A 57,144-nucleotide genomic window follows, 5' to 3' on the forward strand; every position below is an offset into this window, starting at 1 on the left:
GTTGGCACGAGATTTCTTGCATCTATGTGTACACCTACTATATAAACTCGTGTTATACGTGCATATCCTCAGTTCCCAGACTGGGATTCCTCTGTAGGAAGAAGATGCTGTGGACGCCCGCCACGTCTCTATCCAACAGGCTGAAGAAAAAGTGACTAATGCTAAACCTCGAGCATCGAAAGAATGAGTTCTGGTAATCCACTGATCCTGCGAACTACCACCAAAAAATAAACTCACTTCAGCGTGAAACACGCAATGCTCATCCGATCAAAAAACCGCAAATTCCACAGAGGTGAAATAGAGACAGTGTGAGGAACAGGCAGTCCCGGTCGAAAAGAAAAAAAGAAAAAAAAAAAAAAACACCGTTCGACGAGAAAATCCGAACTTGAATGGAAAAGGACACGACAGACACTTCAGGAAAAGGAGACGACCACAAAAACGGAGAAATCAGAGCCTTCTAGCAGGCTCTGGGAGAAATGCAAAAACAGCGCCATCCACGGACCAAACAAACGTAGCCATACAACCACGACCGACACCAGGGTGGAACCAGATTCAAAGGTTCAAATGCAGTGTAGTCAGTTAATATGACCACGTTCTCTCCACATCACGAAGAAATCGGCCTTATGCCCCCCCCCCCCCCCCGTTTGATTGTAACAGTCTTCAAGAATTCAAGAGAAGGATGCTAATAAAGACCCACTTTGCAAAATAGTCATAACTCACCACAGAACTCTCCCACAACACACAGAGTACCCCAGACCAACAAGACATACTCTATTATACAGCCCAACCCACCACACCAAGAGACATAAAGAAGACCTTGAAACCAAAGAGCGCGTGGACCATAAGGGACTGTACAGTACTGCTTGAGGTGGGGATTCATGTTTTGAACATTCCTAAGTGAGATAATGAGAAACCTCTTATGAAATATGAATGAGCATGTAATTTTAAGAAGGATTCAACGTTTATTTGATGAAAATTGGTTTTCAAATGGCTGAGATATCCAAAAAAGTGATGATAATAAAAGGCGACAGACCACGCTTTTATTAGGATCTCTTTGTTTCACCTTGTTTTTGGATATCTCAGCCATTTCAAAACCGATTTTCATCGAATAAAATGTTGATACCCATAGAATTGCATACTCTTTGAAATATTATAGAGTGGTCCCTGAATATCTCGCAAAACGTTAAAAGCTAAATCCTCACCTCAACCAGAACTGTGCACACCCTTTAAGGAACCACAACTATGTGTTTTTATAGCAGAGACTAATTCAAATATCACAGAGTCAGTAATTGCACTCAATTTTCATTTCATTTCATTTATTTTCACTTAACAAAACATGCATGCATAAAAATGTGACAATATTATGGTAAGTATAACATGACAATATGTCAAAACAAACAAACAACCAAAGTTATCAAGTGAAGGGGTTAATGAGAAGGAAATGGGCCTTATTTAGAATTAACCGCGGGGAAGTAAATACAGCTTTTTATCTCTTCTTTCTATGAACTATAACTGACAAAAAGGTCGGCACATGCATGCATGCACACACACACACATACATACACGCACAGACAAAACATACGCCAGCACATTAACAATACACAAGATGCCATTTTCACAAACACACCCCTATCACACTAACCTCTTATCAATTCAGAATGATAATGAGTACATCCAGAATACCTTCCAAGTAAAATACGCTTGAAAGCTTTCGTAAGACGTTTTACTGTCTTCTTACATCTCACGTCGAGAGTATAGAATTCATCCAAGCACCAGGACAACCTCACTAAAGCAGAACGAAAACCCCTACACAGCCTGTAATGAAACCGTGATATAATCATCAAACCTGCAGACAAAGGGTCTGCCGTGGTTGTCCAATCGAAGAAACTTTAACTGCAGGAGTGAAACAGCTCTCCGACTAGAATACCTACAAAGAGGTAACACATGACCCAACAGGCAATCATGTTAATATGGCAGAAAACACCATAGAACAACTGAGTATTGATAGGGCAAGCAAACTCATTCCAAAGGAGGTCCAATGTCCCAACCTGTACTTTCTCCTTCGGATTCATAACGTAAATAACCCAGGAAGACCAACAGTCTCGATCTGGCTGTTCATGTCCCACTGTTTACTCATTTCTAAATTCGTAGATTTTCATCTTCGTCATCTAGTACAAGCACTTACTTCCAAGATACAACCAGTTTCCTCAGACTCATTGAATCACTTAACAACAGTTACGTTCCTTTCAACACCATTTATATAGTTACAGCTGACTTTTCATCGCTGTACATTAACATACCACATAATGAAGGCCTACATCCAAGCATGTAAGATTGCTCCCGATTCACGTCCCAATCCATCCCCGCCTCCACAGAACATCTCATCAGATTGTTAGAATTTTCAACGGAAACCACAACCTTCCGAATCAAAGGTACCGTCATGGGTACACCTCTACAAGTGTATCCAAACATTTTCACGAGCGTCATCAAAGAGCACTCTACCTCTTTCCCGAGGAGTGGCATCTTTCCCGGGTCCTGGGTAGGGTATTTATGAATGATACACATTTCATTCACCCCACAGCCTCTTCCACTTGCGAAAAAATAAATAAATGAATAAATAAAAATAAATAAAAAATAAACTCATATCATCCAACAATCAAACTTACCTTTGAATCCTTACCAACCAATGTACCTTTCCTCGACACCATCATCAAGCTTGAAAACACAACTTTGCAAACGAAACTTTATATACGACAAACCAACAGACACACACTCCTACCTTCTCTCCTTTTTCCCACACCCTCAACACACGTTTCAGAGCATCCCATATTAATAGCCAAGCTCTCTGTATCCGCCGTTACATGTTGTCATCATTGTCACATGCCAATTTGTTTTCATTGTGTTTTGATATATCAACCTTGATTCATATTTCAGTTATGTTATGTTCAACATTGTTTATTTTGTATATGATTTTATTGTTTCGAAAATAAAAACAAACAACAACACACCACAGCACAAAACACTTCCTTACACAATTTATTTCAATCTGCACGATCACACACTCAACGATCTCTCTATCTGCGGTGTCGAATCCATCCAACAGAAACGTCACACCACCATCCTCAAACGAGAATCCTATTGGATCAACCAACTCCAAACTCTCTTTCAATGTTAAAGATTAACTTGAAGTTTTTGTGTCGGAATTACTGACAACACCCATGTAACAATCACAGAAAATTTGTAATCAGTACTGTATTTTTCACTGGTGTATATTGTTTTGTGTTATTATCTGTACTGTAAAGTGCATTGAAATAATTAAGAAATATTGAATAGTGCCATCGTTGTTCTCAACTCCCCTCCCCCCTCCCCACGTGTATAATTATACACACACCCTCTACCCAGCCACGACACCAATCACACACTCGCACGGCCAAACCAACCATACGCCGTGGAATCCCATCTAACCCAAGCATACAACTCATCACAACAAGTATAACTTTCTATGTAATAATATATTATCACATCCGAATGTGTGTTTGTTCTGTATACAATATTATAGGTGCCCGAAATGTGTGTATTGAAAATATACTATTGGTGTACAGCATGATAAGGTTGCGGGTGACTTTATGTATTGAGTTATTGATATTATCTCTTCATTGAACACTCTCAAACATACCTCTCTCCCTTGCTTCACAATTCTAAGCTCATTCTTGCGAAACTCTTTTACGAATATCAAACACATCACACATACATTTATGAGGCAATGTAAGCAAATACATCAACTTGTATGTTACATATCTAGGTCCAGCCTATTCTTTATTGACAATACGAAACAAACAAATTCTACCAGCACGTATGCAGCGTAAAAATTGCAAGCGGTTGTTACTCTACCTTACGAGAATATCTAACCTGCATTCAGTCATGTAATACTTGACATATTATAAAGTAAGATAGGTTGTAGTGAAATGTTACATAAATTTCAATTGCTTCACTCTCCATTGCTCTCCACTAAATGCTACTGCAAGGAGGTACTCGCAAAAGTTCATCAACGAAGTATGACGAAACACACTCGGCAATCATGAAAATATTTAGTAACATTCTACTCTCAGTGTATCTATTTCAAAGTAGCACAAGATTCAGATTTATTGTTTGAGTAAGTCACAAACTTACGATGATAATGAAGTTTCTTAATATTTTTTCCATTTTTTCTCAATTTTTACTCTTTTTATTCAGTTTTCATTTTTTTTGCTCTTTTTTTATTTTCGTTATTGACCTCTTATAATACTTCTTTTCAAAACTTGGTTGCAATTAGCCAGAATCATACACGCATCAACAAAATACAAACATAATTTGTTATTACTCATCTACACCTTCACACTACTCTGTGCTTCTGTACACAGCAAACGTTTCAATATTCTGCCGGCTTTTTCAAAGTTTTCTTTCTCTTTTCTTCCGAGCAGATAGCGTCATGAATCGGGAGATAGAGAGAGTAGCAGTGCATGACTTTTCACAGGAAAATTCGACATTTGTACCTTCGATAGACAAGCCAAATTAAGTCACTGTCTGACTGTAGAAAAATAAGTGGAAAGGGGAGATTGCAGACCAACCAAGAACGGCGTACTAGTATGTTGCAGAGTTAAATGCCACAATGGTATTATTGGAGACTTTTTTTAACTGTCACGCCATATTCAAAGAAAAATGCACCTCAAAAAGATTAAAAACTTTCGGTGAGGCTTTCCTACTGTCATGTTTCTTTTACTGATGATCTTTTTGCTCTTTTCATCACGAAGTCCTTTGAAAACTTCAAAGAGTCGTCCACCTAGCCATCTACCTCCCCCTCTCTCTAAAACACTCCTGGTTCTGTCCTTTCAAATAACACCTCCTTAGGAGGTTAAGGAATGAAAGAAAATGTGAGTGTATAGTGTGTATTACGGAGTTTCTTTGGCAAACACACAAATACAAAGGCACAGTCCACCTCGAAACGAACAGTCCCATATCGAATGAGAAAAATAGGATTTATAGACCTTTGTTGTATCGTGGTCTCTTGCAATGTCTTTTCCAACTGCAGACGATGTTGTGGAGTTAGAGAAGAGCTCGCGGATCTGCTGGCACTAGACCGTCCATCAGCAGCTGTTTGATGCCGGCCACTGCCGACTGGAAGCCGGCGTTGTAGTCGCACGCCACCTCGTTCTGAATGAAGTCGGTTCGGTCGTTGACGAAGTTGTCATTGGCATCGGGTCCGCCGACCAGGGCGCCGTAGAGAACCTGAGGGTTCGGACCAGGGGCGTTGTATTCGTTCCATCCACATGGAGCAGGCAGGTCGGGGCAAGAACTGTTCCACACAAAGATAGAAGAGGGGACAAACCAATTATTATTCAGTTGTCTCTTGGAAATTTCTACAAGTACATAGTATTGATTGCTGTTGTCACAAACCTTAGCTTAGTCTTAAGATGTTTAAGCTTAATATACTTAATAAGTTAATTGTGTAATTAGTAACGCTCATATGATATTAAGAAAAAATATAGACGCACGAATATAAACACTTTCTGAACATAACGACTGATTGTAGGTGTATTGAGGTCGAGCGGTGTACACTCGGTCTGACTCTCACCTGGAGCCGTGATGGGGGCGGTCGGGTGGGTTGACGCCGAAGCCTACCACGAAGCTGCGTCCGTTGGCCCCCAACATGTAGTGAATCTGTTCCTGGGCGAATTCACAGTACTCTGAGCGCAGCCCCTCCCTACAGGCGATGGAAGCCAAGAAGGCGGTGTTGGCTGCAGAAAGGGAGGAAATTGGAAGGGGGAATTGATAAGTGTCTGGAATATGAATGTCATGCATCTCTTATTATACACATATCATATCGCAAATCATATACACAAACTTTTGATTTCTTCTTTGTTTTCGTATTTCTCGTCATGTTTTCTCAATGTTGTTGGTAAAATAAAGATACAAAGAAGAATACCCGACTGTCCGAATTCATGGCACAGATTATAATCCGCCTAAGCCTGTTCGATGATATTGTTTTGCAAATCGCTTCAATATTCCGCGATTATTTGTTCTACCGTAGAATTCAACATTGTTCAATGACCTTTCCTGCAACAATCGTTTCTTCTTTTTTTTCAGTGGGTCCCATCTCAGACTTTGCGGTTGTTAGAACCTCATGCTGATGTAAATCTATGTGGAATCATTGTATTACATGCCATTAAATGACACTGGAATGAAACATTCCATCAAACGCACTACATGAATTTAATGTCTTACCAGAGTAACGGAGTGATCCCCACTGAGCACGCCAGGCCAGGCCGCCTGGAGTGTACGTGACGTCTCCACCCCTCAGCCAGCCATCCAGATAGGTCTCTACGGCGGCTCTGTAGGAGGCCTTGGCTGTACCGCTGCTCATCTGGAACATCAACATCTGTCAAACAACAAAGACAATACAGAAATGATGGCAATTATAAGAAGGAGCTTATTCGTCTTCATCCATTACTATCACAAGCGCATGTGTATAGAAAACGGTATCTCAATAGTTTTGAAATGATCGCAAATAATTCGTGCATGGCCATAGGCGATGTACATCAATATAAGGAAGAGACTACATATTTCAGTTAGTTTTGACATTGGGATACTATTTACAAAATAAAAATCCAAAAGGCCCCAGAATGTCACATTAACATCTGACAAACAATTTCACTCGATATTGCCACTTTTCGAGAAAGACAAAACAACGTCTTCTTAACATTAATGTCAGGATGATATGAAGACCTTAGCTTGGATTACTTGCTTCATCCCTTGTACATATGACGTTCGTATTTGTGTTGATCAAAAAATGTCCCTAACTGACCTGGAGACCAGCTTTTTTGTCGTCCCAGTCGAAGGCCCAGGGCTTGGCTCCCAGACCGTGGATCGCGTAGAGCGCAGCGGCTTCCGTGTAGTAGATAGGGTCGTTGGTGGCGCGATACAGCCAGGCGGCGGCATAGCCGACCTCGTCATGGTAGTGCGATGATCTACGTACATAAAAGGTATTGGTATTGACGCCTATATCTTCAAGTATGGTATCATGATAAATCTCTTTTAGTTCAGAAGAGGCAGGTATTTTTTGTTCGGCTCCTTACTGTCTCACTCTGTTCTGCTCTATATAAAAAAAAAGAAAATGAGTATTCATCCTCCACAGAGAATTATGATAATGGTAAGTTGTCAGCCTAAACGGTGAATGGGATGCAACTTTTTATTTCAAAAGAAAAAAAACAATAAACCGACGATCATAATCTTTCTTTACATTGTCCGATGTCCTCATTTTGAGTATTACTGACCTGCAGCTTGACTTTCATTGCATGCTTAAGGTTTCTTTTTAATCTTTTAACCAAATTGCAAATCTTTTACAAATTGAAATGTTTGTCGTATTATCATAGAACCGCGTAGTTTCTCAAGGAAGAACAGAAACTCCAAACTTGCTTTTATTGTGTTATTGAAAGATTGCAAATGCAAATATATTGATGTATTTTAGACACATAGCATCCGTGTTACGAGAACTTACGGGTAGAAGGAGCCGGCGTTGGAGATGGAGTTGGAGTAGATGCCTGGGTAATTCTTGGCGAAGCTGAAGAGTTGTTGTGCGTGGGAGAGCAGATCTGCTGAGTAGGCGGCGTCTAGATCAAAACAGGCAAAACAATACAGAATGAACGAAAAGAGTATTAATGCATTATGCCGAAGTAATCGTAAAGATTGAAATCAACTTTGTTTTGAGAGAACAGCTACTGAGTTAATCATTTCATTGCTTCATTCATCGTGTCATTGCAGAGTTTATGCCAGTAAGCACTTTATTGAGCGGTTTCATCATTTTTACAATACAAAAATGTTCATCTCTTAAAATCGTTGGCATGAGGATTACAGTAATCTATCACTGTCTATGGAGCATGGTTTTGATTGTATAAACTAGACGAAAATGTGGCCGGCCGGGACCCCATACTACATTTCTTTCACACTCACCACTTTTCTTGAAGACGATAGATGCGGCAGCCAGTGCTGCGGCCGTCTCTCCTGCCAGGTCCGAGCCAGGGTTCGATGGGTCAAGCTTGAAGGCAGGTCGTGGGCCGGTCAGCTCTTCTGGCCGTCCCCAGAGCGAGTGGTCAAAGTGGCCGTCACCCACCTGTCCGTAGAACTCGTTGGCGCTCACGTGGCACTTGAGGAAGTAGTCGGTCACCCAGCGGATGCTGTCGAGGGCATTGGCATACTCGCCTGACTGAACGTAGGCCTGTTCGTACTCCAGAAGACCCCAAGCCAATAGAGTCGCGGATTGGGCCATGGGCAGACCGAACTTGACCGTGTCTCCAGCTGATAAACAACATGAAACAGGTAAAGACGACAAACGTTAATGGCACCCTGACGGCAATGAGAGTGGGTAGCCATAAGAATATCACAGGTATGAGTCAACCTTAAATCGCAATCAAAATAATATCTTAATGCAATATTTTTCAGTTATGCATGGTCCTTTTTATACTGGTTTCAGATACATGGTTTCCGTAAAACTAACATGCTGTAAGTGTATGAGATAATAGTTATGAAAGCATCATATTGTCGTCCATCACAAAATATTATCAAACTGTCATCATTAATATCTGATAATAGAAATAATACTATCGAGGTAGAATCTCATCCATCATCATTCCTTCAATCTTCAATAAATATAATTGCTCCTCTACATATTATGTACAATACTATCAAGTCTGTTGTAAATATAAGATGAGAGTGACGTTAATGTCTCCATGGTTCTTAGACTCACCATCATACCAGCCTCCAGTCAGGTCCTCGCCGTTATTGCCCCGGTCATTGGTGGCCGAGTCGCCCCTGAATGGGATGCGGTTATCAGCGGGCAAGAACCCCGAGCGCTGGGTCTCGTAGAAAAGGATTGACTTGTGGAGGACTTCGTCATAGTCAAAGATGGGAGAGACTGAGGGGAGAAAAACAACAACAACAACAACAATGACATTATTATTCATCGTTTCCATCTTGTAAATCCCATCATTACACATCACACGCTATGACGTGAATAAACAAGTCAGAATGAATACCTTTAGGCAGTTGTATTAGAGGTCGTAATGTCAATTACATTCATCATCACTTCCAACAAGACAGGTTATCGAGATTATTGCCCTGACGACTAGAATTTTGGATCACGAAACGAGAATTAGAGAAGGCGGATGCTGGTACCTTTAGGTGAGTCCGTAGTCACATCAGGTAATCCCTTGGTAGTGACATCGGGAAGTCCCTCAGTAGTGACATCCATAGCGTCTGTTGTCTCGACGGTAGATTCATCGATGGTGGTCGTAACAGCCAGCTCGGTCACCTCCTCGTCCGTGGTTTCTTCTTGGGTGGTGACTTCGTCGGGAACAGACTCGGTCGTTGTTTCTTTCGGGGCAGCGGTCGATGGTTTGGTCGTTGTTGCAGCGTTAGTCGGGAGAGCTGAAGTGGTCGAAGCAATCGTCGTGGAAGCAGCCGTAGAGGCGGTGGTGGAAGCAGTCGTCGGGGCTATCGTCGGGGCAGTCGTAGAGACCGTTGTGGAAGCGACCACGGTGGTTGTGGGAACGTAGTAGTCTGGGCACTCGCAGTCGGGCTGTCCCTGAAGGCGGATCTGGAAGTCCGGAGTAGCGGCCGAGATCGAACCGATGAACTCCACATCGAGCTCAGTGCCGGCTGCAAGGTTGCTGTTCCACTGCTGGTTCCTCACAGTGTATCTTGTGAAGGTCGAGTCGACGCTTTGAACTTGGGCAACCCAGATCTAGATGAGTGCAAAGATATAGAAAATGATAATACATCTGTTGAATTTATATCATGGCACATCTGAATCATTCTCCATGTCAGCCACAAGAGAAACCGTCTTCTCTGATAATATTATTATCATGATTACGATATACCTTGGACAATATCTAGGGAAACTGATATCTTAAATGCGGAAGAGTACTCATCTTCGATTTCGTCATATCCGCACTGTCATCGCAATGATCTACCTTCCTACGGTTAAAGTAGTCCTTTCAATCTTGTAAGGAAACTACTCTAAACTTCCCATTGTGTTTTGATGAATACGAGTATTTCTCCCTCTATCGACAGAGTGAAGACCGACAGCTTACCTGAAGGCTCCACACGGGCTCGGAAAACTCCAGTTCGGCGGTCCAGCCCCCGTTCAGCGAGTTGGTGACAGGTACACGGGCTCGTCCTTTGAAGTTGCTGGGCCACTCGTCGAGGAGTTGGCGGACAGTGCCGCAGGAGCAGACACCGTTGTCGACCACAGAAGACACCTGAGAAGGACGGCATAGACACAAAATTAATGATTGATTGATTGATTATTAATAGTTAAGAATTATGCTCTTTTCATTCCAAAATTACCCCTTTTTGGTTGGTTGGTACTGCTCTAACTTTATACAATCAACGTACAGGCATTAACACAGAGGGTATTGGCTTTTATTTTGGTTTGCCTTTCAGTCTGGCATTTAAGTTGGAGAGTCAAAAGAAACTCACCTCTGACGTGATGTCATCACAAGCGGGATGGTCCTCCAGTAGAAAGTTAAAGGTGGGGGCGGCCCCTGAGTTGTAAGTTGCAATAAACTCGGCCTCGTAGACGGTGCCGACGTTGAGAGTTGGGTTCCACTGTTGGTTACGCAGCTGGTAGACCTGGTTGTTGTTGTCGATGCCGAGGATCGATGCTGTCCAGATCTGCAATGATCGTCGACGTAATGTCAAAAGAAATTTAGCAACCGGTGAAATCGTTGTTGTAATATTGAAACAAAATAAAACTTCTTAAATCATTTCTTAGTTTTAGCGAGCACTTAACAGACATTGGTTGAGAATTCTATAAACAACATTTAAAATAATTGCCTGTTGTTAAAAAATAAAAAAAAACCACGTATGTATTTGTGATTACAATGCCATCTCGAAATCAAGACTTCAGTCTGCTCACTGTGTTTCATTATATACCAGTATTCCCATAATTTTTATGTTACGAATTCGTCACACACACCATGGAGTGACCATTACACTCTAAGTCTGAAGTCACTTGTAGCACAACAACGTTATTATAATAGAAACTACATCGAACGAGCTCAAGCTTAGAAGCACCCACTAATCGTAACTACCACTTTCATGCATTCAATCGCCTGTGATGTTCACCAACTCATCGGTCCTGACGTCTACAGACATAAAGATATGATATATTATGTTTTTCTTTCGTTTTTATCTTAAAAAAAGTACAAGTGGTGCAGTTTCGAATAGCGGCAAGTAGATCAGCAGAGTGGGTATAAAAAAAAAAGATAGAAAGAAAGAAAGATAGAAAGAAAGAAAGAAAGAAAGAAAGAAAACAAAACTCCATGAGGGAACTCACCTGAAGGTTTTGGATGGGTGAGGAGAAAGCCAGAGTGGCGGTCCAGCCCCCCTGGAGTCGGCTCGTGATTGGCAGACGAACTCGACCTTTGACATTGTTGGACCACTCATCGAGGACTTCCATCTCCACGTCGCAGCTGCTCTCGACGATGTCGACCTGGCTTTGACTCTGAGAACTGGAGAAGTCTGAGCCCTGATCGAATTGAAAACAAGCCAAATCAAATATTAATGAAGCGATACAACTATAATTATTTGTATATCATAATTTCACCCAAGAGATGCCTGAAGATCCTCTGTTCTGAAAGGGTTGATAACCCCAGTCGATTTCCTCCTGTATTTAATGACTTCAGCCGGCGATATCTATTTAAACGCGAGTCACTAACTCCATAAGATAATCAAGACAACTTTCTCTGGCAGAGTACAGAATGTAAAAAATGGTGCAAATATCAAAGAAAATAAACATTGACAATCAAACACCGAGGCCCCCTCCCCGCTCCTTCGAAGAAGAAAAAACAATAATAAAAAAGGTATGATTGAATGATTGAGCATTTTATTACTTTGTAATGATTAGAATGATAACTGTGATAATAAGATTAAGAAAAAAAGAATAGACAGATGAGAAGCGATTGAATAAAAGAATAAATGTATAAAAAGTAATGTGATTTTACCTGAGAGCAAAGTCCGTTGTCATTGAGTGTTGCCGTACCACGTGTACCATCGGAGTCACTCTGCGTCCGATATCCGATAAAACCGAGTGTGAGGTACGTGTTGGGGTAAATCGCTGCGTTCCACTGCTTGTTCACCAGTTCGTACGTACGGCTGTCTGCGCTTCGAGACAGAACATTCGCTGCCCAAATCTGACGGAAAGAGACACGGATAGCGAAATGGAGGTGATTTAAAAAGTGAAAACAGTCTGGTCAGTCCCGCCGGGACAAGGGGGAAATTTTTCATACAATGTACTAAAGGTTATAGAAAAGAATATCATGACTGTTTCAAATTCTGATTTGTTTTCTTTTACCACTCTTCGTTTATGGACAAGCAATTATTGTTTTCCTCATCATAACCAAAACATTAACATGTTACTAGTCTTCAACATAATGATCGGAGAAAGAACGTTAGTGCAAAATGGTTCGATCAACACTTTCTTCTTGAAAACTTCTCACTACTTGTGCACACGTTTTGAGCAATAATGTGGCCATAATGTATCTAAAAATTAATTCATTACCATAATTTGATAACATCCATTTCCAATAACACAGTGGTTTACAAATAGTTGTCAGAAACAGTATTATGTAAATGTTCTCTGTTCTGTAACTTACATCCATGTTGAATACCGGTTGATCGAATACGACAGTGACAGACCAGCCTTCCCCGTTGATGGCACTGTTACAATCATTCACCGCTAGGGTCATTTGGCCCTTGAAGGCGCCAGGCCAGGCGTGCTCCACGATGGTCCGTTCCGCCAGACAGTGGTGGGAGACCAGGCCCAGGAGAGTCAAGACCAGGACTAGTGGTTTCATAGTCTGTGCATGAGAGGGGAAAACATTATTAGATAGGTACACAAATAATGATAGAAAGAAGGACACGAATGAAAATCTACACTGTAGTGAGATGTCACTGTCATCTTTAACATGGAAAAAAAAAAACCAGCATTTCAGGTTTTCATCAAGCAACAATAACAACAATGCCAACCATACAAAAAAGACTTTGGAAAAACTGACTCCTATTTGATATGATAAAGTGTTAAAATGTTTTTAAAAGCAGTTCCTTGCAAACTTACAAACAAGTGGAATAATTTTACTCACGAGTTTCAAAGTTGAGACCGTTCTGAGGACGTCTAGGTGCTGAGAAAGGAAATAATGATAATCGATGTAGTAAGCTGGATGGTACTTTGATTCGAATGTTAAACAGTCGTTGGTATGAGCAAAGAAAGTGTTTCGTGATGTCTTGGTCGAAACAGGTGCTAAGTAGAAAGTTGTTCGTTCGTAAAGTCGTTGTTGCTCCAGAGATGTGTTCCCTCTGACCAGCAGAGGATGTTGTGGTAGAATCTTGCCTTCCCTACCAGAACTCTTCCCCTTTTATACATTTCCCTCCTCAGGCCCAGCGGTCCCTGTCCTCGATGGGACAATACCGGCTTCCTTTGTCCAGAATCCTGGAGACAAACATTATAATTGCACATGCGTCAGACTCCGCCCTTTCCGTTGGTCTTTCGACGTAGGCGAAAAGAACGGAGCGCGGCGCTCCAGTGCACTCTCGATAAAGTTTTCAAAGAAAAGCCATTGATCTGAGGAAGGAATGTTACATAACAATTCAGGCACTGACGTAGTGATGGTGGTGTCTGAAGGGTGCAAAACATATCTAATGCCTCGATCTGCAAACGTAAATTTGCTGACGTCTTTCGAGATCTGTAGACACATACCCTGGGACGTTTGACCGTGCAGGTCCCTGGGCATCAAAACAGTTTTACTCTTATCAATATATTAGTTAAACGAGATGTAGAACGATTTAAAAGTTCAACGCGTGACCAAAGGTTTTCTCCACTCTATTTTACAATACATCACATAAAAAACCTGGCTGAGTGTTCAACCCGAGTTTTACACGATTTCTAAAATCATGTGGGTTCAAAATAAGTAATTCGAGCCCGTTCTGTTGTTTCGTGATAAGACTCGAACATTTTATGACAAGAAGTCAAATATAATGAGACCGCAAAATATTTGTTTTTCTCTTTCACAGAGGCATTCAACAGGATATGACCCGACGCTTACCGGAAATATCGGTGTAGCGTGAAAAAGCAAATAGCGAAGGTCTAATTAAAGTTCTAGAGACAAAGACACAGGGATACGCTCGGTGGTTTGCCATTCCAGTGGGCACTTCCAATACAAACCAACCCGGCCTCGAAATCCCGAAAAGAAAAGAAAAGCATCAGAATATTTATAAAATCAAAGCATTACGAGAAGAAGGAAAAATGTAAATGAAAAAGAGGAGAAAGAAAGGGATACGAGAGGGCAAAGAGGATGACTTGCAAAAAAATGGAAGTGAAGAAGAAAAAGAAGTAGAAGAAGAAATGGGAGAATGAATAAAGAAGAAGCGGGAGAATGTCAAGGAAGAATATGACGAAGAAGAAGAAGAAGAAGAAGAAGAAGAAGAAGAAGAAGAAGAAGAAGAAGAAGAAGAAAAATAAGAACAACAACAACAACCACAAGTTGAGCCTCGGAAATAGGGGGACATGTCTAGAAAGAGATTAGCAAAAGACAGTGACAAAAATGGCGAAATAAGGACGTGGTCAGAACGACACGATAACGCTAACCAAAGTGACGAACATAATTTAGAAACAAAAGAAGGCGGAGGCGTATTATCGCATATATTACCTTGAGTTGCAGACGTTGATGGCAGTGACATAAATTCCTTCCATTGAGCGATAACAGCACTAAAAATCATTCACGCATAGGTCTGTGTTGAATGCATCAACTAGTCTATGGGAGTGACAATATATTTTCCAACTTCACCATTCCGGAATTGAAAATTACTCATTTCCATTGAAATTGCAAGTCATCGGTTTATTTAAATGTGACGTGCTCATTTAGACATTTTTTTTTTAATATCATGTCACGTTCTAAACTCAGTATGCAATTGCAATGTCATCATGTTGTAACTGTGTTAATTCATTTTGTCTTTGTATCTTTATTGATATCTTATAATATTACGTAGGTTGTAAGAAAATGCAATGTTAAGTAGCAATATCATGCATCCCAATGTGAGGGAATGTTTTTGTTTATGTAGGTTTTCTGAATTCCTGTAGAAAATGGCTGTAGTATGACTAAAAGTTATCTCATACTACGTTAACACCATGTTCCCAGCGGCCACGGCAGCTGCCCCGTTTGTAATAAACGTACAGTGCGTCGTGGGTAGAATAACATGGGAGATTCTCCTGTTTTTCGTATTCTATTCTTGTTCGTTCCCGTCCTCGATCCGGTGGGAAAAACAAAAACAAAAACAAAAAATAAAAACGGACCACCTCCAAGTTTTGTTACGACATATTACGTGCCGTCGGTGTTTGTTGCGTTCACCTCGTTTTATTATGGCCTGCAAGGTTTCTCGTTAGCACCGGAACTACCATGGATTTTGTTGTTGTTGTTGTTGTTGTTGTTGTTGTTGTTGTTGTTGTTGTTGTTGTTGTTGTTGTTGTTGTTGTTGTTGTTGACAATTTAAAAATCATGACACGGCATCCCCGGCAATCACGACCTATTACATATCCCATCCCATCCCACCGCGTTGAATCACGTCCATCCCGTTTTGTCCACGGTGGCCTGAAACGTGACTGTCATGGCCGCCGGGAACATGGTGTAAACGCAGCATAAACTGCAGAAGTCATTTAAACTTATCTTTATTTGAGAGTTTGATCGCATAACGGGTTAAGTGCCACTTTTATAAAAATTTAAAGTAAGGCCATCATAGAAAGAGCATAATAAACCTTTTCCGATCAAGATGAAATTCACTTGTTACGTAACAAGGAATATGCTTGCAATTATGATTCACAAATATTCCACGCTTTCTCACGATTTTCCTTGTCTTTAACAGGTTTAATAGCAAGTATCTTAAATTGACAAGAAATGAGTTAACTTCTCATGCGATGAAACCTTTCATTTCGGGACTTCTTTATCTTTTTTTGTGCAGATCTCGAGGAATTCTCTCCATGATTTTGCTCTTCTTAAAGTAGCCTTCATGAAGTCACGTTTCTCTCTCTATCTACTCCTGTAACTGTCACCAATGAAATGCTTGATAATGTCCATTCAATGCTCGCTGATTATGTGGTAAAAGGATGAAATGACATTTCCCTTCGTTCCTGTAACTGTTACCCAATAAAATACATAATAGTGACTGCATGTCCCTATGCTCGTTTATTACGTGGTAACTTTGGAATAAGATAACATTTCCGCGCGGTATCCCTAAGATATACTTATGCCTATAGGACCTACATGTATAATCATTACTACCAGGCAGGATTTCAAGGAACAACCGCGTAGGCCTATCTGCTTGTTTCGGCATTATGGCGTTTGTTTTATTTGTATTGGTTTTTGTTTTTATACGCATGGAAATCATTTCATTCTATATGATATGTGTAATTGACAAAAGCTATATCACATTATGTCCTTATAATACCTTCAAGCAGCTTACATAGTATTCTCCTTTTACCTTAAAAGACAAAGAATTTACATAAGGTTATAATAAAACTTTCAGATAAAATATGCTTTCCGTATTGTATTTTTCAGTGATTGAAATGAGTGTAGAAATCAGTGTGGAGACGTTTTGAACCGAAAAAAAGTTATGAGTTATGATTATTATCGATGGTTATCAACGCAATCTTTTCAAACCAGCTGAGACATGAAGAGCTATTTGGGAAATGAGTTCTCTCTTCTCTACATTCAAGTCCCGAACTTTCTTGTTTCTAAACTTGTATTGTCAACATAACAGGTAAGTTGACCATCTGGATGTGACATAGTAGTAAGAAACCGTCTTTCCTTATACCTGATTGCACCCCTCACCCAACATGCACATTACTCGTCGATTTTTATCTTTAGTATCAAAAGGGCTTTTTACACTTGTAAATTTTTGCTTAGCCCCGGACTATCGGTGGGGCTAAGGGGGGGCCTTAGCCCCACCGATAGTACGGGACTATCCTTAGCCCACTTTCTGTTTACACTCGTTTTTGCCAAAGTGGGCTAGCCCCACCGATAGTACGGTACTATCTGGCCCTGCAAAATAGCAGGGGTTAGCACCGCAATTGCGGTGCTAGCACCGCAATTGCGGTGCCAAGCAAGTGAGTGTAAACAGAACGAAAAAATAATCCTGGGCTAAGCGACGGAGACGAAGTGCGACCCTCACTGACCAATCAGAAACGAGGTAATCAAGTGCTGCCGGTGCGTGCGTGTACGTGTACAGTACACAGCGTAATTATGAATATTCATGTGGTTTGGAAAGTCCGGGGCTAAGAAAGACGAGTGTAAAAAGGTCAGTTTTCTCCTTAGCCCCGGACAAGAGATAGTACGGGACTAATTGGCGAGTGTAAAAAGCTGAAAAAATTGGTACGGGACTAACGATAGTCCTGGGTCAGAGAAAGTCCGGGGTTAAGAAACACAAGTGTAAAAAGCCCTAAAGCTAACCCTGGATAACTTTCGTTTCCGCTAAGTTGCGTATGTAGGCGCAATGGCTTGACGCGAATCCTGTTTCTCGCGGTTTTTCGCGACATCGAGCATGTTTCGTATGACACAAACATTGATAGTGACGACAACACGTAGATAAGAAAAAAACACAAAAAACCGCACACTTAACATACCAACAACGTCAGAGTAATTGTATGTCATGGAAGGATATCATTGTCTTTCGGTCACCCCGTACGAATGATTTCGCTCTGGCAGGAACATTAGTGAACAGCGAGACGTCGATCTCTGATTGGTCAGGGTATGGATCAGTGAGCGGTGACGTTCCTAGGGCGGATCACGTCTGTACAGACGGATAATCACAAGCCATGGTTAATGAATAGCTCCAATGTACGTCATGCGGCATCTCGATGGTAGATTGCTTTTGTTAGCATGATGTGAAGACTTGATTGTAAGTACGACTAACAAGCACGGATTAAAGCTCATATAGGAAAGTAACTGAAACTACGCTCGAAATCCATTTCCATCCGGATACCCCTGAAAGTGACTTACCCCCTCATTTTTTTTTTTACTTCCGACTTCACGAGGAGCAGTATACACCAGTTCATCTATCTCTTGTTCGTGTGATTTTCACTCCCTAAATCAAACTTACCTCAAGCCGCAGAGTGGTCGAGTGCATTGCACTTCAAGTTTGCGATTTTGTTGCGCTGAAATTCAGATCTCAAAATGATGTTTGATTTTGTATCTTACTGACAGGTGTAACAATGCATCTAATGCCCCGAGTAAGTTGTAACTCCTCTTCCTTTGTCCGTTACCCTGTCCCTTTTCTTTTAGTCCATCTTTAGTCTCTTCCTGTATTCCTTCCACGCTTATCCTCTTTCTATCAGAGAGCTGCCTCGTGTTTGTGTCATATGCGTGTGAGTTTTTTGTTGTTGTTTGTGTTCTTCTGTTCCTTTCTTTCGTTTTTATTTAGGCAATCTGCATTAGTTCAGTATTAAAGTAGGCTGTTGTTCAGGAAGGGAAATAATGTATCCAGAGACAGGGGTAATAATAGTATGTTTGCGCTTTGAGCACTCTACAGAATGGATTTAGCGCAATATAAATTCATATTATTATAGCAAAGGGACTGCAAATGAATGACAGGCTTTTTTGCTTTTCAGCAGTCCCCTCCATTCCCAATAACTTTGTATCGGTATTTATAAAAGCTACTGTATCAAAGTGTATTTCCTTTCACTTATAGTATTTCCCTCATCACATTGTGATTTTGCATAACTATGGACATAAATATGTAAATGGTTTGCTATAATTACATTTTGTTGGAAAAAATGAATAAAATGAAATGAAGCGTTTATCAATCGTTCTATCAATCAAAGAAAAGTTTATCAATTGCTGCAGAATAGTACAAGATACCACACATACAAATTACACAAATAATTTGAACTCTTAACACTACTTAAATGCATGACATAATACAATGAACTTTTACCATGAAGGAAACTGATCTTACAAACCTTCTTTTAACTTCGTTATTTTTCTTGTCTTAAAGTTCAAAGTCCATATATATTTCATAATTTTATATCTATACCCCAATACAACAAACAACTACTGATCCCAATAATTTTGTTACAATGAAAGTTCACTGTAGGCCTACAATAGTACCGCAATCAAAGGCGCCTTCAAGTTGGGGTTCCATTGCCTAGGCTTACATTGCCCCCCCCCCCCTTATTTAAAGAGAGGGTATTTACTAGTGATAACTAATTTGATAAATATGTTAATCATAAAAACGTTAAAGTTTGAATCTTTACTAGCACTTCCATAATCTTGCCGGATAAAGAGCATGCCGCATTCAAAGATTCCCAGGGTCATATTCTGGCTAGTAATCTGAAAAATAAGACGTCAGAATCTCTTTCTCGCCTCCCTGGGAAGATTAATCCAACGTGTATACAAGAGTATGGGACTTTCACCTTTTACCTACGTCACTAGACGAGAGAGGCTTTATTGTGCACGGACAATATTGGCCGGATTTACATTGAAAAGCACTGACCATGAAGAGCGCCAATGCGTCGGGCATCGTCACGCCATTGTATCGGGGCTGATCTCACCATCAGGGGATGGGGCAAGGGGCTAAGCTATGTGATAATAACAAGGATAGGCATTAAGTCAAAAGATAAGGGACATTCATTACGACTAATAACACCCAATTGGAGGGGGTAATACATTGTATTTGAATGCGCGTGTTTGTGTGAGCGTGCGTGTGTGCATATACTATTTAAATGTGTGCTTGCGTGTGTGCGTGTGTGTGGATTGTGTATGTAACTGAGGAGGGAAAGGGGAAAAAGCTATGACAAAAGATGTCAGGGTGCCGGACTCTTGTAACTCGTCCAGTGACCTTCCTAGAGTCTTACCACCACAACATTCCTCGTCGGTCAAAGAAAATACCACGTTATAATGTGCCAGACAGGCAATGTTCAATCGTCCGTAGTCAAAGAAAAGACCACGTAATATGTGGCAAACAGACAACAGTAATGTCGGTCAAAGAAAATATCACGTAATAAGTTGCAGATCGACATACAACAATAGCAAATCTTTTCCAAAGATTTCCTTAGACTCAGACTGTACGTAAACACATTTTTGTGAAGAGCGTCACAACCTGAAGAAATATTTTGGCGGCGCCACCGAGGATAGAAAATTTATCCGATGTAGTCCGTATGCTTAATAAACACTCCCTGACTTCCAACTATTGTCCCGTTTCCCTTATGATTTCTGCTGATGTGATTTGGTCTTCATCACACAAATTATGCAAGAGAATTGTTAGATTGAAATATGTATCTGTCTTAAACACGAATGTTTCATTTTTCTTGTCCTTCGTGATGTCATTAGTAGTAAAAACAGCTGATACAAGCATATCGATCCTAAATGGTATATGCATCTTGCCAAAAATGAGTGTACACACAGCAAACAAGTCACAATAGCAAGGCAGATTTTATAGTGTGTACTTCCACATCGTTCTTGCTGGCATATTTTCTACACGCCAATGACCATCATAATTGAAAGGTTCTGAAGTGTTATTCTACGAGAACTGTCTCACTATCGTGCGTTTGTGCATTAGTCATGGTAAAGGTGCATAACATCGATAGGCATCGTGGCGCTTATTTCACCTGACTTTACTGTTGATGACATCACAAAAGGCAAGAGAGTTATGTTAGGGAAGAAGTTTAGTGTGCTCAGAAAAAAAAAAAGGAAAGCAAAGTGATTCAAGTATGCGATACATATTTTGGTTCAACAAATCTAGAATTCGTGATATGTGTGCCTATTTACGTCAGTAGAAGTCAACATGTAATGGTTGTCAGGGCACCTTTAACATGGTATTATTGATGTCAAACATGACCAGACGGATGTGGTAAACATGGCAAGACATTCAGTTCGTAAGCATGACGTAACATCAAGTATGAATGTTGATGTTCATTCTATTTTCAATTAATTGACTGACCGATGAAATACCGGAACGAGAAATTCAAGGAATACAAACATTGCTTGTCATGCTTGTTGTCTAATGAAGAACCTCTAGACAGCATCCGACACGCACCATTTTCCCACAAAACATAATACAACATGTATTTTTCGCGAGCGATTACGAATTAGGGGGTGAAAAAAGGGTAACAAGTCGAATACTATTCTAAATGTTCTGAAAATAATGCATCATGAGTTATTACCATTATTCTACAAGTTGTACATTATCATTATCCGAATTCGATCTTTTTTCCCCATGAAGTATTCTAGAAATGTGAAAATTGAAATTACAGTTCGGGAGGTGAAGTAGATGTAAAGATGAATTCGAAGTATCACTAAGAACAGTGCAGCAATTAATTACCGACGTAAGTAAAATCATGTTCTCCTACAACTATTGCAAAAGGTTGCAATTAACAATATCCCTAAATTGATGCAAACCACATCTTGCTTGTATCATTAACACAAAAAAGACAGAGAGCCATGCAAACAGACAAAAAAAGGTGGCAAAATTGGCTCCGCAAGGGAAAATAACTAACAGAGGACAACGCACATGAATGTATCTACACTCAGCAAAAAAAGAAGAAAGTAAACACTTTTTTATATTTCTCATAGAATATTTGGCTAAAAGTTAATGTAATATATACCATATGAAAGGTAGTTTAATTGGCTATCAACATGGTAGGTCACTAAAAAGGTAAACTTTACGCAGGAATGAACACCTTCGTTTTTCTATTCAAAGGCACAAAAGTGAAAATTGCAAAAATTAGCACGTTGTCGTTCATGCGTGCTTCTCATAAGTGTTTTCCATGCGACAGTAAGAAAAAGACAAATTCAACAAAGTAAAAGACATGAACTAAGTTTCAAAAGTAAAGCCATGAACTCTCTAATATTTTTGAAGCCCAAAAGATTGATAAAGGCTAAGAAGATAATGGAGGAAAATGAAGAATCTTCTGTCAAATCCAAATTCAAAAGAAAACGAGAGAAGGAATATAAACAAAAATGGTAGGAATTTGAATTGATTTCTGAAATTATAAAAAAAATTGTAAATAACATTTGATTCTTGAATTTGTCTCATGAATTCTTCAATTACTAAATTAAAAGAATGAAATAAAGATATTCTGTTTATTCAATCACCTCTGTGCCCTTACTCCCTATGTCATTTGAAGTTTGAGTTGACAGAAAATTCTTATTTTCCCCCTTTAGTTCCCAACTTTGATTTTGTTTGAGGTTATAAAGAGATAAAGAGAACGAAAACTTATTTTTGCTACGTCATTAATTTTTCTCATTATGTTAAGCTGGTCTTTTGTTACCAATGTTATCTTGAAGGGCATTTCCAAATGAAAGACGACAAGCGTCATGTCAATTTTAGCAATGTTTACTTTTGTGCCTTGGAAACAAAAACGTTTGTGTTCACTCATGCGTAAAGTTTCCCTTCTTTTGACCTACTAGTTTGATAGGCAATCAATTACCTTTAACATGGCATATAATACATTGATTTTCATCAAAAATATGAACTCGCAAAAGTGTTTACTTTCTGTTTTTTGCTGAGTGTAGATTCGAATTCAGGTTTTCTTCATGTCGACCATCACCACCACCACCACAAAAAAAAAAAAGCATTTTAAAGAGTCTATTGCACAGACCTTGACACAATCAGATTATAAATAGCAATGGTGAAGAAAGAAAAAGACAGTGAGTGTGGAAGAGAGAAAAAGAAAGAGAGAGTGAGAGAGAACATAAATGAGATTACAATCATAAAAGGAAGAGAAAGTGAGAGTGGGCAGATGACCAGGTACATGGGGAAGAGTGAGAGAAGGTAGGTCACTGGGTCAAGGAGAGAAATAGGGAGTTACAAGGTAATAAATAAAGAAGAAAGAGGGGAAGAGGTGAGGAGGTACATGGGGAGAGAGATGGAGAGAAAGGGGAAGGAAGGTAGAGTTAGTGATAAATTAATAGATAAAGATAGAGGGAACAGGTGAATAAAGAATCATGATGTATGTATTAAATTCTGCTATACAAGCCTGGACAAACATATAGTTATGGTACTATAACTTGGGCCTGTTTCATAAAACTTGTTATCAGTGACAAGTTGGGATAGTTGTTACAAGCTACTGAAATCCTTGCATCTAATTGGATGAGAGCAAATTGTCATAGAAATGTGGCAGTTGTCACTGATAACAAGTTTTATGAATCGGGCCTAAGATATGAATTGAGTAAAGTGTAGTTAAACACACAGACACCCCTGCCCAACCGCTCACAACACACACAAACACACACGTACAAGAAAATACACACACACACACACACATACACATGCACACACATTTCATTAAGTCCTGTGGTGAAGTTAACATGCTGGCTGTCACATAACAATGCAGTGTCCGTGTGTTTTTACGAAAACTGTAAATTCACTTGAGAAGATGAATTTGTATGATTCTGTACATTTCTGAACGTTGTATCCTCTTCTAGCGATATCAGCATGTTCTATTTCATAAAACATGATTTTCATGCTAAAGTCACTAAAAAGATCACAATTTCTCCCTCCCAGAACTAAAGACCAAACAGAAACCATAGAGGACTCCACCAAGTATGAGCAATAGAAAAACCTTTATTCTATATTTATAATAATTACATACAGGCATTGTGCTTGAGATGATATCAAAGGAAAGTTTCACTTCTCTCACTTGAGCAAAAGGTCTTTTATTGATGATTATCATGATTACATATATAGATGTCTTGTTTATAACTCTGATTTCATTTTCTTTCAACTGGTTCTCTGCTGACAAAATAAATTCCCAAAAGTTTAATGCTTTGCTTAAACAGTTCTACAATTTCTACAATAGAGACTTAAAGTTCATGTTCCCTCTCAAGAAGAAGACAATTATCTTCACAGAGTTTGTATTCATATATTCCACTTTATTCTTCTCATTGAACAAAACTATACATCTGTCTGAATTTCTTTTTCATAATGACATCTCCAGCACACATGCCATACTGGAATGCCCAGTACACCAAATGATACAAGACAGACTGACAATATCACACTAAACATTGCACATTAACAAGTAGATGTATACAGGTTCAAGGATGGGTTTTAGGGTTGATCAGTTTTGATACAGCTGCATAACCTTGAAAATATCATACAGTCCACTCCCATTATAACAAAGCCATCTGGACCGGCAGTTTTCGTTGGTTATATCAAACTTTCGTTATAACCGAACAAATAAACAATTAAAAAAACATTGAGCTGATAATGTTGGGGTGTGATTTTTTTTTCTACATAGTAACTGGTATTCCATTATACCTTTGTTCATTATAACAGGAGTGCACTGTACACACAGGTGTCAATGCAGCATGTTGCAAGGCTCCACCTACATCAGTATATTTCTGATTCTTTCAAAAGTCAGGGTGAGCATGTTTGACAGCAACATAAAAGAAAACAACATCAATAAGACTACCCAAGCAACACAGTCCACCTCCTAAAAAAACAATCAACCTGGATGGACATTATATTCCAAGCATTAAAATGTATTCAAGAGGATGATGTGAATTTGAAGAGCTCACTACCAGGTCTGCAGTGAAACAATAAGGGTCACCCATTGAACAAGTCTTGATACAAGCTCGAATTCAAAATGAGGTGCTGGTGGTATTGAAATTCAGCAAAGTGTATCAAAACATTTGAATACATTAGCAAACCACAAATGCACTTTGAGAGCTTGAACCTCTGCCAAGCAGCTCATTTCCACCCACGTACACATATGCTAAAAATAGCCCTCGTATTTTCCCCAGTGCTATAGAATCCTTTCTAGTGCATCTGCCTCAGTTTCCTTCTGCACCTCAAGTGTGCAGTCAGTGTGATGCATCATGTATAGGCGCACTTCAAATATGTACAGCTTGAATTCCCTCATTTGTTGGCCCTACAGTTGAACCTCTCTTATCCGGCCTCCCTTTATCCGGATCTCTCTATTATACGGACGCAATCTCGCCGTGATTTTTTTTTTTTTTTTTTTTTAATAATTACGGGAGGAAAGGGGGATTCCCAACTCCTTGTGAACTCCTACACAAACACACATGAATTACATATTACTTCCAACATTAACATACACCTCTATTTTGGGGTCTGTTACTGAGTGTAACAATGAAAAGGTTGCAGTATACACATTACTACATGTGGTACTACAGTGGGCTACATCAGTACATGTGTATGTATATGTACATGTATAAAGCATTGAGTCTCCTGTATCCGGCCAAATCCCTTATCCGGATGAGCCCAGGTCCCGACTTGTCCGGATACGAGAGGTTCAACTGTATTTCCTAATGATAAAGAATCCTTCAAAAATGAAAAAAAAAAAAAAAAAAAAAAAACCCTGGATCCTTATAGTGATCTGGATCACAACTAAAATGTAATCATCAATTCTTTGTGTCATTATCTGCTTCTCCTGAAAATTTCATTAAAATTCATGTGTAACAATTTGAGTTATTTTGCAAATAGACGAACAGAAAGACAAACCAAAACTGACAAAAACGTAGCCTCAATGGCAGAGGTAATTAGGCAACAAGTTTAATACAGGACTTCTTGGTTAGATCTTCAGAGATGACATGAAAAAGAAAGAAACAATAAGTAAGGAGATGATAGAGAACTGCTAGACAATGACTGCATTCATCAAGCTCATCCCACCATCAAAGTGGTTTGTAGAGAAGCCATCATTATCAGCATTGTCATCAGGGCAGCATACTTCCACTCATCTCACAAATACAATTATATGAAAACAACAAAACAAAAGTTTGTCATTTCCCCATCAACCATACACAGGAGTCAAAGGTACAGGACTACAAGGAAACCACAGCTAACTGAAATCACAAGGCTATTTTCATCAATGAGTAGCATCTGGGATACATTGTATTATGCTTTCGCCATGGTAACTTTGATTGTGTAAAAGCTCCTATTTTCGCGAGAGTTTCATTTGTAATCATGAGTTTCACAAATCACGGGTGGGCTGGGAATTTAATAACATACGACAATATTGTGAATAGACAGGCATTACTGCACTTCCGATGGTCTCAGAGTCAACTTCCTCATTTGCAAAAATATTTGTATGCACAACAAACAGCTTTTACAGTAAAGAGAAGGGCAATCATTTCAAAGATGAACCTAACAATCTTGTTTTTCACCTAGATGGAAAGAATAAATAACTACTGTTGAAGTCTTATTTGTCCTGATGAATTATTAGGATACATGGACAAAGAATGGACAATATTAAGATGCACTCTACATTGATCAGCGTGTTGTCATTATGTAACTATGACTCCCGTGCACGGCTTTTACGTTTGGGATGGGGAAATGACCTTTAACCTCAGCAGCCTGTGACCGTGGGGTCAAGACCCGACCTCTTGGTGATGTGGAGCTTGACGACCTCCTCCGCCGTGGTGGGGTGAATTCCAACGGTGGAGGACAGCTGCTGGTAGGTTGCCCCCATCCTAGGAGGGAGTGATGGGTATGAAAGGAACACACAAATAGAGATCAGACTCCTTGTAATCAGAAAATGGTGGACTGGTGGAGTTCCTGATTGTTGGTTGAGCAGAATTACAAATAGGGAAATAGGTTTCATAATTTACTTTTGTGATCAATAATACCAACAATGAGCCCTGTACATACCAAGGAAACTATCTGGTAACTGTGGGTTCTTCTTAAGTTACCTACACCAACATCTTTGAGGAAAGAAATGCTTACAAATACTTGTATCTCTGAAACTAAGGACAAATGCCACTGACACTGTAGCAGAGGCATGAAATAGAAAGTAACACGAACTGATTTCCTATTATAGTATTTAACACATACAATATTTGTATTCTCAATTCCTAACAAGGAGATTAAAATACCAGATATATGCTGCATACAGCATATTGCAGCTGAAATGCAGCTGAAAGTGAACAAATTGTAGTCCTATTACCCCAGAGATGCTACCTGATTTTAACCCATTGAGGATGGGCTGATTTTGCTACAATACACATTTCCCATAGACACTTGCCCGAGTATTACACGGGACTCGTCCTCAACGGATTAAGAAGAAGTTAAAAATGTAATAAGTTTATGAACAACTCATGGTGGATGACAGACATGGGGTGATGAATGATCACACTAGCTCACTTAAACGTGTCTGTTGAAATGGTACCCCTCACTCTCTCCTGCAGTTTTATTGCCAGAGGCAAGGAATTTTGTTCTTCTGATGGTGTTGCTACATTGTCAGAGTCGAGTCTGTTATAATGGGGCTTTAGAGACACCGCTCTCACCTGATTGCTAGTGCAAAGCCCTGCATGATCTCCCCTGAGCCAGGACCTGTGATGTGAAGACCAAGAATTTGCTGCTCCCCTTCCGCAGCACACACCGCCTGGGAAGGTACAGGTGCAGCAAAAGAGTCAGTTGGCTAGAGTCAAAGACGGGTCAGACTTTACCTTGCAGCACAAGAATAAAGTATGGACAATATCTTGCGCTCTTTTTCTAGCATAAAAGTTCCATGGGCTATATATTACACTATAAAATCTCCATGAAAGTACTTATCTTCAACACAATTTCTTGTCCATATTGATCTATCATGCAAGCACAGCAATAATGTAGCTAGGTCAATCGGCTACTAATTTTTCACAAAATTATGGGAAACATTCTTCACAAAATTATGGGAAAAAGTTTGGAAATAAGAAACAGAAATATGGTGAAATGAATCATACTTCATGCAATATCAATTCTTGCATCAACATTTTCGCTGTATAGAAGGCACACATCAAAGTGCTTACTAAATTTCAAAATAATAACACAATTCTCCACATGATGTAATCAATAAACTAACTCACCTTTATGTAGCACTGCTCTGAAGATCTGTTTGGCACAGAGTATTCAAGGGGCTTGTAGAATGCATGGTAGACCTGAAATTTGAAACACAGTGGTCAAAATCCACCACACACAGATGTTGCCTACTTGTCTATGGTTGATATGATTCATATGTTCAAATCAGGTGATTATCTTTGGCATTTTCATTGCTATTTTGTATCAATCATGTGACTGTATAGAATACGAACTCTCCTTAAGGATGTCAGTATGTATCACAAAGAGAATTCAGGTAGTCTGTAAACTTTGGAAAAAGTCAAATACTTGTTAGTCATGCTTCATTTTATTCAAGAGTAGTGAAAGAATAACAGCTGCCCAACAAGTAAAAGTCCTGGTCTGAATGGATGAGCTTATCGAAATAAATCAATGTTCAAGCGATATTACGCAGCATGATAACCATCTAATCACATTTTACAGTCAAATACACACATGCATACACACAACAAAAACAATGTAAAAGAGATCATTTTGTATATAATATTTGGATTTTGACAGATTACATAATATCTTTGATTTACACAAATTGATTCCAAACAATCTACAAATAAAGCATGCTCAAGACTGTATACGTGGAAAGGTTCAAAGGTCATACCTCAATGTTGTCCTCCCCATATCTCTCCACTGCTTTCTCCTCTGACAGACCAACTGAACTGTACTCAAGCGGTGTGAAGACTGTTGTGGCAACCTGTCAACGCAACACAGACACATGTTTGTGTTTGCACTTGTTACAACATAAGTCTAGATGCAAATCTTTAGTCAAATTCTAGACACTACTAATGGTTTTCAAGATAGGTACATGCTGCCATTAGTACACACAGAGATTATCAAGCTAAAACCTTCACTTGGGCATTACCTAGATTTGAAATTTGACCCTAATGGCTGAAAAAAGGAGAGTAAAATATACAATGTGTTTCATCGTGTACTAAGTGTTGGCTACCAAGAAACATCCATCTAACTTATGACATGTCGGAATACAATCCTGGTCATTGTACTTCAGACAACTGTACAGCAACATCCATTATTGCATTATCTACTTTGTGCTTTGTAACAACATATTACTGTAACTTCAGCAGTAATCAATTTCACTATATATTCAGGTTATATTTCTGGTCTCATAGTCTTTGAAATGATTGTGCATTCACATTGAACATTACATGAGGAATGGCAATTTTCAGAGTACACAAAACTATACAAACATACAAATACTATCATTCTCATCAATGTTACTACGGGTATGCAAATGTCAGGAATTCTACGGCGAAGTAACCTCTGTAACGTTTAATTTCCCCTTGCCCTCTAAAATAAAGCAGTCATCATCACAAGACTCTGTCACCTGTTCATAATTCATGACATCCGAGCTGCCTCCAAACAGACGATGTGCCAGAAGCTTCCCAGCCCTGATGGCCACTGGGGTCAGCTCTATCCCATCCTACAGGGGGTTGAGGGTGGGGGAGGATAGGGTGGGGAAGGATGGGGGTGGGGGAGGATGAGAATATAATAAGAGAGACAGAGATAATGACACAAGTCCTACCACTAGCGTAAACTGTATAAAACAATTGTACAACAGTCAAAAGACAAACATATGAAAGAAAAGAAATCAAAGAAAATCTGTAAGCATTTGTTTTGTTGTTTTGCTTCATTTTTGTTTTCTGTCTAGAACTGCTGACACAAGGATCATTTGACTATTTTTTTTTTATACAAGGAATGGATGGTTGAAGCAGATTATGATATCTTTCCCGTAGAAGTGTATGTGATTATCTGTACCTTGTATTTTGATCTTTTTTTGAACCACTGACAAACACACTGTATTTTCATACCAGATATGATCCAGCTCATAAGTTTGAGTGTTATGTAAACATGTAAAAGCATGGTTATAGTCACCAAACATCATCTACAAAACAAAGACAAGTACAATTGCAAACAGTGTAATTCCCTCACACAAGATTTGAGCCTTAAATCCACAAATTTAAATTACTGTACCTTCGATACAGAAATATCTCCATGACCTGTAGAAGTTCTAGCTTCCCCGTGTGAGCTTACCTCCAGTATATCCCCAATGGCATATATGTGTGGTACTGACGTCTGTTCATTTGACCCTTTGACCTTTCCACCTGAGGAGGTCTGTACCCCTGCATTCTGAAGACCAAGGCTGGCTGTCTCTGGCTGCCTCCCTGACAGGAAAAGAGAATAAAGCTGCACTTACAGACTGGGAATCATTTAAAAAAAAAAAAAAAAAAAAAAAGGGTCTTACTTGATACACAGAGCTGCAAACATTCTAACATCCTATTCAAGGAGATTCTAGACAGCTTCCAGGGAGATACTTAGTGTTGTTTAAGTCTGAATAGAGAAAATATTCATTGCCAGGAGACAGGGGGATGTTGGATCCTTCAAGAAGACTTGGCAGCTCTGGGTATGAACCATGAAACAGGTCTTAGCCTTAAAACAAGACCGAGTCTTTGGATGGGATAAAGCTTTAAAACAAGACTGGGTCTTAAAACACAACCTAACTTTTGGACGGGATAGACCTTTAAAGCAAGACTGGTCCTTACAAGTTATCTTTACCTTCCAATCACTTAGAGTCAATGTTCAAAACATGAATGTATACACAATAATGATAGCACCCACTCACAAAAACACAAGAACACATCATGTGTTAAATCTACCAATGTATGAAAAGTCACCACAACATAACAATAGTTGGATATTAAAACCATTTACAACTTCAAGAGAATGCATTATATTTCAGAACTGTGGATCAATGATGTATGAAAAGTGATAGTGACGGAGCTAGGATATCTAAAATCACTTGTTTCTTGAAGCGGGAATGAACTAAAAAACTGAAGCTGAACTTACTAGCTCAGATAGATCAGGAAAATGTTCTTGATGAAAATGGCCATGACACACAAACAAAGTAGCAACATTTTCATTCACATCATTAACTAACCTACTTCCCCCCCCCAAAAAAAAAAAAAGTAAATAAATGATAACAATAATCAAAATAAAAAGAGATTGTATTAGATTGGATTTGTGTGCAGAGATTAGACAAGTCAAAGTTATGATCCCAGGTAGGAGAGATGGGGACACAAGTCATCCATCTTACCCACTGCAAACATGACCGTGTCATATTCCTCCTGTCTCTCTTCTCCATCTGATGTTCTCCACCTCACACTCAGACTGCCATCTTGGTTGCGATCCACAGCCTCGGGGACTTGTTGCCATAGAAACTGGATACCACTGGCCTCCATGTGGTCAGTGACGAGTCTAGACATTTGCTGCAACGGAGGAGAATTTTGAAAATTTCCAAGTAACCAAGCAAAAAAAAAAAAAAAATGAGAAAGAAAAATCATGTACATTGTAAAAAGTGTAACACAAAAGTCATAGACATGGGCAAGTACACACCATAGATAAGCCTGTACAAAATACATAGCCAGATGAGATGTGATATCATGGCTGTATTTCATTTCTATGAGCACGAGGTAGTTTAATAGCATATCAACATTTGGGAATAATATCCTTCATTGAAATAACTAACATGTCTAGTTTCATTTGCAAAAATTAGTTCATTATGTTTCCTGAAATTACTTCATCATGCACTGAAGAACCAAATACAACTGCCATCAGCTATAGAAACCTTCCTTATGAGAGGCTGAGGAAGTCATCAAACAAAGCTTTTCACATTTGCACACTTTAATTTCTCCAGACTACAAACTTTCCAATGACATATGATTCATCCCACTTCACTTCAAACAACTTAACACACCAACAGTTATAATCATGTGGCTGTAACCAAATAAAGCACAGTTTCAAGCAATCATCTTTATCTCTTGGATTCTGTCAGATGAGCGAGAGAATATCATCTAAAGAAACAGACAGATTCAACACAACAGAGTAAAATGGTTCATAAAAGCAGGTTATGAAAGCACAAGACATTAACCTGCCAGAATGCCTACTTTCTTACCTGGTCAAATCCTCTGAGGCAGATGGATCGTACCATTACGGTTGTGGGGAAGCCCAGGCCATGAAGAAAACCAGCACATTCAAGTGCAACATCTGACATCGTGCTAAGGAGAATAGAACTTCAGAGATTCCACTGATTGAGATTTCAAGCCTCACATTCTTGTTTGTGTTTCCTTGTATTTAATGAAATGCCACCATGGGCACTTTTGCTCATACATTGTAATGTATCTAGAATATCCTTGGTGTCCCCAGTATTGCACAGATGGAATTAAAAGTGAACCTTTTCCATTGTAAGGAAAGACTACATTTCATAGTTGGTTCAGAAAACTGACCGACCGATACATGGATAACGGTCAAACTTCTCTGTCTTAAAAGCTATGATACTGTTCCAAAGCATTTTCACCTCAGAGCAAAGTTAAACTGCCTCACTACATGGAATGGAGTGCCCTAATAATATCACACTGAGATCAACAAAGGGTTAAATGTATACCAACATGTTCTGTTTTCACTACTTCCCAAAAGCATGTTAACATTCAGAATCACATGATTTCCTAATCTTTGGGCAATTCTGATGAAGCTTTCATTTGCTTGATTTTATTGCGCTTCTTCCTGAAGTAAATTTGAATGCAGGGGGATTTTGTCATTCGAATCTTTGTTTAGCCAATGTTCAACTTGGAAGATAGACAAAGGATACAGCTGCCACCAATCACCAGACTGTACGGGAAAGTAAAATCAACACAATATCAAAGAAATAGACTCAAAGAATGAAAAACAAACTTGCCAAGAAGGCTGTACATACATCATTTTTTTTCTTCCAATTATAAGAGTGTGCAATGTCATATGAACACATTCTAACACGGCAACATATACACAATATTTGATCAGTTTCGAACAGTTTATGAAAACATGTTGACAATTCTAGATGTACCTGGACTTTTCAGTAGACATAATTTCAACAACATTAAAATGATCAGACATTATGTTGACTGAATTAAACAAGACTGTATTCACTCAGCTTCAGATACCAGCCTATAAGTGAATCACATTTCCTAGAAGTAGCAAAAAAAAGCTGCTGAAAACTTATCTTGTTTGATGTTGCCTCCCTATTCATCCTTTTCCTTCAGTGGTTGCCCCCATGGTTCTTAGGATCATTACTGACCCTCTTCTGCCTTTTGTCTGTCCACCCTCCTGCTCTAATCCCCCTCCCTTTACCTGTTGGGCTCCTTGCCAGTGACCTCCCACCCTCTCCTTTGTTTTCTTTGTTCTGTGTACCCAGCCTGTCCCAGTCTGTTCTTGTTGTGTAAAGTCCTTATATGTGATTGCTTTCCCTGCCTGTTTGTCACTTTGCCTCTGACGAAGATTCTGCTAGGATCGAAAGCTCAGGCCCCTTCTGACTCCATATTTCCTAGAAGTGTGATTGTTGTATACCTACTAGTTATCTACTAGCCTCAGCTTTCACCTCTATCAGATTTTGTCTGTCTGTCTGCATGTCTGTCCATCTGTCAGCCCCTACCACCTTCATATCATGGGCCATTTATCAATTACACAACTGAACCAACACATCTTATTAGCAGACACTCATGAGTATCAGAACTCCTCTGAATTTCAATTAACCCATTGAGGATGGGCTGATTTTGCTATAACACACATTTGCCACAGACATCTGCCCAATATACTTGGGACTAGTCTTCAACAGGTTAAACACAAATTATCATCTTGGCTGACCTTCGACCCGGAGGTTTCCTGAGAGAAAAGATGTCATCACTGGTGATTCCAAACTCACTTGCACCTGACACCTGGTGCGGGGGGAAAAAAAAAAAGTATCATATTTTCATATGGTATACCATCTAGTTTGGTAGTCTTTGTCAGTCATCACGACAGCCTACACAAGCACAGCACTCTACAAATGCAGATGTGTACAGAGAATATCAGGGATTGATTGAGAATTGTAGGGGTATCAGTACTTGTGTATTTATGACCGTAGCAAGTTCCTGGTATACAGACAAGCACAAGTTTGCGCATGATAAGTGTGGCAAATGTCTGGTATAAAGACTACACTGTTCCCTATCATTCACTGTTGTATGTTGGAGTAGATCATAAAGATTAGTGTCATGGGGTGAGAAGAGAAATAATCAAGAGTCAATGGGTAAACAAATGTAAATATGAAGCATTGGTACAACATATAAAATCAAATACTTCTCCTTTACATTCCATAATAATCTTTCTGTTCAATACATTGAATGAAATACAAATTCAAACATGCATCATTTATATGTTTCTCTGTTTGGTTCATTGTTTTGTTCTTTTCTTTCATAGCTGAGAGGTTAAAGGCAAAGCATGTTTGTGTTTGTCTCCTAACTGCTAGGCACTAATGCTAAAAAGAAGAGCTCAAATTCCTCTGACCTGGCTAGGATAGATTGGTCTCCCTCCTGTGGCAAGCACAATGTTGGCAGCTGAGAATTGGCTCTGTGAAAGAAGTGAGTTTAGTATGTTACAGCATTTCAAACAGCACATTTAGAGAGGAGTTGAGATAGATTATGAAAATGTGCAACTTACATACATGTACCTCTAAAAGTATATATGCCAAATCTCCTACTCATAAAAGTTATCCAGATTGTTCTCAACAAATGCCAAACATCTTCCTTTCAACTCTTGGTACTTCTCTGATTTCAAGATTGATTTGAAATATCAGGTCTGGCTTATTGAGATAATTATGCACTCATGGTTGTTTTTAAAGGGTGCAAACTGAGTTGACTTTGCAAAGAGAAAATGAAACATAACTGCAAAAGTAAATCTAGAGTTATGTCTAAAAATGACCAAAGACCAGGATACTGCCTGATGTACTAGACAAACACTGGGATGTTCTCTCAGACACTCCTACCAGTCAAGTCCAACGACATCAAACTAAAACAACACAAAACTTCCCTTTTATGTCCAAAGGTGACTTTCTGATGGCGGTTTTGATTCCACTTCAGATGTGAGTTAAATACTCCTTTTTGCTCAAAACAATTAAACCTCACAAACTTTTATCATAAATAATACAATACAGGCATCACAAGTATTTGCAGCTGGAATGGCAAAATTCATGACTTTGCCTTCTTGCCATATAAATTCACTAAATAGAGATAGATGTTTAATCAGTTTATATGACACAGGCATACAGAAGCGGAAGAAAATATCTAGTGACATAATAAACAAGGACACATGCAGTGTATATATATATCAGATAGTAATATGTCAGGATGTAGAATCACTGTAAAAGTTGAGATTACCTCTTTCCCATTCTTCATCTTCACTTTGACTGTGTGGTCATCAAGCAGTGATCCTTTGCCATTCCTGTATTCCACATTTCTGTCAAAAATGAAATAACATCATAAGAGCACATATTGCAAGTCTATCATCTATGATATCACTGAATGATTCTCAACACAACAAGCTTACATAAATACATACTTAACCCTATTCTAACTGGGCTATTTGAGACCAAGTTTTTACTGGGGGGGGGGGGGGGTCAATTTGATCCCCCCTTCAGATCTCGGCCAACGATCGCGCGATAGCCGCGGAATTTTGCCTGAAGATAGAGCTGGATGTCAACTACAAGATTACATGGTCATACAACAAAAAAATATTGACTTTCTATTTTAATAAATTAATTATGCAAATTTGTGCATGAAATCATATTTTCACCTATAACTCCATTAAAAAGACTGAAGTATTGCTAAATTTTTGTGTCAGAATTCCTCAAGAATTATATCAAACAATTTTCATGTAAAAAAGTAGCACAATTAAAATCAATTTCTTTTGTTTTTTATTGTTTTGTTAATTTCTTATGTATTTTTTTTCCGACCTTTTCTTTTCTATTGTTTTTTTTGCCAAAATTTGTTGTAGGCACTTTTTCAGGCTTATCTACACTAGAATTGATTAATTTCAATGGTTAAAAGTTGAAATAATCTAATTTATATCAATTTAACCAAAAAACACAATTTGCATTCAATTTGAGCTGTTTTCGGGTTGACATGCAGATGCATAACATTACGTAACTTCAGAACGGTGTACCCGGACGTCGCAAATTTGGTCTCAAAATATGCGGAAGACTTCAATGAAAAAAGTTGTGAAATGACGCGGCAAAATCTTTGCGCGTTGCGGAATTGTGGCGCGAAACGTCGAGGAGGGGGTCAATTTGACCCCCCCCCAGTTAGAATAGGGTTAAATCTTGTTCACAGAAATATGACAGTTAACAGACCAAATTATGTCACACATCAACTGCTCTGAAAATTGTTAGTCCTGACAAGATGTCAGAATCCTTGGTTTTGATTGGCTGAGATGTTCTGGTCACTGACTGCTACTATGGTTATTGTCAGGAACCGACATGTTGTCACGGCTAACAACTTTCATGAAACCGTGCCCTGGACTTACTTGTCTGTGAGTTGCACTCGATGCCCCCAGTTCAGTGACTTCACATGGCCCTGAATGGCACCAATTAATGTTGGCCTGTATTTCAAAAAGGGGGGAAGAAAGTTACTGGTTTATTCATTCACAAGAGCATGCAAGTATTTGATCACTTTGATCTGCATTCTCTATGCTCTATAGTTTCCTTGGGTTTGAAGTTACCATGGTTAGCTTGCAGTAAGAAAGACAAATGTTTGTTTGTGTTTTTCTATGTGATTTTTATTCTATTTTGTTGTTTTTGTTTGGTATATACTTGACTACAATTTTCAACCCAGCTGGTCTAGAGCCTGGTTTGATACTACTCATACCAACACGTCCTCTTAAATCCCTACCTTTAGCATGCAAAAAATACATTTAATGCTGTCATGCAGAAATAGGTTTCATTTCTACGTGTAATCAACAATAGGTGAAGAGTAAACACTGCCGGATAACCAATCTCTCTCCCAACATCCATGATGACTCCATCCTAGGAGGGTGCAAGGTAACATCAAGAACTTCACGAGTAGATGGCTGATGCTCACCAGGATATCTCTGAGTGTTCGGGGAGCTGCCAGCCGTACTGCCTGGCATCATGCATGGACTCCCCAAGCAGCGAGGCGTGGTGGAGGAGCTTCTTTGGGATACAGCCCACATTGACACAGGTTCCCCCTAAGCCCCACTTGGTTCCTATCATCAGAAAAAAATGAAGCATACAGTATTAAACATTTCGTTATACATCAAATTTAAATAGGTCTGCACGAACTGGATTCTAATCAGTTGCACAAATTTATATGATTTATCCGATCATCTTGAAATATTTCCCCAAACCTTCAAAGTTTGTATAATTGCTAGCTCTTAGTGTATAAACATGTATCTTAGTTTTCAAATGAATCGAGAACAGGAATGCTTGTTCAAAATTATTGGAGGTTAACAACTTCATCTGTTAACAGTGGTATACAGTAAAAGTCAAAATATTCATTCAAAGAAAGCTGAAGTCTATGACATACCTTGTGGTGACGGTGAAACATAATCCAGTACAATGACTTTCTTGTTGTACCCAGCAGCTGTGTGAACACAAGAGGAATGTTGGAAACACATATTTTCACACACTCCTGTGCTACTGATTGGGGTGTCAATTGCTAGGCCATAATTGTATGCAAAGACATACAAAATAAATGTATTGAATACCATCAAACTCCAACAACAAACAAATTTATGAACACAAACTGGTATCATGCATTTTTACGTGATTTTTACATATGAAACAATTACAATGTAGGTTAATGGAGTTTTCATTTCAACCTACCTGTATATGTGTAGAAATGTTCAACCAGAAAACATACACACACCCTAACATGAATTCCAGCATTTTTCATCACCTTGAAGATGAGATAGAAGTGTTTATATACAGCTGATGCAGATCTACCATCCACTGTTTAAAAAAAAATAATAAAATACGAAATACTTTCAAAATCTACACATCATCTGAGAAAACCATTCTTTCATTTCTACTTTTTCAGGATTCTGTGACATCACAAAATCATGTAAGGCACATGCAACAATCAGTTCAAAAAAAAAAGAAGAAAAGCAATGTTGAGTAATTTGTGTGTTCATTTATTTATCCATTTTATTGGGGGAGGGATTAGAATTTTTCATCTTCTTCGAGGAAACTACAAAACCTAATAAATTTGAAGACTAGGGCCAGGCACGATTAAGAAGAAGAAGAAAAAAAAAGAGATGAATTTTTCACTTCGCTTAGGGTCAATTCAGTCAGTGCACAGATGATTGCAAAATATTCGGTGGATTGCTTCAGTCCTTTTCTGCTGTTACCCCTCCCAGTACCACTGTCTAAAAATACCACTTAGATTTTATACAAAGAAATCACCAATGATGCTGACAGTCAAGTTAAACTCAGTTTGTTACTCTCCTGTCCTACCTACCTTCCTTGGCACATGCTAGTCCTCCTGATCCTCCACCAATGACTGCAAGATCATAGTCAAAGTCGTGGCTTGTGCCTGTGGTGACAAACAATATTATTACCTATGCATCTATGTGTACCATGATAATTCTACATTTTTACTTAACACAACTCATGTACTTCAAATACCAGTTGATATATTCTTTTAGTATTCATTGCATGTTAGACAATTAGCATCATAATATGATAATTGATTCATCAGTCAGGCCACTACTTCTCTGTTTTATTCTGTTTTTGTTGTTGTGGTGGTGGTGGGGAAAGGCCTGCAACATATTGCAAGTACTCACTCAGCAGGAACCAACAATGTGGCTTTCAAAATATCCATATTACACGGTGTACATACTGTTATACAGTAAAGTTTTAGACATCTAGAGTTTACTTGAAAATGTAAATTCTTCTTCTTCTTCTGATTAAGTCTGCATCCTTCAATAGATTGAAGATTCTTGCAGACTGGTGCTATTTACATTATAATACAATTTATTTACAGATATTTACAAGCACATAGAAAATTTGACCAAAATAACTAGCCACTGTGATCAACCGTTAGACGATTTCGAAATGATCCCACAGATGGCGCTGAAACAATTTCTGACGACAGGAAATTCCAGTTCCTTACAGTTCTCGGAAAGAACGAATGGCGATGCGATTCAGTTCTCAAATATGGTACCTGATAGGAGTGTGGTTGCGAGGCTCTCGTCAACTGAGTAGACTGTTTGATAATATAGACCTGTGCTGAAAGAGGAGTAAGATTATTGTGTATTTTGTACATCATAATTAGCCTGTCATTTTCTCTGCGCTGTTCCAGAGTGGTCCAATCAAGTTCTTGTAGCATTTTGGTGACACTCGAGGTGTTATGATAGCAATTTAAAGTGAATTGCGCAGCTCTTCTCTGGACCATTTCCACTTTGTGGATTAGGTTCTTGGAAAATGGGTCCCAAACTGTGGAAGCATACTCAACAATTGGTCGAACCAACGTTTTGTAAGCTGTGGCTTTAACATCAGAAGATTTTATGCGAAGATTGCATCTTAGAAATGCAAGGACGTTATTGGCTTTATTGACAGTATTGTTGATGTGTTGGGTCCACTTTAAATCAGAAGTGATGGTTACACCCAAGTACTTCACGGATTCAACAGATTCAAGAGGGGCGTTATTTAGGTGATACACGTGTTGCACCTTTCTTCTTTTCCTGGATATTGTCAAAACCTTACACTTATCTGTGTTCAAATCCATCATCCATTTTTTCGCCCAGTCACTAATTTTGTTTAAGTACTCTTGAAGATTTTGCATATGATGTTGATTGTCGATGGTCATGTAGGAAACTGCATCATCGGCAAAAAGGAGAACCTTTGACGCGAGACCATCAGGCAAGTCATTGATGTAAAGCAGAAAGAGGCAAGGCCCAAGAACCGACCCTTGAGGCACTCCAGATCCTACCGCTATTGGAGAAGATTTAATACCATTCAAAATGACCCTCTGACATCTTCCATTGAGAAAACTTTGAATCCATTTCAGATTTTTCCCCCTGATACCGTAGTAGTCCAGTTTACGTAAAAGCCGCTCATGTCCAACCTTGTCAAAAGCTTTTGAGAAATCCATGATTATAACATCCGTTTGACGCCCTTCATCCAAGTTCCTGTGTAGATCGCTTGTGAAACCAAGTAATTGTTGTTCACATGACATGTTCTTACGGAAGCCATATTGCAGGGGAAAAATAATGTTTTTTTCGTCCCCGTGCTTCATAATTTTGCTGGTTAAAACGTGTTCCATTAGTTTGCAGCAAATACATGTCAGCGAAATGGGGCGGTAGTTTACAGGAGTAGATCGATTACCTTTCTTGTAGACTGGTACAACATTTGCTTCATGCCAATCATTTGGTATTTCACTTAATTCATATGACAACCGGAATATATTGCAAAGACTTGGAGCCAGAATTTTTGCCAGCTGCTTCAAGACTCGTGGAGTTATACCATCCGGTCCAGGGGTCTTGTATATCTTCAAACCACAAAGCAACTTCTCTACACCCTTTGATGTAAACAAAATATCCTCCATTTCTTCAAAGTCTGAGGTTTCCGGTAGTAAGTCATTCAGTATGGGAGTTTCCTTGGTGAAAACACTTTTGAACTGTTGGTTCAATGCTTCAGCTTTTGCAATCGGATCAGTGACCGTATTACCATCACTTTTCAGTTCTCTCATTCCTGTATTTTAGAAGAAGCCAAGATTAAAGAAGAAATCTTTAGATTACCCATCCATGCAGCTCTGGCAGTTGCCAGTAGTCTCGTGGCAGTATCTACACTTGGCCTAGAGACCATACAGCTTTAAAACTGGTCTGGAAAAGTTTTGGAAGAACGGACCTCTAACATTGTCTAATAAAGTTTAAGTTTGACGCCATTCCACCACGCCATGACCCAGCCAACTTAACAATCGACTAAATCTGGATCTGAAGACAGAGCCGTCAGAGGCTTGCGCTTGAAGCCTGCATTCAGAATAATCCATAACTATACACAGCCCAGTTGCTGTATAGGTGCTTCGCACAGCGTCTGGTCGGGCTAAATCATCCATAGCATAGCTAGATAGCGGCAGAGCTAACGTTAGACCATGGAGCTACTATTAGTAGCTCCCTATGGTTAGACAGGCCAGGTACAGTATCCAAATCAAGTAGGTAAGTGTAAGCACGTGAATCTCAGTATATGGGACTAATCACTCCTGCACAAACTGCTTTCCCTTTGGCGCACTATCAGCCTGCTAAAAGTATGAATTACATAAGAGAATCAGTTATCTTACCCAGGCTATGTGAACAGGATATCTCTCTCCTTGCTAGCCTCAACAGACCGTACTGTTGGTGTCTTCCCAAGGTTCTCAGGCAGCGACGAAGCCAGAGTCGCGAGATGTGAACCTTGGCCATTTCTTCGTTTGTGTTGTGCCAAAGACAGCGTCTGAACACGCACATTACACAGGCTGTGGTGATTACGCAATAATTATGACACGAGCTAGATGCCAAACTCTCACGCAGTGCTACAGTAACACAGAGGGCAGCCAAGGGGGACTCCAGCAGAATCGAAGAACACACCTTCCCACCTGCTGAATGAAAATTCTTCACAAACACACTTCATGTCTTTTATGAATAAACGGCAAAGTTCTACAAACAGACTGGTAGAAATTTCCACAAAATCTGTCGTTAATCATATAGGGCTACTATAATAGTCCTTTAGAAATAAAAGATTAAAGATAACAAAACGAAATGATTTTATCTGATGAATTCTAAGGGAGATAAAATAGGAATATCAAATTCATACAGCATCGACTACTTCATGTTTCACATTCATTCATTCATACATACATTCATTCATTCATTCACTCATTCATTCGTTTAATGTTCGTTCGTTCGTTCATTCGTTCATCCATCCATCCATCCATTAATTTCCAACAGAAACATGACAACATGTGTTTCAATGTCCATTGTCAATGAACATAAAATGGCCCATTCGAACAGTTGGCCGTAGCGTCCCCCCACTACACACACACGCTCATGACGCACAATTGTAGTTTCTGAATCAGAATAATTAGATAGGCCTATAATACATTTGACTCAGCTGTACTTCAAAAAATTGGGACGGCTATGCTATCATGCTATCAAAGTTACACCAGTCACTATAATATAACTATTAAACAGCGACCTCGATATATATAGCTTGACATCAAAGTGGTTTCATTGCTAGAATAATCGCGAATATAGGGATGAAGAAATTTAGCCAGAAAGGTAAACCATTCGGGTATCAATGATTCATTAAAACCCTCCTCGATCTATATGTTTGGCATTCTGAACACTTATAGTAAGCAAGTCGCCAATGACATCGATGACCTTATATTCTACCACTGGATACTTATTATTATCAGGATGAACTTTGAATCTGCTTTAGTCCACCGACAGTCTGACCTCAGTGTCACGCCTTTACTTCCGCGGCACCGGTCTTCCAGGCTATCGAAGATGACCCACATATCGTTATTTTTCTTTTAGTTTTGATGGACTTTCACCAACCACGAGTTTGTATTGATTGTTATTGAAAGCTAGTGTCCAGTACAAAGGATCATGGTTGACCCTGCAGGTCATGTTATACGTCACTCAGGATTTATCGAATGAACATGATAATACACTCAGCAAAAAAGGAAGTAAACACTTTTTCGAGTTCATATTTTTCACATAAGATTATGATGAAAATCAATATCATATTAAAAGTAATTTAATTTAAAGTTCACGTGCCCAGTCATGCATGATATTTGTCAACAAAAAGAAAGAGGAAGAGTTCCCCTTTCCTTACAATCAACATTGCACTCTCCATAGCTGACAATTAGGAAACGGAAGACCTCCAAAGTTGGATTATTATTATTTTTTATGCTCTGTATAATACTTTCACAACGGTCATTCGGGAAAATTAATTGCCCGGGTGTGGCAGAAATCTTTAAGGTGACTCTCCTAGACTTTCTCCCTTGATTCTATAATTTATACCGTGCAGGTATAGTTACCTCAATATAATATATCTGGCTTGAATGTTAGAATGTTGCCTTAAACTTGATTTTATCCTTGCCACAAGGTAGATCAAGTCCCGGGCGCGTCCCGGGCGGAGTCCCATTGATTCATTCCATGCAGTTATTAAATATTACCCCTCCATATTATATTTGCTCTAATTATGCTTTGAGGCAGGGGCGGATGCAGGAATTCCGTAAATGGGGGGGGGGGGCGCAAACGATATTTCTGGTGCTACCTCCGGGTTTCATCTCGTTTCTTTTTCTTTTTATTTCCCTTGTTTTAACAACAAATAAAGAAAGGGCGCCCCTCTGGATCTGCCATAACATGTAAATCACTCGCCAAAATTTATCAAAGAAAAAAAAAAAGAGAGATAAGAACAAAACGTGATGATGACGCGGAAATATACAAATTTCGGCTCACTCGCGCGCACTAATTTAGAGTATTTTTTAAAGTTTGTTGGTATAAATCGTTATCTATAAAGCCGTTACTATATCTTGATTTGATAAGCAAAAAATGACAAGAATTCCATGTTTTGTAAGCTGAAATACAAAAATTTCGGCTCGCTCGCTCGCTGCGCTCGCTCGCCAAAATTTATCAAAATTCTTACATTTAAATCACCCTCAAAAGACCCCTTTTAAGTGCTTGAAAAAGCATATCATATGGACTTTGTTTAAGTCCCTACCGGGATGGGGATGGGGTTGAACTTGAACACTTTTTCAGAAATTAGGGGCGCAATTTTCGTGCTTGCCCCGGGCGGCGCCGTTTTCCCTAGATACGCCACTGCGTAGAGGCCCCAATACCAATGCATAACAACATCAAAAAAAGATGGAGATCTCAAGTTCAGCAGAGCTAGTGACGTCTTCAATAGGCCTACTTTTTATTATTTTGTTACTCAACTCACCTGCAAGCCCCCCCCCCCCCCCCCCCCCCATCGGCTGTCATGTGATTGTTGAAAGATCACGTGGTAAGGAGCGATCCTAACTGCGACCAGCAGCCCCAACGTACAACGTACAGTGTTCAGGCGGGTCTCCGGGGCTAGGAGCGATCCGTGGTAAGGAGCGATCCTCGCAGCGTTTATCGGCTCGCTGATCGCAAGTACATACAGTCAAAGATCCCATTACACAGTAGTCACGACGGGGTAGGTCGACGACAGTAACACGAGACACACAAACTGGCCCACTGCACTGACACTGCTGCTGTCGGCTGTAAACAATACCAATCTGCCAATAGCTTCAATCAGCTGATCAGTGACCAACAAGAACAAGATCATTTACTTATCCAGGTAAGACTCAGACCTTCATGAAGATGCAGTTTACCAACATAACAATGTTCTTATCCACCGACCATGCCGACTAGAGAGATATCCATTTTCGCTCCTTTGCACGTCTTTTCCCACCAAGAAAATCGCCAAGCTTAAATATTAATTAACACAACAGTGAGCAAGTTGGTGAGTAGGGGTTTGCCTAAGCTGATTCTCGCCAGGTCTCATCAGCTCATTTGCTCATCATAGTCGTGATGACTCTTTTTTAGTCAGTGACCGGTCAGCAATGGTCAGTGCAGTGTAAAGCGTGTTAGACGTCAAGGTAAAATTGATTAGGCCTACTAAGTATTAGATCTAACGGTTAGAGGTTTTCTAAGTGTAAAATCTTCTGTCCTCAGTGCAGTCTTTTGCTTGTTCGTTTTTGCTCATTTTCCATCTGAGATTAGTGAGAAGATGACCGATGACTTGATCATTAATGTTGATACTAATCATAGGCTAATCGTGCTAATGATAGCACTAGTGACCTGGTGACTAGACTAGAGTCTAGGTAATTCTCTGTGCTGTAGATGTAGCTAGCGTAGAAAGGCATCGCTTTGGACGTACGTGTTTATACTTACTAGATCTACAGGTAGGCCCTACAACTCTTGTAGGCCTATATGGTAAATTTACCTAATGGTATTACCGGACATGCACATTTCTGTGTACTGATGACATTCAATACGCGTAGCAGGGCTTCGTAGACTAGCCTCACAGAGCGTTGTATGGACCGAAATCGCGGAAAATGCGACACAAAAATGTGAAAAACGCTAGTTTAGAAGCAGACGTCGATTTTTCACATGATTTCATCATGTGAAAAATCGAAGTCTGCTTCTAAACTAGCGTTTTTCATCATGTGAACTGTTTGAAATGTTCATGTCAGACATTTTACCGTAAAAATTGAAATTTGAGCGTCATTTGCCAATTTTTTTCTTTGTCGTCCGCTCGGTAGGAATGTGTACAGTGAATCGTGGGTATGAATTGCGATTCTGGTGCAAAGACAAGGTGTGAAAGACGTCGATTATTCCATTTACGAACAACGTGTCCGGTATTACAATGCGATTTTGCACCGGGCAAAAAGACAGCTTTTTTTAGAGGGGTATGTTTGAAGCATATTTTCTAAAAACTGGAGCGAACAATTGACACAAGTTGGCTGAATTCGTAATTTCCAGGAGTCTGTAAATAAAGTGGTGTTATTTTGAGCCGAAATTTACTCCTCTGAGTACGGAATTCAAAGCCACAACAAAAAAAAAGCGTCCGGTGATACGATCTACTCTCCTACAATAATTCTGTTTAAAAAAATCTTGCTCCATGCACCCTCTGTTATGGCTTCTCAATGGCACATCTGGAAGATTTCAAGTTTGAATAAAAGTGCCATGAAGAAGAAGAAGATGCCCACTGCACTGGTCACGGTCTAGAAATTTAGGTTCGGTTCTACGTAAGTTTTACTCTAGGCTAGCTGCGGAGTAGTACGAGTACGACGCAGACAGCTCAACAGTAAAACTCTAAAGTTAGATCTAGTAAAAGGTGATGTGATTAGTGTTGGTGCTTAAAAGACATGATGCTGTTATGTTTTGGTGTTATTGAGTGACAGTGTTATCAAATGTGTCCTTTGAGTGACTGAAATTTTAGATCAGATGGTGACCAGATTTGGTGATTCTATACAAATTACAAATTAGTGAATGGTCACACGTGCAATGGTACAACTACAAGATTTCGCACAAGGTGGAAGATAGAGCTTAGAGGTGCTCTTTTCAACGAAGCCAAGTTGAAAAGTGCACTTCATCTTTCACCGAGTGCAAAATCTTGTTCCATTGCACAAGCAAAGACCATACACTCTTTGTTTTACATACACCTCGAACATTGACAGTTATGGTCCACACAGACTCTTGAATTTAGCACAGAAATGGCAACCGTTTTTGTGAATTGCAAATGAGCTCTGCAGTCTCATTCAGCCGTTAACCCATATCGGGCCAACGCTCCTGTGTACACAAACACCCAAGTGGCCCAGCACCGTTCGCGCACACACGCCGACAAACAGACAACTCTCCAAACAATCGCTCTTCATTAACAAGCAGTGAAAAACACATAGACAAGTTATATATCATTTGAAAGAGGAAAACAATTGGTATATGTTGCCATTCAATGCATAGTACAGTCATAGTACTCAGTGAAAGTGAATTACGTCATTCATATGCCATTTTATTCACTACGGGATATTCCGTATGTGGCTCCTGATGAGGCGTTCAGACGAACTACGGAATATCCCGTAGATGGCCCGATATGGGTTAAGTGGGATGCAGATCTATGTGTATGTGAATACGTACACAAGGAAACGATTGTTTGAAGTTGTACCTTGAAGAAGTAATCCCTGTTGCAGCTTTTCGTGGGAAGCTATAGCTATACAAAAATGAGTGACAAAAGTATGCACTTGCAAGCATGCTGGTACACATGTAATTGTTGAGTGTGTGCGGCAAATTATGTTTGTTTATTGTAACATTAGAGCCGTAAAATGGAACACATGCACTATCCATTTTTTGCAGTTCTACAACACTTTATTTCAGAATAGTGGTACACATTTCAATGGCCCCTTTTCATTTCTTAAAATTAACTGTACACACTCTTCCCTTTTAACTCTGATAACTTTTGAAGAGATGATGCTACTTATCAGTAGTCAGCGTTTTAGGATTTTCTTGGGCATAATGATCCCTTCATCGTAGGTACCATCTGAGTTTTACTCCCTGTTTTGTCCCAAATGCACTGAGCACAGCTTGGTGAGGATAAAGCACTTTAGACCTTCAATTTTAGAGCCTCTTTTCTTGGCGAACTCCAGAGTGTGCACTTTCTTTCCATTGTTTGAATAGTACTAGGTTATGAAACTCCATGTGTACAAGTGTATTGATCATTTTGAAAGGGTATACTGTGTTTTGGTCAAACCTCTACCCAATTTGAGAGCCAGCTTTTCATGCCTGCTATTTAGAGTTGGGAGACACAGAGTTTCCAGAGCATGTCTGTAATTGCCGCACAGCGGCCCAAGCATGAAGCGGCAAGCCCTTCCTTGGATTCACTCACTTCAAGCTTTTTAACTTTTGGTATATACCTGAGTGCCACTGGGAGGGGGAGGGGCTTTGTCTTCTTCATTGCTTGTATGCAGTCACCATAAAATGAAGACTTTGCTGAGGTTATGTGTCAAGCTAACTTGTTCCTTAACTGCCTCCAGCCTGTAGCTTTGCCAGCAGCAAATGCTTTCTGATGTTGCTTGATCAAGTCCATTTAAGTTTAGGTGTGATCCAAGGTTTGTCTTTGTCGTGCGTTTTTGCTGTTCGTGTTGGAAGTATGTGTCGATCATAGGCAGGAGGGTTGAATAGAATGTTGCATTTAACATCGACATCAATTAGCATAATGCACATTAGACTAATCTCAGTCATTCAGTTTCTGACTGAATTCATACATGTACATGGCACTGTCCGGCATAGATCGAGTTGTCCATATAATACTCGATTGGGTTGGGATTGCATAACCGTGGCATGATCACTGGTGCCTTGTGGGGGTAGTATTGATGGTGTCATATTAAGATGGCCAATGTCACTCACAGTTTATCCAGTGTTTGATGACCCCTTATTAGTTTGTCAACAACTCAATGCACAATTGTATACCATGTGCAAATCCATTACTGCCAGTCAATGGGGTGTGGTGACATCAAGTTCGTTTTAAACCCTCATTAGGATAAAACCAGCATTTCCCACTTCAATGCGATCTTGATTTCACAAACACATTGTTTTGTGATGTCAATATCAGAAGTTCAAACCTAAGTGACAAATTTTATCAAATTCATCATTGAGCAACTGCTAGTTCACATGACTTACATTGTTCATACTTAGGTATTTCGGTCCTGTGGTTACTTACTCATAACCATGCATTTCTTCCATGGCAACTATGTGAAATAAACCAATTCAAATCAACTCCTTTATTTCTCCAAATTAACTCCTTTATTTCTCCAAATTAATCCCAATCAATTAATAAAGAATTGTATAATTGTGTGAATTTATATACCTTCTGCATTATTTTATGGAATTTTAAATTTCATAGAAAATGAAGAATGAACCAGTTGTATGTGACACTATAAACTATCAACAATGTATTTTATATCATGTGACTGACAATCTACCCCATTGACATGTTTGCATCTCATCCAAACAGCATCTAGGACACATAGAGGTCTCAGGATGCAACTTATGCAAGTCCTCCTTGCCATGGTGCTGGGCCTATCTCTGGCCCAGTGTGGTCACGGCAAGATCCTGGAGAAAGAAGTCAACGGTCTCTCCTACGACATGGTTGCATCTGTGACATACAACACTTCCACATCTTCCTTCAGCATTGTCAAGGGGAGGGTGCCGGATGCCGTCGCCTGGGCCAACTTTACGGAGACTGTCAACAAAACAGGGTAAAGAGAGAGCACTTCACCATCCTTGTTTGTTCTGGGTAACACTGTGAGATGAAGCTCCCTCCAAGTTTTTAATACATATTTCCTGTGAGTAATTGAACAGTTTTCTCTGCTATGACTTCAGTAAATTAACGAAAATAGATATATTTCATGTGGTATAATGCTAAAGAAGATGGCGGTTGCAACTGATTTACAAATTGCCTTAGGATGGTAATTATCTGAGTGAAAATCACATTTTCAGCTGTAAGCATTAGTAGATACCTGTGACATTGTGACGCACCTTGAATGTTCAACTTCATGATTTGTCACAGTAGGCCAAAGGATGTAAGAAGTAATATTATGCAAATTATATTTGAAAAATTCAACAGTAGTAATAGACTACTACTACTCACATCACTATCCTTTTCCTTCCCTCAGATGGGCGCATCTCACTGTGACAACAAATGGATCCTATCCGGATGCCATCCAGGCCTACGCTGCTGGGGTGGTAGAGGGGCATGCCTCCTCCCCCTTCATCTTCATGAACTGGATGAACACCATCAATGAGTACTGTGAGAGCATGACAACGTTCTGCCAAAAGCTGCATGACTTTCTGGTCAAGAATCTGGAATGGATGCAGACCCAGATTGACCTTAAGCCTGATGACCCTTACTTCCACCAGGTATCCAGAAGCTACCTTGATTATACAATCATATCCACTAGGTCGTACCCCTTCCCCTTAACGAAAACCTTTCCCCAATCCCACCATATACTACTCCCTCCCTTCTACCTTTCTTCCCTCCCCCTATCTCTCACTTTCTTCCTCTCGTTCTATCCATTTTTTAATCTCTCTCGCTTCTCTCTCAGAAAACAAAAACATGGGGAGAGACCATTCATGTGATCACAGTTTAAGAAAGCACTTATCATTGGTGCTATTGATCAGGAAAAGAGAAAAAAAATATGAGGAAAGTGAGAAGAAGAAGAGTATGAAGCAGACATTAGGCAGATCTGCCAAGTCTTTGTGATTCTGCAGGAGGCTATCTGAATACTTCAATACCACTTCATGTCTAGATAAAAGAATATAAGAATCTCTCTAATTCAGGAATTACATTACATTGTGTGTAACTGAGATTTATGAATTGTGCAAGTACACTGTATCTTTATACATATTTATCCCTGAAATTTTTCTGATTTTGAGAGATGAATTTTGGCTGCCTGCTTGGGATAAACTAGATGTCATGTAGAGAATATCCATTTAAGACAAACTGTTCAAAAAAACAAACAAACAAAGGAAAGAAAAGATGAATGTAGTGAAGCCATCTGTGGGTTGAAAACTCCATAACTCGCTGCCTACAGTGTGATGTAGCACTATACCATGTGGCTTCATGTTCAGCGACAGAATTTTAATTCACTGTCAAGTTTGTTATGTTTTGGTTGTACCTGGTACTGTCTTGTGTCACTATATGATGTTGAGGTACAAAAGTTACATATATAACTCCTGTTTTAGTCCTACATTACATATTTCTCTTGGTCTCTTGTTATATTTCACTTATTTATGAAATGCGCGGTAGTGTAATCGCAATCACAGCTAGATGAATATCTTAGCACAAAATTTTAATTTGTGCTGCAGTTTTTATAATGCATGTGTGTGAGTTCATGATAATGAACTCATATGCATGGTAGAATTCAAAGCTTGTGTTAGTGTGGGGATGATGTATTTTGATGTTAAAAAAACAAACAAAGAAAGCAAGAAGGGAATGATAAAACCATTTCTTATGTAAATTTCAAGTGGGCATTTATTTCGGGCTGCATACTATTAATACAATATGAACATTTCTTCTCCGGTCACCACAGCTGAACTTGTTACTGCTTCAACTGTCTGGACTTGAGGATGGTTACAATGGACGAGCAGACCAGCCTAGAATAGACCTGGACCCATTTGGATTCCTGTGTGTAATATTTAATTTTTTATGTTCTCTTCATGTAACTGGTTAAACAAGTCTCGTATCATGTATTACACAGTTACTTGCCAGATAGCTAGTAGATCATCCACATGCTACAAATTCTGACACTCTGGAATTTAGGCCTGTTGACACAGGAATGGGATACTGTACTTAGATATTGTACCTTGCAGGAAATGCATGTAAGATTGAAAGAGACAGAAAAAATTGTACAGTAAAAACTACCTGTGTGTCACTTTACTCCATGTTTAGCCTGACACTAGAGACTAGCCTGAGATTACTCATAGTTTCCACATCCAATTCTTAGACTGGAAACTGAAGAAGGAAAGAGTAAAAAGGAAACATATCATCAGTTATTGAGCAAGAGAAAGACGTTTTCTGCCTCATGGGACTGGCTGCATTTTGTTTCATTGAAATAGTTTTCACCCGTTGAACACGAGTTCCGAGTATACTCGGGCAGGTGTCTATGGGAAATGCGTGTTGTAGCAAATCTGCCCGTCCTCAACGGGTTAACATTGTAGTCATTCATTAACATATCCCATACTGTCCAGCTCATTTCCTTTCTAATGAGTAGAAAACGTAACTGAGTTTTGATTCGTCCTGCTTCCCTTCCAGGCTATTCCAAATAGGAGGCGATCTGGAGGACCTTGAGAGTGCCCTCGGTAAAGAGGGCAAACAGAGCATGCTGGGAGATGGCCACTGCTCCGCCCTCATCAAGCTGTTGCCAGGCAACGCAGACTTGTTTGCCTCCCACGACACCTGGAACGGCTACATGGGCATGCTGCGAATCATCAAGAAATACAACTTTGCCTTCCATCTTACCAACACCTGTGAGTATAGCAACATTGGATTGATTCATGACTCTTTTATGAGATGAGTGTAGTAGCTGCATCAGAGCTAAATCTATCAATCATTGTGTAAGGACTGTCAAATACTTGTAAATCTGTATCATTCTCCGTAAGAGATGGCGTTCAGTTTGTACATTATGTTTGTGTGCATGGCAGATTATCAAAATCATATACTGATTTTGATTTTTGTGCCACATCATGTTGGTCCTATTAGTGTCATATAAGTAGTAACGATAGTTGCAGTGGTTAGGCTTTTACAATTGTTACTACCACTACTACGACTACCAGTACTATTCTTGCTGCCAGTGCTGCTGCTGTTGCTGCTACATTGTACTACTATCACTACACCAGTAGTGACAATGACAATGTGTACTACTTCTAATAATACTCAGTCTGTTGATTCCCTCTGTTTTGGTCAACACTACACTGTATGATAGTACACTCATAGTAAGCTTTGTAATGGTCATCTTTGAAGTTTAGCCTAGTTGCAACCACCTAATTTACACTAAGTTTATTATGTACACTGTACTATTACCTCTATTCCAATCCTTCTCTATGATGCAAATCTGTAGTTATACCCCATAATCCACTGGCTTCTCAGTAATTACTTAGTGCTTCCCTCTAGTAACTGTCTGTCCGTACGTCTGTCTGTCTGTCTGTACACAGCCACTGAGGTTGTCCCGGGGCAGACAGCGGCATTCACCTCCAACCCAGGAAGCTTGTTGTCTGGAGATGACTTCTACATCACAAATTCTGGGCTGGTAAGTCATGTGACTAATGTATGTGTTCTGTTTCTTTTTCTTTCTTTTGTTCTTTTTTTGTTTTGTTTTTTTTGTTTTTGGAGTGACCGCACTGTATATCTCAGTGATCACATGCCTATTTTGTACTGAATCCTCATATCGTCGCTGGGGCGACAAAACCTCGTATCTCAAAAATGTCAAATGTTCAGGAGAGCCAAAAAATATGGCGGCCAAAGCACTATACTGAATGGGATAGCCGTTCCTTTGACATGCCGTGGTGGCTTCATTTTGGGGGTAAGACAGCTGGGATTTGGACAGGACATCACTTAACCGATTATTTGACCACTAATGCAAAAAAGTCATTTTCACCAAAATTTGAGATACAAGGTCTTGTCACCCCAGCGACGATATGTAGTACCTGTAATGCAGAAGCAAACACTATACTGTATACACCAAATATTTCACGAGGTTTTTACTTTTGCAAATTTTGCGAGTCGGGTGCTATTTGCAAAATTAAGGACACACAAAAAATATAGACACTGATCATGTTATGAATGTGATATACGCGTATACTTCTCCCTTTGGTACAGGACTCCATGATTGTGAATTTAATCATTCACGGAATCGTTGGGAAGTTCCTATTCACAAAAATTTAGACTCGCTAAATGTATGGCATGTACAGTTAGCTTTGCGGTTTTTTGACATGAATCTGTCAGATGCCCTACAATATGTACGTGGTTAACTTGCACTAGAGATTGTGAATTTGGATATTACTCTTCAATGACATACATGCAGCCAGTTGATTTACTGAGTTGTTGATTCCTTTGCTCTGCTCAATTAATGATTCCAATTTAGGAAGAATTTTTAATCTTATTCATACTCACTTAGATGGATTATCATTTTCTGAAAAGCACAAAGACATCTTTCCTGGTGGAGATATCGAGTGTCTGTGATATTGTCCATGTTATTTTGGTTTCAATTCACAATCTTTTGATGAAGGAACTTAGCGAACTTATTCTGTTGGATTCATATCATTACATGTCAGCAGGACAAGTTTAGGAAGTAATGTGTTTCAGCACCCCTACCCCCGATATCACTTAACTTCTACACCCGTACTTTCAAAACTTAACACATACCATGCTTGAACAATACTCATTGAATTCCCGTCCAATGTTCACTCCATAATGTCAGTCAATATGAGCTGTCAAGTAACCATGGAAACTTGATGAGGCTCCCTTGAGGCAAGACCAATAAGTTTAGTGAAAGTCATCAGATTTTGCCCTATCTCTCACTACTGATGCAACTACTTCCAATATTCAGGTAACCATAGAAACCACCATCGGCAATAACAACAATGCCCTATGGAAGTATGTCCAACCAACTGGCCAGACCTTGGAGTGGGCCCGGAATATCATCGCTAACAGATTGGCTAGGAACGGCTCACACTGGGCCCAAATTTTCTCCATGTACAACAGTGGGACGTAAGTTACATTGCAGTCTTGTCTTATTAATGAATAATTTTTGGAGAGTACCTTTGTACAGATCAAGTTCATTTCCCTGAGGCAGTTTTAGCTGAATAGAATGATAGTTTTACTGAATCTCTTTTGATTTCAGCCATACCTATATTCTTTATCAAATCTTTATGGTATCATTGGGGGGGGGGGGGGGGAGCAATGGGGGTAGGATGAGGAGTTTTACTATCCTTCTCAATGTTGGCTTTTACATACATGTACGTGTCACTCTCTTGTTTTTCTTTTTACAGGGGGGTGGGGTAGGAATGTCAGTGTGGCAATATGTATGTGTGTGTATTATTAGTTTGTGTGAGGCTGTCTGTACGAAGGATACTGGTGTAAAATGCAATGGAAGTGAGCTTCTCAATTTGGCTGATGTTCCTTCCACCATTGGAAGAAAAATAGTTTGACCTTAAATGATTGCTTTCAACATTTTCTTATGAGGAATTCTGCATAAAATTTGTATAATTCTGTGTGTATAATTTGTTATAACTATGTCATTTTCATTTAGTTGAGGCCTATCTGTCTGTACCTGTACACGTTGTATATCACTGTGGTTCATTTGAAATCAAATTTTATGAGTGTCTTTGTATGAGTCAGAGGGTAGGATCAATGTTTGCTCAAACATTTTATGAATTGCATGAAACAAGCAATGCATAGTGATGGATTTCATGTCCACAAAGTTCATTGTTGTGTCTTCTTGAACTCCTTTCTTGTCAGGTACAATAATCAGTGGATGATCGTTGATTACAGCAAGTTCACTCCTGGCCAAACTCCGTCTGATGGACTGCTAGTGGTACTGGAACAAATTCCGTAAGTCAATCAGCCCGGAAGCTACATTTGTGCTAGCACTATCGTGTAGGTCACATGAAAAGTGAAGCAAACATTCATGTATATTGCAATTTAGCCTCTAATTCTAGATCTTTTTTGAAATATAAAATGTGCTGCATTCTTTATGAGAATCAAGCTCAGATAACTGTAATCATATTTTGCATATTCAGTCCCATTTGTATCACCTTTTGACAGGCAAGTTTAAAGTAAAGAGAAATCAAGGTAACCATAGTCCTTCTCTAGAAAAAGTACTTTATTCTTTTGCATAGCATATAGTATTTAATCCAAATGCTTGTTTTTTATTATGAAAACCTGTCAACAGTGACAGTATATGAAAATCGCTTAATGAAAAGTATATTTTTTTTTCTCTCTCTCTTCAGTGGCACAATACATTCTGAAGATATGACCTACTTCCTCAGAGAACATTCATACTGGCCCAGCTATAATACACCGTGAGTATCGATACCCTACACTACAAATGATATCCCCCTTTTCATTGCATATATATATATGCCTTCATTCCTTGTCTAAATGTACTTTAGTTTATAAATGGGTCATTGAAACAAAGTGCTCTTTAAACAACTCTCAAGGGGGGGGGGGGGGTTAATCCTGTGAATTAGAAAGAACAGAACTAAACAAAATCACTTGTGTTGCAATTAAGTTCAATTGTTGTCTGTCTCTGCTAGCACATGCCATTTTTTTACAGGTATTTTAGACTGACATGATTAATGACTTTTATTGTTGCACACTTACTGTGAAAGAAAAACCAGTCTAGAGAATTCTGAATGTCAGCCCTCACAGTAGAGGAATGTTAAAAGATTTCTTTATGTCTAACCTATGAAGAAACGACCATGTTAAAATATGCCCTGTATTTTATAGTGTGAGCAAAAAATGAGGTTTACATGATTGGACCATCTGGGAATCTCTTTTTTTTTTCCTTTTCCTTTAATGCAAAAAAGCCCTGCTTAAAGAGAAGATATATCTATGCGGATACATGTCATTATGCAATGATATATCTATGCAGATTCATGTCATTATGCAATGATTATGGGTATAATATGTTCTTCTTTTAGAGGCAAAAGGGGCCTGAGCTTTCAGTCCTAGCAGAATCTTCGTCAGAGGCAAAATGACAAACAGGCAGGGAAAGCAATCACATAATATAAGGACTACACACAACAAGAACAGTCAGGGGATGGCTAGGGACACATAACAAAGAAAACAAAATGAGAGGGTTGGAGGTCATGGGCAAGGAGCCCAACAGGTAAAGGGAGGGGGATTAAAGGAGGGTGGACAGACAAAGCAAGAGGAGGGTCAGTGATGATCCTAAGGGCAACCTGTAAAGGATAGGGATGAATAGGGAGGCAACATCAAACAGAAGGAACAACAGAGGGATAAAGAAAGGAAAAGAGTGAAATAGCAACAGCATGGGTGAAGGGTGGAGGGGGGGGGGGGGGTGCTGAAAAAGCAGCAAGCCCTAACCTGGTGTACCAAGAAGAGGCAACAAAATGAAAGTGAGAGTCAACCAACAAATGCAAGTTACCAGACATATCACAGTATATATGTAATTTTTATCATAAATAATGAAGTAACATGTGTAATTTCTTATATAACAGTACAACCCAGTCATCTTCATCACCATAGCAGTGTATTTTTCGGAGATATGAAGATGAAATATACAAAATCATGCATAGTAGTACAATATGTTAAAAAGGGCTGTCATGGACAGCTAACTTCTAATCATGCCAGTTAAACAATATGTACAGATTCATATGATGGTGACCTAGTAACAAGCTGCTCAAAGCACCTGTTTGTATTGAGACACATTCATACATGTAAAATCTAGTTTACATGCACTAATTGTTACTATGTCCATCCGGCTTCTGTCAAGCTCTCTAGTTGTCAGGCACGATCTTTGTAGTAGATACACATAAAATGTGAGCATACAAAGTAATCATTCTTGAATATGTACATATATGCAAATTAATGAATGCATGATTTGTTCGAGGAAACCCACATGGTGGAAAGCTTTAAAAGAAAAAGAGATCGCACATATGGAGCTTGAGGGAATAAAGTCGTGTCTTGCCGTTTCCTCCTAGATTATTGGTAGTGTTGTGACTTTATTATTGTTCAGTGTCAGAGAAATGATGCGTGTGCGTTCGATCGTGTCCATCTCATCTTCGAAGTCGTAACATGCCTATTTCAGAAAATAAATGACACTATTATTGATTTATTTGATTCAGACAATCCAAATTGCTGTTATTAATTATGTTGAAGTAATATCGTGTTCATTTGTTTGTTGGTTGTTGTTTTTATTGTGTCATTTCCAATTTGTGGACACAGGTTCTTCCAGGATATCTATGACAAGAGTGGCTGGCCTGCACTGAAGAAGAAGTATGGTGACTGGTTTTCCTACAACAAGACGGCCAGAGCAAATATTTTCAGGCGGAACCAGACACAAGTCACCGACCTCGACTCGATGATCAAACTTATGAGGTACTTTGCTGAGCTTTGCTTGCCACAGCAAAATGTTCTTCAGCACAATGCTTGGATGTTGATGACATTGGATGTGGAAGTTTATATTTGTCATGCAATTCCTCTTCATATAAGGCAGGTGTAGACAGGAAAAGTGATGTGTCTTAAATTATACCTTATGAATGCTGAGAGTTAGATGACTTGTAGTTTCATGTCAACTTTACAAAGCAATGAATTCCAAATCTACTTTTCAT

General features: G+C 39.3%; 3 protein-coding genes across 3 annotated transcripts in view; 1 reads left to right on the top strand and 2 right to left on the bottom strand.

Moving 5' to 3' along the window:
- Nucleotides 1–4,981: 4,981 nt before the first annotated feature.
- LOC140227217 (uncharacterized) lies at nt 4,982–19,599 on the bottom strand. Its single transcript, XM_072307645.1, has 14 exons — nt 19,573–19,599; nt 12,690–12,893; nt 12,039–12,227; nt 11,372–11,563; nt 10,513–10,707; nt 10,125–10,292; nt 9,208–9,775; nt 8,780–8,947; nt 7,990–8,331; nt 7,535–7,646; nt 6,842–7,004; nt 6,262–6,415; nt 5,612–5,774; nt 4,982–5,332 (listed from the first exon to the last, which is right to left on the bottom strand). Exons 1-14 carry the CDS (start codon nt 19,597–19,599, stop codon nt 5,083–5,085), a joined length of 2,895 nt encoding a protein of 964 aa, XP_072163746.1. The 3' UTR covers nt 4,982–5,082.
- Nucleotides 19,600–25,386: 5,787 nt separating this feature from the next.
- Nucleotides 25,387–41,194, bottom strand: LOC140226745 (thioredoxin reductase 2, mitochondrial-like). The gene is made up of 17 exons (XM_072307177.1): nt 41,064–41,194; nt 38,244–38,318; nt 37,311–37,367; nt 36,846–36,990; nt 36,292–36,366; nt 35,148–35,226; nt 34,279–34,341; nt 33,601–33,671; nt 32,570–32,589; nt 31,877–31,968; nt 31,019–31,190; nt 29,959–30,089; nt 29,252–29,347; nt 28,511–28,603; nt 27,885–27,956; nt 27,327–27,424; nt 25,387–26,513 (listed from the first exon to the last, which is right to left on the bottom strand). The coding sequence occupies exons 1-17, from the start codon at nt 41,182–41,184 to the stop codon at nt 26,390–26,392; spliced, it is 1,584 nt and encodes a 527-aa protein (XP_072163278.1). The 5' UTR covers nt 41,185–41,194; the 3' UTR covers nt 25,387–26,389.
- A 7,113-nt stretch (nt 41,195–48,307) lies between these two features.
- The window catches only part of LOC140226746 (putative phospholipase B-like 2), an 11,560-nt gene continuing 2,723 nt past the window's right edge, over nt 48,308–57,144 (top strand). The window contains exons 1-9 of the mRNA XM_072307178.1: nt 48,308–48,548; nt 48,966–49,209; nt 50,382–50,476; nt 51,104–51,318; nt 52,003–52,097; nt 53,397–53,557; nt 54,308–54,400; nt 54,799–54,870; nt 56,759–56,911. Coding sequence (XP_072163279.1) covers nt 48,331–48,548; nt 48,966–49,209; nt 50,382–50,476; nt 51,104–51,318; nt 52,003–52,097; nt 53,397–53,557; nt 54,308–54,400; nt 54,799–54,870; nt 56,759–56,911 — 1,346 coding nt within the window. The 5' untranslated portion in view covers nt 48,308–48,330. The remainder of the gene's footprint in view (nt 48,549–48,965; nt 49,210–50,381; nt 50,477–51,103; nt 51,319–52,002; nt 52,098–53,396; nt 53,558–54,307; nt 54,401–54,798; nt 54,871–56,758; nt 56,912–57,144) is intronic.

This window comes from Diadema setosum, chromosome 4 (genome assembly GCF_964275005.1).
Source record: "Diadema setosum chromosome 4, eeDiaSeto1, whole genome shotgun sequence".
NCBI lineage: Eukaryota > Metazoa > Echinodermata > Echinoidea > Diadematoida > Diadematidae > Diadema > Diadema setosum.

Bases quoted from the DNA above. Each gene is read 5' to 3' on its own strand.
- LOC140226745 (XM_072307177.1), bottom strand. From the start codon at position 41,184: ATGGCCAAGGTTCACATCTCGCGACTCTGGCTTCGTCGCTGCCTGAGA. The intron at 38,319-41,063 runs GTAAGATAACTG...TTGTCACCACAG, and splicing joins ATCCTGTTCACATAGCCTGG to GCACAAGCCACGACTTTGAC. The intron at 35,227-36,291 runs GTAAGTCCAGGG...CATTTTTGACAG, and splicing joins CGAGTGCAACTCACAGACAA to AAATGTGGAATACAGGAATG.
- LOC140227217 (XM_072307645.1), bottom strand. From the start codon at position 19,599: ATGCCCGACGCATTGGCGCTCTTCATG. The intron at 7,005-7,534 runs GTAAGTTCTCGT...TTATGTACGTAG, and splicing joins AACGCCGGCTCCTTCTACCC to ATCATCGCACTACCATGACG. The intron at 6,416-6,841 runs GTCAGTTAGGGA...GTTGTTTGACAG, and splicing joins ACAAAAAAGCTGGTCTCCAG to ATGTTGATGTTCCAGATGAG.